Below are 71581 nucleotides of genomic sequence, written 5' to 3'. Positions count from 1 at the left end.
AAGCTAGAGTCATCAAAGAGGAAGGAGCCTCAATTGAGGAAATACCTTGATGAGATCCAGCTGTAAGGCATTTTTCTCGCTTAGTGATCAATGGGGGAAGGCTCAGCCATGGTAGGTGGTGCCATCCCTGGGCAGGTGGTCCTGGGTTCTATAAGAAGGTGGGTTGAGCAAGCCATGGGAAGCAAGCCAGTAAGCAACACCCCTCCATGGCCTCTGCATCAGTTCCTGTCTCTGGGATTGTGCCCTGTTTGAGTTCCTGTCCTGACTTCCTTTGGTGATGAACAGCAATGCTGAAGTATAAGCCAAATAAACCCTTTCCTCCCCAACTGGCTTTATGGCCATGGTGTTTGGTCACAGCAATAGAAACCCTAAGACATCTCCCCCTCCATAACTCATTACTCTTTCAATTCTCACCCCTCCCCCTTCTCATGAGTCCTCTTTGTTTTAATAGACAGCTTTAATTCTACTTTCATGTCATCTGGAGATAAGTGATTTCTGTATTTATAAAGTACAGGACCCACAAGTGAGAGAAAGGATGTAACATTTGCCTTTCTGAGCCTGACTTCATTTGCTTAATGTGATTCTCTCTAGTTGTGCCCATTTTCTTGCAAATGACATAACTTCACTTTCCTTTACGGCTGAAACACTTCCCTAGTGTCTATAAGCCACATTTTCTTCCTCCAGTCCCTTGTTGCTGGACACCTAGGTGTGTCCCATAACTTCTCTGTGAGATTGCTGACTTGGAATATTTGAGGGTAAATACCCAGGAGCAGGTATATAGTGAGTCTATTTTTGAGGCAGGATCTCAATTCCATAGCCTGGAACTCACAACAATCTTTGTGTTTCAGCCTCCTGACTAGACTCTCACACCCAGCCCGTTTCACTTCCTCGTAGTCTCTTTCTGTTGTTGGTATTATTTTGACTTATTAAAATTCTGAGAAACGCACATAAGCTGAAACATGCCTTTTTAACTGTACTCGGCATATAGTTTGGCGACAAGAAGCTTGCCTGTTGTTCAGGCCTCCTCAACGCTCCCCCCATCATCTACTTCCAAGGTTCTTTTACCTTCTGCAGGTGAAACTTCACAGCTGCTGATCAGGACTCCCTACTTCGTTCTCTCCTGTCCTGACATCCACCATCCAGTGGGTGGATTTTCATGACCGTGAATTGGACCACAGTCGGTTTCTGTGAGGTTTACACAGCTGGGGGGTTCCAGTGAGGGGACAATGGTCTGACTCAACCATCGAGGAGCATCACTGGAACTCTGGAATAACTGTAAAGTAGAACTCGTGAACCCAGGCTGAGCTGGACACCAGTTTCACAGGGCTTCCTGTGGTTGATTATTTGAGTTAGTGACAGACACACTGAATTTGACTCAAGACTTGAAAACTAGCAATACACAATCCTGCAAAGGCCACACACATTCCCTCTGAGCTTAGTTTCTATTTTAAAATTTGGGAAATTCCATGTACATTTTAATTTCCCTCTAAAAATTCATAAATCAAAACAAAAACACAACTTTTACCTTTTTTTTGAGACAGAGTTTCTTTGTGTTAACTAACCGTCCTGGCTGTCCTGGAACTTGCTTTGTAGATAAGGCTGGCCTTGAATTCAATGAAATCTGCCTGCCTCTGCCTCCCAAGTGCTGGGATTAAAGGTGTGTGCCACCACCACCCGGCCTCAACTTCTAAATATGGGGGACAGTTAAAGATCACAGTTTGGATAAGTGTACCCCAAAGACCCAAGCACCGAAGCCTTGGCCTCCTCACAGCACACAGCATTGTTCTCTAGGGAGAACAATAACAGGGCACTGAAGAGGTGAAGACTAGTGAGAGATTAGCCTGTTGTGGGTGTGTCTTGCAGGGTGTGTCTGGACCCTCATTCCTTATCTCGCCTATACTTCTTGGCCACCATGAGGTGAGCAGCTAGGCCCTCTACTGTGTGCTCCACTATGATTTTCTGTCTGGCTTTGGACTCACATGCAACTTCTCAGATACGTCCAAAATTACGTTTTTTCTGGGAATATTGGTGAGTCTTACCATTCCTGCGAGCAAAAACACCAGAGACAGCAATGGAAAGGAGAAAAGATTGGTGATAGTTCAGAGTTTCAGGGCACTTCCTCTCCCCCCGCCACCCCCCCCCCATCTGCTTTTGTCTTGGGCCAAGTCAGGCAGGAATGTAAGTTTGCCACTGCCGCTAGACATGAGCTTATTGTTCACATAAATTGATCACGGCATACTTCTAATCTCAGCACTCAGGAGACTAGGGAAGGGGGAACACAAGTTCAAGGCCAGCCTGGGCCACATAGCCACACTCAGTCTCAAACAACCAAAAAGATTAAAAAAAAAAATAATTATTATGAACAACAGTCAGGGACCAAGAGGAGAACATGAGAATAAAAATTAGTGATATTGGTTTTACATTTTAAAAAAAAATTTAGTTTGGTCATAGTTAAAGGAAGAAAAAGGAAAACTCCCAGCTCCTACCTTTAAGAAGCTACCATTCCATCACATCCCAAAGAGCATCCCTCTGTAAGCAGTCACCTTGGTGGCACAGAGCATGTACTCATGAACATCTCTAGTGTTGGAGAGCTCCTGGTTCGGAGGATGGGTTAGATTTGAGGACCTTGGTGTTGGTGAACCACATGGGATCAGTGTGCAGACTCCCTGACGTCAAACCAGATGCAGGCACTCAAGTTCCTCAGCTTTGCATCATGGTAACAAAACAGACTTGTCATTGGGTGCAAAAACACAGAAAAGACCAAGCTCCTATAGAACACAGTACAGCAACTAGAATTAAACTGTTTACTTCGTAACAGCTGGAAAAGGGATGGGGATGTGGAGGTGTGTAGAGTGTCTATCTCATGTGTGAGGCCCTGACTCTATCCATAGTCCCACAAACAAACACACAAAGCAAAAGAGAGGACTTTGATTACTGTCACCACAAAGAAATAATGAATATGGGACTGGGAGATGACTAGGCAGATACAGTGTTTGCCAGTCAAGCATGAGGACCTGAATTTGACCCTAGCACCCATGTAAAAAGCTGATCATGGCAGCAAACACCTGTAATTCCTGCACTGGGGAGGCAGAGACAAGAGGATTCATGGGGCTGACCAGCCACTGGAGTCAAATTGGCTAGCTCCGGGTTTGGTGAGAGATCTTGTCTCAGAAAGGTGGCTAGTGATTAAGGAAGACATCGAGGACTAACCTCTGGTTCTCTCTCTCTCTCTCTCTCTCTCTCTCTCTCTCTCTCTCTCTCTCTCTCTCACACACACACACACACACACACACACACACACACACACACACACAAGCTCACAGGCATGTACATATGAACACGCATACATGCACACACACACATAAAAAGGAATGATGAATGTTTGACTGATATGCTCATTACCCTGACTTGATCACTGAACATGTATGCATCTGTGAATTAGTAGTACACTGCTTTTCATAAATGTGAGCAATTGTTCTTGTCAACACAAAACATTTTTAAGGATGATGACTTTTACAAATGTTTGTGCCATCCCAGAGGAAGCATCCCGGCCTCTGACTGGAGGAAAAGGAAAATATGGCACTGGGTCAGAGGACACAAAGAAGTGCCAGGAAAGCAGAGGCCGAAGAGGGGACTGGGCAGATGGTATCAATAATGCCTCAGGGTCAAGGCAGTAGAAACCATGTTGTGGGAGAAAGGAAAAGCCAGATGGGCTTAAGAGAACACAGGACAGGGAAGAAGAGCCTTAGGAAGTAGGACCAGGGAAACTCAGAGCCCATGACTGGGCAGGTGGTGATATTTGTCCCACCTGTAACTGCAGCACATGACAAGGCAGGGAGTGTGTGTCGTAGCCAGCAATCACATACTGAGCCACGGGGTAGAAAGGACAGATGAGATAATACACCCCAGTGACCTAAGGCATCCCCCTAAATCCCACCTCCCAGGATTGCACTACCTCCGTGGTGCTACTTTGGGGAGCAAGTCCTTAACATGGCACTCTCCGGGGACACTATCCATATTCTGACCACAGTGCTTTCTGCATCTTTATTCCCCTTTCTGTCCTCACAGGCAGCTGGGGTCATTTCTGAAGCTGTTTCAGCCTCCAGAGACTTGCAGGCTTCAACTTGTCTTGCACACTGAAGCTCATGCCCCAGGAAAACTTCAGGATGTCATTGTCACAGAAGAAAAGGAAGTGAAGGCAACCTTAGCTAGTGCCACATTTCCTGAGTTAAAAGCCAGGAAAACTGGTTAAGTAAAAAGAGAAGGGAGGCTGAACAGGGTGTAGCAGTGCACCCTGTAATCCAGCTATCACTCAAGAGGCAGAGGCAGCAGGATCAGGAGTTCAAGACCAGCTTCTGTTATATAGAGAGTTCAAGGTCAGCCTAGACGACATGAGAACTGGTGGGAGGTGGGAGGTAGGGGAGGAGGGGAGGGGTGACGGGAATAGGGTAGGGGGGATGGCTCGGTCAGTGAGGTGCATCCACCACAAGTATAGGAACCTGAGTTTGAACACCCATTCACCTAAAAGCTGCACATGAGGGGCTGCATCTGGAACCCTAGTGCTGTGGGGACAGAGACAGTGAGTCCCCAGAGCTTGCTAGCTAACCTAGCCCTAATCAGTAAGTCAACTCTGAGTTCAATGAGCGACCCGCCCCCAAAAAAACAAGATGGAGAGTGTTAGAGGGAGATACTAGACATCAGCCTCTGCCCTCTACCCACCTACACACTCATGCGCGCATGCGCATGCATGCACACATATACACACATACACACACACACACACACACACACACACACACACACACACACGCACGCACACACACACATGAGGGAAGGGACGGCAGGAAAGATGAAGTTCAACTGAATGTCATTAAATACACAGTCTTCCAGAAAGCTCCATTCTCCGAAGCAGATACAGGTCTGTTTTGTGTCTTTGTGTATTGTGCCTAAATGCTAAAAGCCATCGGAATGTGTTAGCTCCAGGCTGGTAGGCTGGGGAGAGCTATCTTCAGTGGTGGTGGTGGTAGGGTGTCTGTAACCTAATTTATTCTCAACCGGCAGCCATTGCCAAAGACACCATGAAAGAGACATGGCCCAGGCTCACAGAAGCTCAAGTGATGCCTTCTTTTAGTCTCTGTCTCCTAGACTTAACCCCTGTCCCCACAGGGAGAGCCACCCATTCCCCGTGCCCTCCCCGCAAGCTCTCATGCCAAACATAGAAGAGCCTGGCCAAGAGCCCTTTTGAGTCCCATAAGCTCCTCCATTAAGAACAGGACACCCCGAGGAGGCAGAAAATGCCACCATCCTCCCCCCCAAGTACAGGAAGGCTTCCGGCCCACATGCCCTGGTGGGTGACCGATCCTGGCTGCTGCCGAGAAGTAAGTGTGGATGTGCACCTGCCAGGGCTGGACCAACACTAGACTGATGGACCAGTCCTACCTTGAAGGAAAGCTGCCTCCCACAGGTACCAACACACATCCCTCGGACCCCACATCCTCTTCCTGGAAAAAACGCTGGGCATTTGCACTAAGCACATGGACCTGAGAGGCCAGGCAGGAAACACATGTTATTTTCTTTCATCCTGCGTTTCTAGTGCTTAAGAAGCATTGAGAGTGCCAGGAGATAGAAGAAACACTACTGCAGGCAGTCTAAACTTTAAAGACCATATTATCCAAGAAGCGGCCTTCGTGGGGAAGAAAACAGGGGCAAAACCACAGCGGATGAAACTCACGCGGATGAGGTGCTTTCATAGACCTGCCGCCGCGGGTATTGTTCAGTCTGAATTGCCCGTGTTTTCGCATTCATCGCAGACAATGAGTTCCTGTGACATTCTGGCATACATTATAGTGGGGGGAAAATTCAACCCGCTGTATTTGTTCCATTTTCTGCTTTTAGACGTAATGGAAACGTTCACGTGCTTAACACCGGTGGCCTCTCCTAGAGCCTCGCTTCACTTTTTGTAGTTATCCTGAGTTCTGGGGAGGGGAGACTGTGCTTCCAGACAAGAGGCAGCGCACAACGGCAAAGCTGGCCCGTGGCGGGTCCTCTGCGGGCTCACTCCCTCCTCCGGGCTTTTCAAGACTTCCACAGCATATAGCCTCATTATGGTTACAATGATCTCAACTGTCCTTCAGAAAAGAATGCGAGGCTGTTGATGACGGGAACCAGTTCAAGGAAAACCTCCCAGGAGTCCAGGACATAAAGATCACCTTGTTGAACCCCTTTTATATGCATTCAGTTACACCTGGTTTTAGAGCCCACTCACTCGGCTGCCTGGATGGGCTTCTCATGCATTAACTGATAACATGGTAAGTGTTTAATTTAGAGTTCACACCTAAGGTGAGAGCCACATAAATAAACTATGTCAACCTCATGGAAAGAGAAAGGGGAGGTAAAAACACGTCTGCTTTTTAAAGGCCTGTGTGCAGGTCTAGAATGTGCAACACGATGACTATTCTTTCTGCCTCTGTGGCCTGCTTTTCCCAAGAGATTTTTCTAAGTCCTAAAACTGTATTTTTAATGGAAATTTTCCGTGGTCTGTGTTGGACAGCTCTGTCTCACTGTGACAACAGAGCTGAACTGTTCAGAAGGAGTAGAGGTGTATTTGGCTCACAGTTTTTGACAGTTCTGCCCATGACTGACTGGTTACATTGCTTTGGAATCTGTGGTGAGACATAATATCATGGCCCAGAGTAAGTGGTGAAGTAAAGCTGTCTACCCTGTGGTAGCCAGTAGCCAGAAAGGAGAGAGGGAGGGAGGGAGGGAGGAAGGAAGGAAAGGAGGGAGGGAAGGTATGTAAGCTATCAGGCATCTGTATCAATAACTTCCCTTCGACAAGGCTTTTCTTCTAAAGTTCCACCTGCTCCCAATAGCACCATGGCTGGGAACCAAACTTCAACACATAAGCCGTTGGGGGGTATGAGATCCAAACCAAAACTCCTGTTAACAGGTATTTCTCTGTTTGGTTACCCTTTTGCCAATTTTGGTCATTTTTTATATATATATATAAAACAAATCCAACTATCACCCCACAGAGGAGGAGAGCCATGGGAATCTCGAGACATAGACTTGGCTTCCGATAGAGCTTAGAGGAACGCAGCAGTGCCTCCTCGCCCACCAAGGTTAGCAGCCCTCCTGATCTCCTGTGCAAACCTGAGGTCCATAGGGGTAGACATGCTGGAGGTCCACAGAACCCCTGGCTACCATGTGCAAGGCCATGTAGCTGAGTTCTGAGATCCTAGAGTCGGTTCCCAGGACAGTACAGGTACTTCCATGAACTCCAAAGCCCCACACCACCCCTAAAGGGACCTGAAGAATAAATGGGAATGATTCAACCTGACAAGCAAGGGGACAAAGCAACCCTGACAAGTTACAACTTGGATTAAATCGGGCACCCCGCTAAATGAAATAAGCCAGCCCCAGAGGATGGATGCCACCTGACCCCATTCATGTTAGCTACATGACAAGAAGCAGAGTGGGGAGTACCAGGGGCTAAGTGGGCTAGGGAACAGGAAGCTGATGTTCCATGGGTACAGAGTGTTAGTTTTGGAAAACAAAAACTTCAGGGATGAATGGCGATGACCGCACAACATGAACGTCCTTGATGCTACTCAAGTGCACACTTAGTAAGGATTAAGGCATCAAATTTCATGCTATGTATATTCTGCCATATACACACATGGTGGGGTGCGGGACACTGAGGAGGGAGTGCTGGTCAGAGTGTAGGGCAAAGATCTCGCACTTGCCTAGCATGGGCAAGATCTGGGATCCCATTCCCAGTACTGTAACAGGAAGGAAAAGATCTAGTTTTGGACGATTTAAACGGCAGAGACAGCCACTAAAATGTATTCAACCAATACCTCAGATAGCATTTGAAGTTCAGGTATGGTTCCTTGTTCCCTTTGGAGTGGCCCAAAGTTCCAGCCCCAGATCTTCTGAAGCAGTCAAGCCCGGGCAGACAGCAGTCCTTGAAGTGTGACTGGATAACAATGCCCATTGCCTCTCCCTTCTCTGGCTCCTCAGCCTCTCTCCCAGGGCCTATTTGCCCCTTGAGTAACCCTCAAGCTTCATAGGACCTGTGAATCCCAGAACTCTCTTCTCATGACTCATGAGAATCATTGCCCACAAGTCAACAAAAGAGGTGAGAGCTTTACACAAAGCACCACCGATAACTGTTTCAATGCTAAAACACATTGAATACCATTCGTGAAATCTAGTCACATAAAAAAAATTAAAATTAGTGGGCTAGAGAAATGGATCAGGATTTAAGAGAGGTTGCTTTTCAGTCATTAGGAACTGGAGTTCAAATTCCAATACCCACATTGAGTGGCTCACAAACACCTGTTTTTGCCAATTCCAAGGGATCCTTTTCTGACCTTCACAGGCAGGCACACACACACACACACACACACACACACACACACACACACACACAGAGAGAGAGAGAGAGAGAGAGAGGAGAGAGAGAGAGAGAGGAGAGAGAGAGAGAGAGAGAGACTCACACAGATGTGTGTACATACACCTAGATAAGTTTTTTATATTAAAAACAAATAAAATTAGTATACTAAGATGACACAAAAATTTTGAGTGGCTCCCTGCCTTCTGAAAAGGACAGAATACACAATATTCCCTTCCTCCAAACAGTGGTGAGGTAAGTCTTCCTGGAGGACTGTTTGGTAATGTGTCTTTAAAAGCCTTGGAAATGTGCATAGACAAACTTTAACCCGCTAGCCCAGTGGGTTCTCAATCTTCCTAATGCTGCAACTCCTTAATACAATTCTTCATGTTGTGGTGACCCCCAACCACAAAATTATTTTATAGCTACTTTATTACTGTAATTTTTCTACTATTATGGATCATAGTGTAAGTATCTAATATGTAAGTCCTAAAGGGGTCATGATGCACAGGTTGAGAACCACTGCTCTAGCCTCATTGACATCACTTGTAGGCATTTATTTTTATTATTTATTTAGGTTTTTCGAGACAGGGTTTCTCTATGAAAACAGTCCTGGCTCTCCCAGAACTCACTCTGTAGACCAGGCTGGCCTCAAACTCACAGAGATCCTCCTGCCTCTACCTCCCGAGTGCTGGAATTAAAGGCGTACACCACCACTGCCCAGCACACTTGTAGGATTTTATAACGAGAAAAGTATCACTTGTTTTATATCTCTACCACCAAGCACAGCACCTGGCACACAGTAAGTGTTCCATAATGTTTATAGAATGTCATTTACACATTATGTAGTGTTATATATATATATATATATATATATATATATATATATATATGAAACAGCTGTGACAAGTTAAAAATGGCTCAGTCTACTCTCTTCACCGTTGTGACAGATTGTTTTTCAGACTGAGTCCCACTCTATATCCCCAGGGTAGCCTCAAATTCATAATCCTCCTGCCTCCGCTTCTGAGTCTGAGCTTATAGGCATGCATCATCACACCAATAGCTGTGTGGCAGATAATGATGCTCCAAAGAAAAGTAGATGCACTATACTCATGATTTTCAGGCAGTTTCCTGGATACCCACCCCGCACCCCTTGCTAGGAGGATCTTACCAGCTCAGTGTTTAGATGGGAACCAGGGACTTGGAGAGGTTTATGTGACTTTTGAAGATAATTGAATTTGAAGAATATTTATTTATTCAAGGGTTTTTTTGTTTATCTATGTCTTTTTTTAATTAAGAAATTTATTCAAGGTTTTTGAGAGAGTCTTAAGTAGCCTAGACTAGCCTCAAACTCCCTATATAGCTGAGAATGCCTTTAAACTCCTGATCTTCCTGACTCCAACTCCCAAGTGCTAAAATCACAGGAGGGTACCACACCCAAGCTTTTTCAGATGTCTTGTTCATTCATCCAGGTCTGATGTTAGCTTCATTTTTACTGTAACAAAGTATCTGGGATAACCAAGAGAGAAAGCTTCTTTGGGCTCATGGTTGCCAGGGTTTTCGGCCATGGTTGGTTAGCCCATTGCCATGGCAAGGAAACACATCACTGTAGAGGCTCATAGTAGAGGGCTGTGGTGGTTTGAAAGAAAATGGCCCCCATATGGACTGTCACTATTAGGAGGTGTAGCCTTGTTGGAGTAGGTGTGGCCTTCTTGGAGGAAGTGTGTCACTGTAGGGTCGGGCTTTGAGGTCTCCTATGTTCAAGCTATACCAAGTGTCACAAACTCCTCCTGCCTATGGATCAAGATGTAGAACTCACAGCTCCTTCTCCAGCACCATGTCTCCCTGCATGCCGCCATGTCCCACCCTGATGATAATGGACTAAACCTCTGAAACTGTAAACGAGCCATAATTTAAATGTTTTCCTCTATAATAGTTGCAATAGAAACCCTAAACTAAGACAAGGACCATCATCTACTTCACTGCCAAGTGCAAAAGACAAGGGAAAAGGCCAGCCTCCCACAGTCCCCTTCAAGGCACACTTGCAATGACCTAAGACCTCCCATTAATCCCTGCCTCTTCCAGGTTCCACCACTTCCCATAGCACAGTGCTGAGAGCCAAGACTTTACCACAGAGACACTGGGAATTCAATACCCAAAGTGCAGGAGCCCCAGCCTCCCACCAGCCTGGACACTGGCTTCCACCACCTCTCCCTGCACTGGCTGCATCCTCAAGATGTAAGTAGTGCATCCAAGGGCCCTCGGGGTTTCGTCTGCTGTGTATTGCTTTCCCAAGGATGTGATAGGAGCTTGCCTCCCCTGAGTGCTGAGGTAGATGTGCCTCCATTCCTCCTGATTTCCTTCCTCTTTCTGCAGCAGGAGCTACTTGGCCTTGCCATCCTCTGCACTTAATTTGAGAATATTTGTTCAATTTGAGTGTGTTTTTGACCTGCCAGGTATCTGTGAAACAAAATAACTCCTACTGATAGCTTCTTATCAAGAGTAATTTAAAAACATCCATCATCGACTGCCGAATGTCAGAAGAAAGGTTGAGAGAAATCCCTGTTTCCCTAAATATGTTTTCTTTTTCACTCCTGTCAGCAGCATCGTCAATCCTGAAATTATAGTGTGCTATGGAAGACCTCAGAAATTGAGGCTTCAGAAATGGTTACAATGAGAACATACAAATCAGCCTGTGGCTCCCAGAAGCCCAGGACAAAATCAGCCAGCTAGACAGCCGGGTCCCACCTCATGTGGGCAGCACTACAGGCTTTGAGGGGCTCATTAGCATTGGAGCACAAAATGAGCACCCTGGGGAGGCAAGTACCCCCTCCCTGCCATCCTGGCTTGAAGTTTAGCTGTAAATTAGTGACTCCGGGGCTCTGTTGACATGCCGGCTGTCCTACCTCACTCCTGACAATGATTAAGCAGGATGAGGGAGAAAAGGACAAATAGGCATTAATAACACCTGCTATTTAAACAACCCTGTGATTTTCATTAGGGGGAAGTTGAAGGTTGTGTATTTTTAGTTCTTTCTGTCACCAAGCTAACAACTGGAGTCCTTAGTACACCTGTCAACAGAAAGCTAACAAGAGATGGAGATTACAGGAAGTGGCGTGAGCATAAAGCTTCCAGTCCTAAAGGAAGATTTGCACAAAACTGATGTATACTCTTTGCCACCTGGAAGAAGAGTGGAGCATTTCTCTGTTGCAGAAAAGCTCTCCTGTTCTTCATCCCCCACCCCTCTCCATGGCATAGTCTAGGATTATCTTAAGACAAGAAGAGAAAGACTATGTATTAGTCTACCTGCTGCTGCCACATCATACTAGCTGAGGCAGGTTAATATATAAGGGAAAAAGGATTAGCTTACAATTTTGGGAACTGAAAGTCCAAAAGGCATTGCACCAGTTCTAATGATGGGCATCCTGGCTGCATCACATCAAGGAAAATGCCACCAGAATTAAGGGAACACATGCAGAGAGAGAGGGGTCACACAGCAGACAGATGCAGGAGGGTGCAGAGGGGCCAGTGTTCTTTTTCATAGCAACCCTCTCTTGAGAACTAACCTGGGTTGCAAAAGAATCACAACTGATCTTCCAATGGCCTAATTACATTGCATTTGACATTCCACCAACTCAACACTTTCACTCTGAGACCAAGACTCTACCATCTCCAAATGATAGCAGAGCCAACTAATTCTGAAATCTCGGAGGTAGATGCCAGGCATGGGCCGGCAACTCTGAGAAGTGCCCACAAGCTCCCTTGCCATGTGGTGGTACTACATTTCCAGCTAATAGGGAGACAATGGAGTGTGAAGTCATCTTGTGATTGTACACCCCAGCAAGAAGGTTCTGAGACAAAGTTCCATCAAAGAAGAGGAAGAAGGGGATAGTGAGGGTGAAGAAAAGGAGGGGAGGAGGAGGAAGAGGAGCAGAAAGAAGAGGAGGGGCAGGAAGTAGAAGGGAGAACCCAATCCAACCCCTCCTACTTACTCAAGCCTTCTTGTTATGTGAAGAACAAAATCCCTAGTAGGATCTTTGTATTTGTTGCTTTTTGGTAATAAAGCACTATGACCAAAGACAACTTAGGAAGAGGATGCTTATTTTGGCTCTAGAGAGGTAGGAGTCCATCATGGCAGGGAAACCAGGTAGTAAGCGGCAAGCATGCAGTCAGAGGGGGCATAGAAAACTCACATCCTCGACTGCAAACATGAAGCAGAAAGAGTGAATGGAAGTGAGATGAGTATGTAATCTCTCAGTCCCCAGTGACATACTCTTTCCACCCCCACCTCCCCAAAGCACCAGTTTGGAACCAAGTGTTTAAATGCCCTAGCTTCTGCGGGACATTTCTCACCACCACAATTGTCCTCGGCAATCAAGTATTGGAATTTGCAGCTAAATTAATCCCTGATGAATATACCAGTGCGCCTAAGTTATACAGCCAATAGACTTATGTACCAGGCTTTCTGAGAGACCACCAACCAGCTCCCAAATCATAACATGGAGACTTATTATTAGTTATGAATGCTTGGCCTTAGCTTAGGCTCGTTTCTTGCTAGCTCTTGTAACTTAACCGGTTTCTCTTCATCTACATTTTGTCTCAGGTCTTTTTACATTTTTTCCTTTTGTATATCTTACTTTCACTGCTTCTTGTGTCTGGCTGGTGGTTGCCTGGCTTCTGACCCCGAGTGTGTCCCTTTCTTTCTACCTTGCTCTCTCCTCCTTCTCCTCTCTTCTTCTTTTTTCATTCCTCTTGAGCCTAGAGTTCTCCTATTTATTCTCTCTGCCCACCAACCCCGCCTATCCTTTTTCTGCCTAGCTATTGGCCATTCAACTTTTTATTAGACCAATCAGGTGCCTTAGGCAGGCAAGGTGAAACAGCAACACATCTTTTCATAATTAAACAAATGCAGCAATAAACAAATGTAACACACCTTTACACAGTTAAAGTACTGTTCCACAGAATAGACAAATATAACACATCTTTACATAACTAAAGCAATTTCCACAACAGACTTAGAAAAAGAAAGAAGTCATTGAAAGAAATTTTCATGGTGACCTCCAGAAGGCTGTGTTCTATGTCCTCAACTTCAGGCACTTATAAACAAAGGAAGAGGGGTTGTAAATTCTAAGGGCAAAACCAGCAGGACTGTGATGTCCTGGCAGCCAGATGGTGAGTGGGTTTCCCTGCAGTGTGGCTGAAACAAAATCAAGCCCTCTAGTCTGATGAAAGGGCCTGCTTACTTATCCATCCTCATGGACAATATAGACGTCATGTGGGAGTCCTAAGGTGAAATGGTGGCCCTTCCTCTCGAGGTACCATTCAAGTTCTTCTGAATGGCTTCCTTCTTCCATCCTCACTGAGGATCAAGGATGTCCAAGTTAGAGAGGCCAAGGAGCCTCTAGGCATGAACCCATCTTAGGAAGGCAGAACATCATAGCAGTATATATTTTAAGTAAAAGGTTGTTAATTGTAGTTTTTTTAAAAAACTACATGGGAATTCACAATCTACCCATTTAGCAGTGAACAGCTTAGGGTAGTGAGGAAATCTACCTTGTTTTGCAGAAGCTCTCTAAATGCTGCTCTGTAAGGTTGAAACTCTAAGCCCATATCCTCCACCCAGCTTCACAACCACCATTCTGTCTTCTGTTCCTATGAATTTGACCTCTTTGGGACCCTCAGGTAGGTGGCCTGCTTATTTCATGTAACTTTAATGTCCTCAAGGTTTATCTGTCTTTTAGTGAACAGCAAAATTTCCTTCTTGGTTTTTAAGACAGAATTGTATTTATGACATCTCTTTCTTTCTTAAAGCCCAGTCTTGCTACGTATTCCCACTAGCCTCAAACTGATGGTCCTTCAACTCAGCCTCCCCCTGTGAAACATCACAGATGAGCATCCTAGACTGGGATATATGCTGTATTTCCTCTAAGACTATCACTTTGATCAAGTCTTCTTTCATATTTCCACAAGCACTCCTCCTGAGAACATCATTCAGAGCTCTCTTGCTTGATAAAAACTATTGGCCTCCATCTAATACTTCCACTCAAGCATAATCATTCACAAGTAAAATACCTGGTCACTCAAGTACATTCAAGATTATATTTCTAGCCATTAAAGGCCCCAAATAGGATGCATACAGTAGTAAGAACACCATGATTGACAGCTATGAGCATTCTACACAAGCCACCAGTGATCACAAGGAAATCAACAAACGTTTCAAGGTCATATTTGAGATCACTAATGCCAACACTATTTTCTGTCCTCTCCCATCAGGTTCAATGGATGCTGCCTATAGAAAATGGGTTAAAGAACATGGTTGTAATGTCTAGAGGCCTCCAGGGGAAAGGTGAGGTCTGTTCCCTCATCTTTTAAGACAGTCTGTTTTTTGTTTGTTTGCTTGCTTGTTTATTTATTTGTCTCTGTTTGTGCATGGTATGCATGTGTATATGCTTGTCTCATATGTGTGGGGTGGGGGTACATGTGTGCTCATGTATGTGCACATGAACATGTGGGGGCCTGAAGTGTTTTATGGTTCTTCCACTCACTGTATTTGCTGAGGCATAGTCTCTCAGTCAGACCCAGAGTGAGAAATACAGCTAGTCTAACCTGCTAGCTTGCTCAGGAGATCCCCTGTGTCTATTCCTATGGCTGGAATTACAGGTGGGCCACCACATCCACCCAGCATTTACATGGGCTCTGGGGAGTCCAAACTATAGACCCCATGATGGTTCTATAAGTACTTCAACCACAGAGTTCCTGCTCAAATCTCAGGCTGGCTTTAATATGGACTATGGCGTGTTCCAGAGCTTGCCCACTCTGGGAGCACTCAAGATGTGGCCAGAATTTGCCATGGAGAGAAGTGACAGTGAGGAGGGACTTTCGGGAGGCTGAGATCGAGGTGGAGGAAGATAACTCAGCCAAAGCAAGTGACAAGAACAGCAGTAAGAATGAGGCCATCTTGGAACTCACAGCCCAGCTGACCCAGAGCTGAATATAGGTGTCTTAGTGCTCAAGAGAAAACACCTAAAAAGGTGCCCAGACATCCAGGTAACCCCAAGAAATGACAAATCCCTGTGGTCTTGGGTCACCATGCTTTTAGGCAGCTTATTACACAGCTACAGTTAATTAACAATGTCAACACTAAGTCAGCTCAGTACATATGTTAACATTTTAAAGATTTATTTTATTTTTAATTATGTGAATCTGTGTTTAGGTACATGCACCTGAATGTGAGTGGAGCTAAAGTTATACACAGTTGTGAGTTGCCCAACGTAGATGCTGGGAACTGAACTTGCATCCTCTGCAAGAGCAGTACACTCTCTTAACCATGGATCTAGTTCTCTACTGAATGCCAGTTACACTGAATGTCAAATTTGTTCAGAAAATAAAAAATATATGGTGTAGTGTTTCTTTTTCAGGGAGGAAAGTTATAAAAAAATAAACTGACCTTACCATAAAACGTAGTGACCATCTTGCCGTTAGTTTTTCTTTCTTCTACAGATAATTTGCTTTTTACTTTGGCCGTAATATATAACCCACAAAAGAAAACTGTTTTCCCAAAATGAATGATAACATTTTGTCCTTAGTATTTGTTCCTTTCATGCATTTTTCTCTTTTTGTTGAGATACACAAAACACAGAGAGGTAATTCCTGTTTTCCAGAAACTAATATATTTGCTTGGTTTGATTTGTTCAATCAATCATTACCGACTGGGCATGTGCTAGTTTAAAGAGTAAACTTAGAGAGGGGTGCAGTGGGTAGGGACAGTACCTGCATCACACACACTATGCCTTGAGTCCGACTTCCAGCATCACAAAACGAATTAATTAAGCATGGAAAAGTACCACTCAGCCTCCCATTTAGAATCAGATCAAACTACACCCATGAGGGGAGAGACCCACATGGCCCGACCCTTCCCTCAGGAGCTTTTAGCAGTTAAAGCTTGTTGAAGGAGGTAGAAATGTTTTCTTTCCTGGTGTGGCCACTGGTAAGTTGCCCACCCTCCTGTGAATGGCCCCCAATGACATAAGCAACCCTAGAAAAGCTCACTGGGTCATCAAAGCAAAAAAGATAAGGAAGTAGAAGGAAGGGGGTCCATGGGATTTGGGGGAACAAGAGTAGGTAGTGAAGAGATGAATGTGACCAAAATACATTATACACACACACACACACACACACACACACACACACACATATATATATATATATATATGTATATAAATATGAAAATGTCATAATGAAACCAATTTTGTATAATTAAAATATGATAGCAGGGGGCAGTGAGAAGGCTCAGCAGGTAAAGGTGCCTAATCTCAAGCCTGACAAATGGCCTGAGTTTGATCCCCCGACCCACATGGTAGAGGGAAAGAACTGGCTCCTGCAAGCTGTCTCCTGGCCTCTACACACACAGCCCATGAAAAACACAGCCCACAACTCAACACACACGCACAAATAAGTAGATAGGTGATAGATAGATAGATAGATAGATAGATAGATAGATAGATAGATAGATAGATGATAGATGTAAAATATGTTAGTAAAAGATTTGTTTAAAATTTTAATGACTAGTGGAATTTGCATATATAGAATTTAATGAGTAGTGGGATTTGCATATATAGAATTTAATGAGTAGTGGGATTTGCATATATAGAATTTAATGAGTAGTGGGATTTGCATATATAGCATTCATGAATGAGGACACATATACCACAGACACCTGTGGGGGTGGGGAGAGGCTTGGATTCCTCCGCAATAAAAAACTTACTGGCTACTCCTGAGCACTTGATTTTGGAAGCGTGTGTCTCCCTACTCTTCCTGGTTCTTACGCATCGGTGTTTCCCTGGCACCCTTCTTTCTCCGGATGCCCTTCCATATTGTAACCAGCATGCTTTGCTCCGTGCCTCTTTCTTCCCTGAAGTGCACATTTCACTTTCCCTTCACAAAGATGGGCCCTGCTGACCTCAGGAAGAACACATCATCCTTGCTTCTCTCTCTTCTTTGTGTGGTGGGTACAGCCCTTCCTCACATCTGTAAGTGGTGGGCCAGATGATGGGTAGAGTGTCCAGACTGTGTCTGTTATTAGCAACTTCCAGGGTTGTAAGAGTTTACAAACCCTGGACTTTGGATCAATGCTCAATCCACTGTAAATTGAGAAAATTCAGGCAATGGGAGGAAAAAAAACCAATTTCTTTCCATCTAAAGGAGAATCCATGTGTTGTTAACTGTCCTTGTTCTTGCCTTGTTAATGCTTTAGTTTGTAAAATAAAGTAAGTGTTGACCCCTCAAAAAATAAAAAGCTAGACCCATCAATCCACTGTACTTACCAGAAATTAACTGACCCTGAAAACTCTCAGTGTCCTTATCCTGTCAAAAGGGGTCAATGTCATGAGAAGGAAGAATTGTTGAAGTGGCAACTGTGACAGGGTAGAGGGCATATAGAGCCAAGTACCTGGAATAGAACATGCTTCGGGTAAAGAATTCTTCTTACAATATGGTGACCTCTTCCAGGGAAAAGACAGTCAACAGCACATGCAATCCAGTAACAGCCAAGCGGCCTGCAGCCTGGTGCCCTCAGTAACGAGGCTCTCTCCTAATAATGCGTCCGTACATAGCTATTTCTGTTTACAATGTTTCCTTAATGCAAGCCTCACATGTATCCTGTTCAACTTCTCCATGATTTGGTGCTGGACATAGTGGCATCTGCCTATAATCTCATCCGTGGGGCAGAGGCAGGAGGATTGCTGCAAACTAAAGGCTGGCCTGGCCGTCATAGTGAGTTCAAGGCTAGCCATAGCTGCATAGAAAGTTCCAAGCCAGCCAGGGCTATGTAATAATATCACTTCTTTAAAAAAAAATAACAGAAATGAAAAGTCAATTCCAATATTTATTCCACGTGTTACTGTATTCTATTACTATGACGTATTATTTTAACCTTCAAACCTAAACAAAGCATATATAGAATATGTCATCTTCCTCACAGGAACCATTCTAGCACTTTCTGATGGAACTTCTTGTGATAAGGGAAGTTCTGGGCATCTGACATGCACTGGCCTGAAGAGACAGTTCAGCTGTGAAAAGCTGTGCTGCCTTCCAGAGGATGGAGTTCAGCCAGGCAGCTCACATCCCTCTGTAATCCCAGCTCCAGGGGACCTAACACCCACTTCTGGCACCTGTATGATGTTGTATGGGCACCTGCACACATGTGGTTTATATACATACACGTAAAAATCTTTCATATTATGAAACAAATCTTGGACACATGTGGCTATTGGCCCTTTGATATATGACCATTGCAACTAAGGAAACTATTCTTTATTTAATTTTTATTCATTCAAGGTTTTCTTATTATTTATTTATTGAGACACAGTCTCACTCTGTTACCTGGATTCAAACTAGCACACTCAAGAGATTCTCCAACCACAAACTCCCAAATGCCGGGGTACTAACATGTGTCCCTGCACCAGCTCGGTCTAATTTCAATGATTTCCTGTGGCCCGTGGCTTTGTACTCAGCACTGGATACTTTTCTTCACCAGGCCTACTACCCTCCATTTCTTTAAACATCGTATGTGTGTGTGTGTGTGATTGTCATCCAAAATAGGGGTGCCTTATTCAGAATAAATAGAGAAATCAAAGAATCCAGAGCTTGCAGAATGTCATTCATCTTGCATCTAGCTCAGGAGATTCCATGTTCATAACTGATGGGCAAATGCACTTTCCCAGCAGGATGGAGCACAGTGGGACTTTCAGTTCTTCTATTCTTGAGACCAGATGCAAGTTTCCATGAGTGGAAGCTAGGAATAGCCTGTATCCTCTCTCTCTCTCTGTCCCTGTCTCTGTCTCTGTCTCTCTGTCTCTCTCTGTCTCTGTCTCTCTCTGTCTGTCTGTCTCTCTCTCTCTCCCCCCGTCTCTCACCATCTCTTTCTCCCTCTCCCCCTCCCTCCCTTCCTCCTACTTTCTCTTCCCCCCTATCTCCCTTCCACCTTCTCTTTCTACCTTCCCCTCCCTCTCATTCCTCCCTCCACTTCTCTGTGTCTCTGTCTGTCTGTCTCTCCTATGTCTTTGTCTCTGTGTGTGTATTTCTCTGTGTCTCTCTCTCTGGCTCTCTCTCCCTCCCTCCCTCCCTCCCTCCTCTAGTAGAGACACATGCTGACTGCTACTGACCTAACTGTCAGCTAAAGTCTCTCTTCCCTGCACACCACCCTTCTCTTGTGAACGTGTTGTATCATTTTTGTGACTACCCACATGCAGGCCTTCACATGAACTCTTGAGTATCTTTTCTTTTGGGATCCCAATCATGGAAACATCTGGGGACTTGAATTCACACCACCAGCTGAAGACAGTTGCTCATCTTGCTGGACAGTAGAAAGTAGAGGTGTCTGTCTGTCCGTCTGAGGTGCTTATGTAGGACAAAGCTGCCCTGCTTTAAAAAGGAAGCACTCTCCTCTGAATGGATGCCCATGTTTCAGAAAACTCAGCTTGGTAGTGCAATTAGGGCTTGGACCAGATCCCTAGCCAGCACCTTGTTATTTCAACTCCTCTTCGAGCCCACCTGGTATGTCAATGATGTCCTTTATGACAGCACTTGGAAAATTACCAAAGGTGAAGGACCTGGGTTCTTTAACTTTCCAATCTGCCTGTAAGATAGAATAAAAATACATTATCAGAAAAACAGACTGAAAATGACAAAAATGTTCTATTTGTATTTTATGTGTATGAGTGTGGGAGGGAGAGCTTAGGAAGCCTTGAGTTAATGTGTAAAGAGTAGAAAAAGTCCTGAGTGGATGTGTATTGTTTGATATGAGTGCAACCATGTCAAGGACCCAACATCTCAGGCCCATGAGAATGGCAAAGCCTTGCCCTGGGGTGAAGCTCAAAGGTTTGGCAAAGCCTTCCTCTGGTCTGAGTGCAAATGCTGACCGTGTGTGCCAGTACCAGGTTTTACAAATGATTGGCCAGTGTGTTCAAAATCTAGCACCTGCAGCTTCCTCCTTACAGATCTTCACAGCCAGGTCTCCTGCAGGCTTCCTACTGTGACTAGCTAACTGCTCTGCCCTATAGGAGACAAGCTAACTCCTCTCCCTGTGCTGTACATAACGAACTGGATGGGGTTCCAGGGTGCTGTGTGATTGGTGACACTCCATCAGACTGCACACAGTCCACCTGATTCCAGCTTTTCTCGATGTGTTTCTGTGTGCCCATCCTTTCTTTATTCTCTTGCCATCCCTATCCATGTTTCAGGGACCAAACATGCAGGACACAGCATTAGTGTTTTGCCTGCCCATGTAAATATACTGCATGTGTGCCTGGTGCCCTCAGAGGCCAGAAGAAGGCACTGATGGCTGTGAACTGCCATGTGAGTGCTGGGAATTGAACCCCAGTCCTTTGCAAAAGCAGCAGGTACTTTTAACCTGGGCACCATCTCTCCAGCCCCTGACTAATACAGTTTGATTTCCAGATTGATCCGGCAGGACATCACTGTTAGATATACCCAGTGCAAGAGAACCATGGGAAATCAAGAACTATAAAACCTGGACATGTTACTTTGAAGGTTTATAGAGATTATGTAAAATTGTGATTGTACTCACTTTTTTATTGTTTTTGTAGTCCAACTCCTCACCAGTAGAAACTTGGGGTGGGGAACCAAATATTTGTTCATTTAGGCTGCCAGCCTTGTTACCTGGTAATGCAGTGTCTTGTCTGTTTCTCATTGCTATCACAGAACACCTGACACTGAACGACTCAATGAAAAGAGCTTTACTTAGCTCACAGTACTCAAGGCTAAAAGTCTTGAGATTGGGAGGCTGAAAATGTTTGAGTCCTAGATGGTCTTAAAATACATTGTAGCATGCCAGGCAGTAGTTGCACATGCCTTTAATCCCAGCACTCAGGAGGCAGAGGCAGTTAGATCTCTGTGAGTTCGAGGCCAGCCTGGTCTACAGAGTGAGTTCCAGGGCAACCAGGCCTACACAAAGAAACGATATCTCAAAACAAAACAATTGCTGTAGCATGATGGAAGAGTAGAAGGAGAAGTGGAGTATGAGCAGAACACATATTCAAGAAGTCGCCAAAGGAGGTGCGAAGCTTTACAACACCCACTGTAGATTACCAACCCATTCCCTGGAGAAATAAGGCAGTGTCTAGAGAAGGACATTAATCCATGCAAGGAATCAAATTTCAAAAGTTTCGGTGAGAACAAACTGTAGCATGCAGAGTACATAACTAAAATAGATTTTACCTAAAGGTAGGATACTGCCAAAGCCGGCAATTAAAATGTGGGGACGCCAGGTCTAGTGGCATAGTCCTGTAAGCCCAGCTATTTGGGAAGCTGAGGCAGGAGAATCACGAGTTCAAGGACACTGTGGACTAGAAAGAGAGTTCAAGTGAAACCCCGTCTCAAAATAGAAAAATGGCTAGGGATATAACTCACTAATAGAGCACCTGCCATGCATGAGCCCTAGTTTCAAACTCCACTACTGCAAAAATAAATACATAATAATTAAATACAAGTTGATACACTAACCATGGGAAAGGCTTTGGAGCCAGGAGGGGAGTGAACAAAAACAGAGCAGGATAGAAAGAAGTCAAACAACTGGGCAGTAGAAATCTTGATCTTGACTTTGAGGACTATGCCAGTGAGAGCTGGCACAAAGAAAGGAAGGAAAGAGCTGTTCCCAGCAGCTTGGGGAGGTGCTCCCAGCAGCTTGGGGAGGCTCTCTAGAAGCTGGAACATGACGTTCTTAGGTGGTGACAGGAAGCTCAGTGAAGCTGTCAGCTGGTGCAGTTGTGTAGAAAGTATAATATGTGCTTAGATGCATATGGTCACTTCCGGAGACTTCCAAACATGGTGGAAGGCATCACTTGGTCTCTTATCGCTTTCAGTAAAATGTGAGAAGAGGGCAGGAAAGTGACAGGACTGGGGACGTGAATCTCATCCCTTAGGAAGCTGGAGGTGGGATAGGCAGACATCCTTGAGAACCTGAAGAAGATGCCACCTCCACGGTCTCCCCTCCGCAGGACATTACATTTGGTGAACGGCTTTTAGCACCTTGATAGTCTAGGAAAATTTCCCATCAGTAGATTTTTGTATTACCCTCTGAAAAGTGGGGTTCCCCTATGATATTTTGTTAAGATTAAACAAACGACAGCTGCTGTTTTGGTGACCTGGCCCCTGAGCTAACCTTCCAACAGGATGGCTGTGTTCATGGATTTACCAGTTTATTCAATAGTGTTTAATCTCCATGAATTTTATTCTTGCTTGTTATCTTGCCTTTTTGTAAATAATGAGTGTTTACCTTGTGAATCAGGGAATTTATGTGCAGAAGTTTTTATTTATGATTTAAGGTACGGTATGTGTTTTATGATAACCACATCAGAGTCTGAAAAGAAGCAGATTTTGATGGGCATGTAGAGTGGAGTTCATTTGTCATACATAAAGTCATCTTACTGTCAAAACTTGAACTTTTATTTTTAAGAACAAAACTACACAAAATTTGAAAGAATGGTATCAACAAATTCTCATATACTCTCAGTTTTTTTTGAAGGTCTTCATTTTTTTTATTCTTTATGTACAAAGACTAGCATGATCTGTTTCATTGTGTAGACAATCTTGAATAATCCATTCAAGGTCGCTTAGTCCAACTTAATGAAGCCTATGTCCTTCACGTACTGGTGGAAACACTGACGGCACATGTCCAGGCCGTATTTCTGGATCAGACCATGGCAGTTAGAGCAGACAGGGCAAGAGCGAGAACCCTGGCCGAACTTCCGCAGGCGGGTGACTCCAGTAGAGCTGCTGGTGACCTATCTTGCCTTCAGACGGCCAACGAGGAAAAAGGCCAGTTTTATGTTTTGTTTGTATGTGTACATGTGTATATGCATATGAGCCATGCATGTGTGCATATGTGAACATGCATCTTTGTGGACATGTATGTATATATGTGAATTTATATGTATGAGTAAATGTATATATGTGCATATGCTATGCATGTGTGCATACATGAATATACATATATGTGGATGTGTGATTGTATACATATGTATGCATATGTTTATGCCATGAATGTGCACATATGTGTAGATACACGTGTATGGATGTATGTGTACATTTCATATTGATGTGAGTATAACATGGATGTGTATGTGTGTAAATATGCCATACATATGTGTGTGTATGAGTGTACATGTGTGTGGATGTTACATGCATGAATGTGTTCATATATGTGAAAAGATTATTTCAGAGGAAGACACAAATATAATGACCTTTTGCCCCTAGATTCTCCACTGTGTGGCCCCTAAACTCAAGAACCATCACAGTAAACCAGAAAGCAAATATTCAGCTCAGGAAATTGAATGTTGATGAAATAGCGTTGTGTATAAGAATATTAAATATGTCTAATATCATCTTCACCCTACATCCCTTGTCCCAATACTCTCCTTCAATGTAATATTTTCTTCAATCCAGGATTGTGTTTTTGTCACGTTGATCGGGACAACTGAAGGGTCAGGACGCCTTCTGTGGGGCTGCGGCTCCATGTGCCCCTTCTGTGGGGCTGTGGCTCCATGTGCCCCTTCTGTGGGGCTGTGGCTCCATGTGCCCCGTTGTCCTTTCCTTCTGCCTTGTTCTCTCTGCTTTGCTGCCCCACCACACACTGCACTGGACCTTCCTTGTCATGAGACATACCCTACAGGGCACATCCTCTGCCTTAAGGACCCTCCTAGGCACAAAGCCAGTTCCAAGAAGCAACCAGGCTGGGGAGTCTGCCCTGTTCCTGCTGAGCTCATGACCCCCTTAGAGATTCCAAAAAGATCCCAGAGCTTTGAGCTCAGATTCTAGAGCAAAAAACGACTTCTGGGGATAAACTCTTAGTAAGCTATTTCCTGCTCAATGAGGATAAAAAAGATCCTGTTTAAAGGATTAAAAAGCAAATTAAAACCAGATAAACCAAACTGAAACAAATGAACCTAATTGGATTTCAAATGAATAACAAAATCACACTGGAGAGAAGAAAATACTCAAATTAAAAAAAAAAAAAAATTAAAGCCAGGCATGGCAGCTCACACTTGCAATCCCAGCACTCAGGCTCAAGCAAGACGACCATGAATCTGAGGCCGGGACCTAGGAGACAGCTCACAAACTTGACAAACGGAGTTTAATCCCTGTGACAGACATTGTGGGAGGAGAAACCAGCTCCTGAGAACTGTCCTCCGACCTCCACATGTGCACCGCGCTGTGGCACCGAAATTACTAGCTTGTAGTTTAGATGTTAGGCCACATGTACCCACATACACACGTGTCCCTGTGACGACATACAAAATAAGTCAATTAATGATTAAAAAGGTAATTTTAAAAGCCTTTAAAAAAAAAAGACTTTGAGGCAGCCTGGGATACACTATCAGACCCTACTTTTAAAAATGAATATGCAAATGAATTAAACCAAGGAACCAGCTGCAGTATTCCATTCTCAGACTGAAACCAACAGGAAGGCCGAGGGTGTGACTGCATGTGCTTAGCCTGCATAAATAAGGCCTCAGGATTGAGCCCTAACACCTACTTAAAATAGATAGATAAAACAAAGAGAACCAAATAGATATTAACTTCTAACTAGACCATTTATCATGACTGTGTGCACTGCCATGAGGCTTTCCCACATTCCTGGGCCCAAAAGCAGCCATCTGAAACAGTGTTGGAAAGAACATGGGCAGTACAGAGTGAACTACTGACTTTCATCCTAGATGGATGGAGGGAGGGAAGCCAGCAGAGTTTATAACTTGAAAAGATCTCGAAGCTGCAGGCTTCCAGTGCCCCGGCCTGTCTAAATGCCTTTGCATGGGAAAAACCGGAGACTCTCACATGCTGTCCTCTCCAGGGGAAGTATGGGAGGGTTGTAAGCGCCTGTGGCAGGACACACAAAGGAGTGCTCAGAAAATATTGGGGGTGGGGCCAACTCAGTGACTAAGAGAGCATATTGCTCTTTCAGAGGACCCAAGTTGGATCCCCAACACCCACAACGTCCTCTAATTCCAACTCCAAAGAACCCAGTGCCTCTGGCCTCCTTGGACAGCAAACACATGCACACACACACACACGCACGCACACTTGTGTTTAAAAATAAATGAGTCTCTTTTTTTTTTTAATTGAGGAGCAGAGACAGTAATGACTGGGGAACGCCAAAAGGCACACACCTGGAAAAATCTAGGGCAATTGAAGCAACAACGGCAGTATGAAGTTGTGATCCTTTGACTAAATCAGGATTCATGAGCTCACCCACGTAGTACTTGATTACTTTCTGTCTTAGCCAAGGTGAAGTCGGTAATGAAGTAACTCAAAGCTGCTGGGATGGCACACATGTCTACAAAAGGCACTTCAGGGAGAAGACCAGATCCTAAGCTGTGAGGATGGCAACAGGTTTTGTTCCCCAGTGTGTCCCCCGGGGAACAGGACAAAGGACCACAGGGCCTAGTGTGTTGTCTTGGGGAGGAGGCCTGACCTAGAGACCAGGGCTCACACCACAGGCTGGCCTGCCTCACTTCTGGTGTACAGGGTACTGGGGGCCACAGCCTGTGGACAAGAAAGAAGCAAGCCCGGAGCTGGCTGCCTCTGCCCACCATGCCTGTCAGTTTTCTACTGCTGACTGACGGGTTATCACTGAGTGAATGAACAAGACCCATAATCCAGGTATAAGTAAGTGGGACCCTCTGCTCAGGGTCAACCCAAGATGCCATTCCCCTAGGGCTCATGGTCTTCTTGGCTCGTTAGCTGTTGGCAGTATTTATTCATGTGGTTGTAGGACTGAGGACTCCAACCAGGGCCTTCCATGGAGGCCTCAACTCCTACAGGAAGTTCTTGGTTCCTGGCCCCATGGCTGTAGGCATTTCCCCCCCATGGTTGCACTGGCCCCTCCTGACCATCTTCAGCATATTTCTAAATATTTCACCCTCTGTTACTAGGATCATGTGAGTAGTCCAAACCCACTCAGATAATCTCCCGACAATGACCTCAAGCCAGACAATGGAGAACTGAATCATAGGAGTAATGTCTCCAGAAGTTCACAGTCCTCCCCACAGTCACAGGACAGGCATACGCCTGTGTGCACTAGGGGGCTAGAACATTGGAACCACTGTATGAGTCTTCCCCCTACCACTGGGGTGTGGTGATGCTGTGTTCCCTAAAATATTGTGCACCCTAATAAACTTATCTGGGGTCAGAGAACAGAACAGCCACTAGACAGACATAGAGGCCAGAAAATGGTGGCCCTCACACCTTGAATCCTAGCCTTCTGGAGGCCAAGATCCATCAGGATCTCTGTGAGTTTAAAGCCACACTGGAAACAGCCAGGCATGGTGACTCACGCCTTTAATCTTAGGAAGTGATGGCAGAAAGCAGAAAGGTATATAAGGCGTGAGGACCAGAAACTGGCTGGTTAAGCTTTCAGGCTTTTGAGAAGCAGTTCAGCTGAGATCTATTGGAATGAGGACTCAGAAGCTTCCAGTCTGAGGAAACAGGGTTAGCTGAGGAACTGGCAAGGTGAGGTTAGCTGTGTCTTGTTCTGTCTCTCTGATCTCCCAGCATTCACCCTAATACCTGGCCCTGGGTTTGATTTTATTAATAAGACCTTTTAAGATTCGTGCTACACCGGGGTGACAGGAAGAATCTTGTCCTACTGTGGATAATCCCAGTATAGACAATCGGAGTGGCTTATACCCTAAAACTTAGGTCTGTTGTTTAAAATGTTTAAGAAAAAACATGAAGACAACAACAGGATTTTCAGTCATTTGTCTCATGAACATAATTAAAAACTATACACTAATACATGCACAAAATAATGAATAGCGCCTGCAACGTCGATTATAAAATTCAAAACCAACTAAACACCTGTCAGGAGGGGACTGGGGAAGTAAATTATCGAGCACCACTCGTAAAGCTAAGTCTGTATTTGCTGACATGGAAAGACATCCTAGAGAACTAGTCAAACGGAAAAGTGGCCTACAGTACTATGCTACGGAGCAGCCCGTTTATTTTATTTGTATTTATTTATACCTATGCATGTAAAATGCTAACGCTGGTTGAGATCTCTCTGGGCTATGACTTCAGAGGTGCCTTCTCCACAGTGCGTTAACTACTTTCAACAGGCATTTGATTGTCTTCTCATTAGCATCAAATTATTACGTCCCTTGTGCTTTGAGAAAGAGCAGGGAGCCCTAGAGTGTAGCCCATCAGCAGAGTCCCTTCCTATCGGGTTTGAGGCTCCGGGCTCAATCCCAGCACTCCAGAAGGAAAGAGCAGTAGACCTCAGAGGAAGACATTTTCCCTTTCCGTCACTAAAATGGCAAAGCAAACCTTTTCTCTCTCCACCTTCAACTTTTCACAGCAAGAAAATTTTTTAAAAGAAAAAATTCTTCACACCACCTAGTCTAATAATACTAAATTGAATGTCTTTTCAGAAAAGAAAATTTGGGTGGCTTGCTCATGAGTGACAAGTCCTGAAATACATAAAATGCACAGAAGCTTTGGGACACGTGGGATGAGGTGACTAGAGCGAGAAAACATAACACGCATTTCTAGAACAATATGGCAATAATCGCAGGCTAAACCAGCATCGCCCATGTACTACAAACGTATTACTTGCACATCAGCTTCTGATTCATTTACTTTCAAAATTTGCTTATTCCTTCTGTTAAAACATTGCTGAAACCATCAGCCAGTTCATCTTTAAGAAAATGCGTGCTGGCTCCCGTGTCAGACTGATTCCCCCGTGAGTCATTACGGTTATGTTATTCTACACCCGACAGCTAATACTCGGAAATAATAACAGATTTCAGCCTTGCTGGAGTATTAGCTTCCAACATGTGGCTGCCTTCGCGTGGTAAGAATGAATACAACCACCAGGAGCTTCTCATTTGTTTGCGTCCCAAGTTCTCACGCGCAGGCTTCTGTGGCTGTCAATCAGCTGTATTTCATCCAAATAATTCCACACTGTAGTCATATTTTAGAAATGCTAACTTGAAAAAAAAAAAACGCATGCTCTTCATGGCTGCTGTAAGCAACAGGAAGTGAAAATTCAGGCAAGCAGCAGGGATCCTTCAGGAAAGCTCCTCATGGGAAGCCCAGACATTGCAGCTGCCGCCTGCCCTGGAACTCATTCACTGAAGGTCATTGTGTAAATCACTTCTCTCAGAAAAAAAATCTGTGTCCTCGCTTCCTCCTGGTAGAAGGGCTACTCACAACTCCACCAAGATGATGCAGTACTTTGTGGCAGGTGCACAGTCCACAGGCCATCCCTGACAATGGCATGTATCATTCAGCCAGGTTGTAAAGTAGCAACAGACCCGGACACCATCTGTGCCCACCCAGGCCACTGCTCTGCTCAGTGGTCAGGTGGTGTCCCAGCTTACATTTGGTTTCATATACAGTGCCTGCTGAGAAGTTGGAGAACAGTGGGACATCCTGCCTGGTTCTCTCTCTCTCTCTCTCTCTCTCTCTCTCTCTCTCTCTCTCTCTCTCTCTCTCTCTGGGGATGGGGGTGGGGGTGGGGATTGGTGAGAAGTTGACACCAGGTGTCTTAGTCAATTGCTGTCACTGAACACGGAGCTCACCCTGTTTGGCTAGCTCCTGACTCTGTCTCCCAGTACTGGGATTATAGGCACACACCACCATGCCCAGCTTTTTACATGGGTGCTGGAGATCTGAATTCAGGTCCTCATTTTCACTTAACCCACTGATCCATGTCCCCAGCCCTACCACCCAGTACTGCTGAGATATCTTGTCCCATTTCCATATGTCCCATTGTTATAACATGGCAAGTTTTGGGTGTGTGTCCTTGATTGAAACAAGCACCATTTTCACCTGAAATATATGAGTTCTGACCTGGCAATGGATTTGTCTGCACATGGATAAAAGAGCCAAAGATTCAGAGATGACATTCACCCCAGAACATAATGGCCTTGAGGCTTAAGCTCTTCCTTACAAAATGCCAGGCCTTCAGCAAGAGGATAGCGAACTTCCAGCCAGTTTGAGAAACAATTTGGAAGGCAAATATAAGCTGGGACACCACCTGCCCCCCGAGTAGAGCAGAGCCCAGAACACACACCTGGGTGGCACAGACGGTGTCTGGAGCTGTTGTTACTTTACAACCTAGCTGAATGGTACACGCCATTGTTAGGGATGGCCTATGGCCTACTGCACCCACAAGAAAGTACTTCATCATCTTGGTGGAGTCAAGAGTAGCAACGAACATTTGAAAGTAAAGCTGTTTGGGCGAAACGGTATCCTGCGAAACGCACTTCAGCTCCCAATATCACTACAATCAGTGAATACCTGATGGAAAGATGGAGGAGCAAAGTGTGTTTCTTTCTTTTATTATTATTATTTTTATTTTTTTGTGGGGGGCTACAAGGGTGGAGGGTAGACAGGGAAGGACTGGGCAATGAGTGGGATAGGGATGCATGATGTGAAATTCCCAAAGAATCGATTTAAATTGTGTTAGGAAAGAAAAGTCTAAGTCATGATGTCACAGAGCAACATTTGAGCAGGAGATCCATAAACTCAGAGTCAGCAGATCAAATGGATCTCAAATCACATGCTGTCACTCAGCTCCTGGCACGGTCACTTCTACTGTCTCTTGGGATTTCTCTTATGTGCTTCATGTCCCACCAGCTTAGTCCTCAGTATCACTTTACAGATTCCCTGTTTTCAGATAAGCTTCTCTCTCAGGTCCTTGGCTGTTTCTCATATCATAGGGCTTCCCTTTCAAATCTTTTTCTTTTTCTTTCTTTCTTTTTTTTCTTTTCTTTTCTTTTTCTTTTTTTTTCTTTTTTTTTTTTTTTTTGGTGTTTCAAGACAGAGTTTCTCTGTGTTGTTTTGGTGCCTATCCTGGATCTTGCTTTGTAGACCAGGCTGGCCTCGAACTCACAGAGATCCACCTGGCTCTGCCTTCCAAGTGCTGGGATTAAAGGCATGTGCCACCACCACCTGGCTCCCTTTCAAATTGTACATGACCCAGCCCTGCTCTTGTCTCATCTAAGTGTAAATTCCCTCCTCTATCTCATGATCAAAGGACCCCTATAGCCAGAGTTTTCTCTACCACTAACCAGCTCCCAAATAACCACACAGAGACTTTTTATTCATTATAAAAGCTCGGCCATAGCTTAGGCTTCTTACTAACTAGCTCTAACAACTTAAATTAACCCATTTCTTTTCATCTACATTCTTCTACATGGCTTGGTTACCTTTATTCTGTATTGCTCATGCTGCTTCCTTTGTGGCTCATAGCCTTCTCCTCTTGACTCCACCCTTCTTATTCCCAGCATTCTCTCTGCCCCCAAAATCCTGCCTAGCTATTGGCCATTTAGCTTTTTATTCAACCAATCACAGTGACATATCTTCACACAGTGTAAAGGAATATTCCACAACTCACCTAAGCTTAACTCTGAGGGATCTGTGTCTAACACACACACACACACACACACACACACACACACACACACACACACACACACACTCACAGGTTCTTGTTCTTGTAAGAAAATTCAGAGCAATGACTTACTAACACTGATAAAAACATCACCTTGCAAAAATGTGGTATATTGTGGGCCAGAGCCAAGATGGGCAGAAAGCAGAGAACACTCAGCCTTCCTCTTCTGCAGATGCGTGTGGTTCCCAAGGGCTGGTCTAGGAGAGGGACTGGTGGCTGTGTGAGGGAGTTCTTTCAAAGGCTGTGAAGGGACTTTAGAATTCTGCAAGATTTGCTGGTTCACCTCTTTGAAGATCTCTGTTCATGGCTAACAAGCAGTTGGTAAACCCAAATACTCAATACTGTTGGTATGTGTGAAAGTGCTAAGCAAAAATATCTTTAACCCTGTAGCTCTTCTGGGAAAGTTATAGGTAAGTACTCTCCTAGGGGTTCAGAAATTGGAAGTTTCCATGCACTTTTCTAGTATAGTACATACTGGAGTAAAAATTTGGGAACAACTTAATGTGTATTATCAGGAGTTAAGAAATTTTATAAACCAGGCATGGTGGCACACACCTTTAATCCTAGCACTCAGGAGGCAGGGGCAGGTGGATCTCTTCGAGTTCAAGGCCAGCACAGTCTACATAGTGATTTCCAGGACAATCAGGGCTATATAGAGAGACCTCATCTCAAAAAATAAAGAAAGAAAGATTAAAGTTAGAAAGAAAGAAAGAAATTGTATGATGCATTGAGGGGAAGAATGGGAGAAAGAGAAGCAGAACAAGAAGTAAGAAGGTGCAACACGCAAAGATCTTCACAACACACTGATAAATGGAAGAAAACATTTGACAGTTCAGTGGTACAAGGGCTTAGATTCAATGCCAAGAAAGAGAGAGAGGAAGAATAAGAAAAGGAGAAAGGGAGGAAGAAGGGAGGAGGAGAGGGAAGGAAGAGTATCATACATTATGTGTGCTATAATTCCATCATATGTAGATAATAAATTACATATTCAATATATATGAACATATGGACATTATATGTGTTTAACTGTAGTTCCAATGTTACCCAAGTGGGATTTTACACAAAGAAGAAAGCCATCTCTCTTCAAAACACTTTGTTTCCACCTGTTGGAGGGAAAGGCAAAGATCAGCAGTTCTCAACCTGTGGGTCATGACCCCTTTGGGGGGTGGAACTACCCTTTCACAGAGGTCACATATCAGATTCTCTTCCTTCCCTCTCTCCCTCCCGCCTTCCTTCCTTTCTCTTTTTCTTTTCTTCCTCTCTCTCTTTCTTGGCATTGAATCTAAGCCCTTGTTCATGTGCCACTGAACTGTCAAATGTTTTCTTTCATTTACATTATGATTCTCAACAGTAGCAAAATTACAATTATGAAGTAGCAATGAAAATAATGTTATGGTTGGGGTCACCACAGCATGCGGAACTGTATTACAGGGTCACAGCATTAGGAAGGTTGGGAACCACTGACAGATGAACAAGTCTGAAAATATCTGAACAGAAAAATTCATTTCCTCCAAAGACTGTTTGGGAAGAGATGTCCTAAGTATGATCAGCTCTAGCAAGACTCTAACTAGTTGGAACTAAACTAATCAGAAGTCCAGCCAATTGTGGCACACCATCTCTAGGAGGACAGCAAAGGATCTGCCATCGAGCTGTACTTCCCCTATCCCTTAGGACCATCCCAAGCTTCGCCCTGATGTCAGGACACTGCGGTCACCATGTCCTTCTTGTCCATAGAACCTAAAGTCACTGCAGAAATGACAAGATGCCGGCTCTGCCTTTCCTACCCCCTCCTCCCCTTCTTTACCTTCTCCCTTCTTTGTCCGATAGACAGGGACTCACTATGTAGCCCAGGCTGGTCTTGAACTTAGGCTCAACATCCTCCCACTTCCTAGGATCACAGATGTATACCCAGCTCCTACATTACTTCTTTAAGATGTTCTATTTTCTTTAGTATGTAATTGGACAGATACATTCTAGTAGTACTTGTATTAAATTGAAACAAAATTACTATATTCAAAACTAGTATATTAACCCTAAATTAAATTTCAAACATTGGCACTACCAAACTACATTTCTTTGGCACTTACATTAATATTAATAAGATGATATGTTATATTATATATACATAATTATGTATAATTTTATTAGTTTCATTACATTTCTTCATTTTCACCTGTGTGTATTTGGGTGTCTGCACCGTGGTGTACATGTTGAGGTCAGAGGACAACTTTTGGGAGTCAGTTCTCTCCTTCTACCATGTGGGCCCTGGACATTGAACTCAGATGGTCAGGCTCTGTGGCAAGCATCTTTACTTGACCCATCTCAAGGGCCTGGAAATTCATATTTTTACTCTTAAAAACATCAGCTAGGGGCTGTCACACCTGACAGTCTAAGTTCAACTACTAGAACCCACATAAGAAAACAACTGAGTCCACAAGTTGTTCTCTGACTATCACACATATATTATGACATGTATGCACACATGAACACACACACACACACACATACACACTAGCGTAATAAAAATTAAACATTAAAAAAGTTATCACCAAAATGGAATAAAATGAACATTCAATCCAAAATTCCACTATAGTATTTATTTGTGGTTTTTTAAATACTGTTTGTCTTTGTGTATGTGTCTGTGCAAGCCTATACCTTGTGCATGGGTACCCATGAAGGCCAGCAGGTGTTACAGTATTTGTGAGCTGCCCAGTGTGGGTGCTAGGAACTCAGGTCCTCTGGAAGAGCAACAAGCACTCTTAACTGCTGGACCTTTTTTTTTTTTTTTTTGGCCCCTTGTTTGTGGTCCTGATTGACAACAGAAAATATTTCCAATATACTTAACATTTAAAACTGGTTCATACTCATGAACTTCAGAAGCTGCAAGGCTGGCATTTAATTTTTATTTACTTGTGTTTTGCTTTTGAGATGGGATCTCCTTAAATTGCCCAGGCTGGCTGTCAACTAGGGGTCCTCCCACCTCAGTCTCCTGAGCAGCTGGGATTCACAGTTACTGACAATAAATAGATTTTAAAAGACTCTATTCAAATTAGGCATAAATGCCTGTAACCAATCCTAAGACTTGGGATGTAGAGGTAGGAAGATCAGGAGTTCAAGGCCAGCCTCTCTTGAGGCCAGTCTGCAAAAGTAAGGGGCAGAGGAGGAAGGAAGGAAAGAAAGAAGGAAGGAAGGGAGGGAGGGAGGGAGGGAGGAAGGAAGGAAGAAAGGGAAGAGGTGACGAAGAAAGAAAAGGGGGCTGGGAAGGAAAGAAAGAAAAAACAGATGAGGAAAGAAAAGAAAGGGCTGGGAGTATAGCTCAGTTGGTAGTACACTTGCCTAGCATGCACAAGGCCCTGGATTCAATTCCCAGCACTGCACAGCGCAGGCACAGTGGTTCATGCCTATATTCGCAGCACTTAGAAGCTGGAAGCAGAAGGACTAGCATCCTTCAAGCAGCCCCCAATGAGTTTCCTTTCCTTCTAGCCTCACCTGAAGGAGGGGACTGTGTCTTATTCCCTTCCTGCTCATGCTTTTTAACATAAGCTCTCAAAACTCATTCGTTACCACACCCTGTCCCCCCCCAAAAAAAAAACACCCACCAGGGAAAAGGAAAGGTGGACACATTTCATGTATGATGGGCATCTTCAAAAGCTTAATATAGAAAGAGTCATGTAACACCATTCTTATAAGTATAAAAGAAACTGTCCTGTTCAGTTAAGGACCAGAACATGAGTCTATCAGTAGTGATGCTGCATTTACTAAACCAGTGGCTTTCTTGACCTTTCCAGCACACCGTATGAACCACTTTTGGGATTCTAAGTACGGTAGTTCTAGATAATGGTGTATCTCATGTTCTCATTGTACATAGGAATCATCTGTTCTTGCTGCAAGGGCCTGTGGGAAGTCAGTGGCTGTCACAAGACTGCTTTCATGTAAAAACCATAGCCCTGCACCTAAACGACCTCTTGATTCCACAGACTTGGGCCAAGAGAAGAGGTGTGTTCAGCATCTGGCTGCAAACAGCTCCAGGGCCCTGACAATGGAGTGGTATTTCCCCCAGGATGAAAACACGTGCTCTGGAGAATAAACAAACCTCTGAATGCTATCTGTAACAGCTCCATCTGCTGGTTCCCAGATAATGTTACAGATCTGACAGGTGGCCATCGATCATATTGATCCAATAATAAACACTGCATTATAATGGAAGTTCTGTCGTTCTTCTTCTCAACTCAGCCAGAACTGTGCCTGGGCCAGACACCAGCCAGCATACACAAACAGTGACTGGGGATGCCAAAATAGAAAAGAAGGGCTGCTTTGGGGGACAATCTAGGTAAATATAGAACTCTCCAGAATAAATGGCACCATAAAGGGACAGTAAGGCTCCTTCTGTCCCTCTTTGTGTCCTTAGACAGTAGAGCTTCCTATTCTGCCCCTCAGGTTCTCCTCCCACAAGATGAGAGTAACTGACACTTGGAACTCAGGTCCCAGTCATGTTAAGAGGATTACTGTAATGAGGCTTTGCTTGGTATGCTGTGAGAGCCTGAAAGCCACGAGCCTGTAAAGATGAAGACAGAAGCATTATAATTACATCTCAATGTTCACTGGAAGTTATTAATAAGCCTAAAATCTTCCATTAATTCAGTGAGAATTATATATCTATCAGAGACACACAGTTATACATTGAAATATCAAAGGGAGGGGTGCCAAAGAGAAGACACATTAAAAGCAGTGTGGCAGGGTTCTAATAGGACAAGAACACAGCCGCTTCCTCAGCGGGAGCACAGATCCAGGGAACACTGTTATTTCTCCAAACGGTTGGGATACATATACCCGTTGTCCTAATGGAATTTGTATGAATCAGCTGCCTGTCACTTTAACTGATACCCAAGAAAATGATCTTACAGAGAGAAAACTTTTAGAAGTATCCAAGCACGGTCACACAGACAGACTCGTTGCTTGGCAGGGTGCTGGAGGGCCACATCAGAAATTCATGGAGGGCAACTGCTCGCCTCGCAGCTGGGAAGGGCAAAGGAGGAAAAAGAAGAGGCTGGGTTCCCACAGTTCCCTTCCAGGGCACACTCCAGTGGCCTGAAGACCTCTCCTTAGGCCCCACTTCTTTTCTTCTCTCCTCTCCCTCTTCTATTTCAGTTGGTCATCGTGTCGTTATTACTTTGTTCAGCACATAAATAGGAGTTTCGTTGTAATGTTTTCATATATATATATCATTACACTTTTTTCTTATTTGTTCCTCACTTCCCTTCCCATCCCACCTCTCCCTTTTCTTATTTATTCCTCACTTCCCTTCCCATCCCACAACAGCAAGCATTCGGCCCCGCCAGCACTTCAATTTTGGGAACTACTTCCAAGGCTGGTTCTGGCTCCCTTCATAAAGACAAACCATTGCCAACACTCGCCCTCTCATTAGTCCCCTTCCCCCCTCCCAATCAACCCCCCTCCTGCTTTCATAACACATATATTCTATATCTGTACCCACTCTTGTTCCCCACCTCTCCCTTTAGACTTCTTCTTCCCCTCTTGAAGTCCCATTTTTAACTTTTAGGTGGGGGAGGGCAGGCAGAAGTCAACATCAGGACTTCACATATGAGGAAAAAATATGCAATTTCTTGTCTTTCTGAACTTAGCCTTTTGCTTGGCACAATGATTTCTGGTTCCATCCATTTTCCTGCAAATGTCAGAATTTCACTCTTCTCTACAAATGAATGAAAATCCATTCTGTACTCCACATCGTCTTTATCCATCCATCTCTTGTTGGGAAGTTAGGCTGTAATCAGACCGTGTAAGTATCTCTGTGGGGTACTGAAGTCAAATACTGCGGGTACATACCAGGAATGGCAGCTCCACTCTTAGGGTTTTGAGGAACTACCATATTGATTCCCATAGTTCAAGCCCCAGTTTCTGAAGAATCTACTTCTCAGTTGTGCCGCTATAGGGAACAAGTCTTCCACATCTGAACATCTGGGAGACACTGATGACAACCCAAACCAAATCAGGCCTGGTAGTGAGTGTCTGTAATCCCAGCGCTTGGGAGGCTGAGTAATAGGATGGTGAATTCAAGACCAACCTAGACTACAAAATGAGATCCTGCCTCAAAAAGACACAAACAACTAAAATCCACCCAAACAATAGCAAGATTGCTATTCAAATTCTTTCATTTACTTACAAGTTGTAGCTTTCTAAATGCATATGAAATACTGCACAGCCAAATCCAAAGCCTTTACACTCAGCACTGATACTAGACTAAACACGACATTACCAGGGTATGGCTCTGGATCTTTGACCCTCCACTTCCTCAACACTCCTTTGTTGTTGTTGTTTTTGTCTGTTTGTTTGGTTTTTCGAGAGAGGGTTTCTCTGTAGTTTTGATGCCTGCCCTGGATCTCACTCTGTAGACCAGGCTGGCCTGGATCTCTTGAACAGAGATCCACCTATCTCTGCCTCCCGAGTGCTGGGATTAAAGGCATTCGCCACCGTTGCCTGGCAATGTGTAGCCCAGGCTGACTGCAAACTCGTGATCCTCCTGCCTCCACCTCCTTCAGCAAATCCTACCAGTGTGTGCCACCACAACTGGCTCCTCAACACTCTGATCCCATCCAAAGCGTTTTGGGTTGAACTGTGGCCCCTAGAAAGAGATGTGCTGGAGTTCCTATCCCTGCTCTTTGGGATGTGACCTTCTTTGTAGATGTGTTTATAAAGGTAAGCAAGTAGAGAGGTGGTCCCTGGGGTGTTAGCAAATCAAGCATAATTGCTATCTTCATTCTTTAAAACATCAGAGCTGGATTGAAGTTCAGAGCTAGAGCACTTGGCTAGCATGCATAAGGCCCTGAGTTTGATCATCAGCACCACAATTCCAGGGTCTGGGGATGTAGACATCACAGATATGCACAATGGGAAGAGACACGGGGAGAATGGAATCATTGCTAACTAAGGATGGAATCCTGAAGCAGATTCTTCCCTTCCCTTATTTAGAAGGAGCCAACCCACTAGCATGTGGGATTTGGGCTTCTGGCCTTGAGACTATAAATCATTGTTTAAACAATTCAGCTTGTGGTACTTGTTACTCAGCTCTAGCAAACTCATACACCAAGTAAACACAAAGCCCAAGTAAAAGTAACTTCTGAAGCTAATGACTGGGCTTCTTTCTCAAGAAACAAGACCAGAGTCACTGTGACTCCTCTATGACAGGCCAAATGCCAGCCTGTTTCTTCTTATGCAATGTCCTTACCATATTAACACTTCATATAGGATGCCAGTCATGTGGCTCAGGGGTAGAGCGTGCAGGCAGTCACAGTATCAACACCCAGCACTGCAATAAAGAAAAAACAGTCCAAACAATTTGAAGTCTTAAACTCAACAAGATTTACAAATTTGTCTGATGATATCTAAATTGACAAGAGACCAGGGTGGTGGAGGAAACCTTTCCTTCATTGCCAAGTCCTTTATCAAATTCACTTCCAGGATGCTTCCCATTGAAATTGAAAACTGTCAAAGAGTCACTGAGATTTATGATGAGGTTTCTTTCCCCAACAGCAACATCAGCACCAGCTACAATTTGACAACCATGATCTAGATGACAATTTTGTGATTGGGCCCAAATGTAATTTTTTTCTTCCTCTGATGCTGTAATTGCTCAGACCTTATCATTTCCTTTATTGTGATATCAGCCATGATACTCCCCCCCAAAAAAATGATCACTCAAAGAGCTAAACTCACTAGGGTCAGATAAATATAACTTCACCAAGAAAACCTACTAGGGGGCTCAAAAACTAACTTGTAATTCAGCCAGTGGCTTGCCCATCACCTATGGGAAGCTCTCTGGATGAAGTACAATGAAGTCTAATTTTCTGCCTCTCACTCCTAACACATAAAAGGATCAGAGACTGTAAATAGACAATTATTACAGGACATGCCAATTGCGCGTGCTCTCCATGCCTTTCTGTGCTTTCCTTCCAATGATGCAAGTGTGGCCAGACGCCTTCTAAAGAAACATAGGCAGCTTGGGTCTATCTGATTTGTAAATGCCAAGCAATATGCCATTCTTTGGTAAGGTCTCCCCTGGTAAGGAACAATCCCCACCCCAACTCCCACCCCACAGCCAAAAGAAGGATAAAGGACAGAGGCGTGAACAGAACATCACCTGCGATTCATGAAGTAAGGTAAGCAGTGAACCTGGGAGGAACTCACTGTTGTAAGAGACAACATCCAACTACACTCAGCCTAGAGCACCTGACTTTGGGACTCAGCTCCACTCCCACCTTGTGACCTCTTGTCTATAAGAGAACTATGTCATCCAGACAGAAACCTCTGACCAGAAACCAAAGAATAAGGCTGGCCTTTAATACGAAATATTGAGTACTCAATACTTCTGGGGCTAGGGGTGTAGCTCAGTGGCGGAGTTCATGTACATGAACTTAGCATGTACATGGTTCTTGGTTGCAATACTCCTGCAAACCAAGGGCACTGAAAACGATGTGGCATTCCATTTGAAACTTCTTATCTTCTACTCTCTGTGTCTTTTTACTGGAAAACAGTAAGATGTCTCATGGAACAATCCTTTCTTTAGTCCTGAATGCTGGCAGTTGAGACAGTGTCCCTCACTGCCTTCAACAGAATGGATTGAAGAGAAATAAAACTACAGGAGAAATCACAATTAAAAGAAACAGGAGACGGTCATAGGAGTGGCACGTGGCTTTAATCCCAGCACTCAGGAGTTGGGGTCGGGCAGATCTCTGTGAGTTTGGGGCCAACCTGGTCTACAAAGCAAGTTCCAGGATAGGCTCCAAAGCTACACAGAGAAACCCTGTCTCAACACACACACACACACACACACACACACACACACACACAAAGATGGATGAGTTTGGCATGGTGGCACAGGCATGTGATACCAGCATAAAGGAGGTTGATCAGTAGTAGTTCAAGGCCAACCTAGGCTACATAGAGTGATTTCCTAAGGAGGTAGGGTGGAAGATGGAAGTGAGAGATAGAGGGTAAGGAGAGGTAAAGGAACAGGAATGAACTCAGAAAAGCAGACGCATGGGAAGAAGGACCAATCCAATTGAGAGTATGAACTCTGAAAACTACAGCATGAAAGCAGTTGGTAAACATAGGAAACATCTACACAGAGGCACACACTGAACCAATACCAGGGACTTACTCACTCAGTCAAATTACTCTGCAGTCACTAATTCACATGAGCTGACCCGGCAGCCAGTCATAGGTAGAATTGATTTGCCTCCTTATGAGAAACTACGGTGCCCTTGAGGTGTCCTTCCTTCACACGTGGAGCATGCTTGTGTTCATGCCCCAAGATCTGACACTCACTTGTGGCTGTACAGAGGTGGACAGCAAGGAAAATACAACAGAAAAAGCAGTCTGACAAGGCCAGAATATAGAGTGCTCTACCAGATGCCCTGGATTCTCCAAAGTCAGTGACAAGAGGAAGGCTAGGAGGAAGAATAGAGGACAAAGGAATAATTTGATGCGTTTAAAAAGAATAAAGACATTAGCAAAGCTTTCAGGACTGGGATGTAGCTCAGTGGTACAGAGCAGAGTACTTACCTGGTATCACAAGGTCCTATGTTCAATACCTAGCAACAATTTAAAACAAAAACTCAAATACAGGGACTAAAGCAGATGCTGTGTTTAGCATGTGTGAGGTCCTGGGTTGAAGGCTCAGCACCAGCAAAACCTCCAGTATGGTACATGATCCTGGAATAAGTCCTACATCTTAAAACGCTAAACCGTTACAAAAAATAGATTGTGTCTTCAGTAAAACTGAAACAACTGTAAATAAGGAACAATTTTCAGACATTGTTATGCCATTAATACAGTTGGTGTTCTGAAGCGTGGTGATACTATTGTGGTTCTCTTGACGAAGATCTATTCTTGGAAAGGACCTGCTGATACAACCAATGGGGTGAGATCGGGATGCCTGCCACTTTAATGCTAAATAGTTCAGCAAAAATAAGGTTCATTTAGGATAGCACGCGTATATGGCAAAATGTTAACAAAGGTTGATTCCAGGGGGAAGGTAGAAGGGTGTGCATCAACTCCCCGTGTGCTTGAAAGCATTTGGAATAAGCAAACTAGGGAGGCTGAGACAGGAGGATTATAAAATTGGGGCCATCCTGGATCACACTGTAAAATTTTGTTTCAAAAATAGTGGAAAGGAAGGTGGGAAGATGGAAGACCATGCTCAGAATCACTTGTGTTCCCCACTTTCTCTTCCACTCCTCCCATCTTCTAGCCTAGATGAAGAAGAGAGACGTTGGTCTTTTAAGCAGTTTTGGTTGAGATAAAAACCTCATGCACCACACAATCCATCTGTGTTGTGTGTACCAGTTCAGTGGGCTGTGGTATATTTGCAGCATTGTGTACCAATTACCAAAGTCCATTTCATTGATTTTTCTTTTTTTTTTTCTTTCTGTCTCCACCACTATTCCCCATACCCTTCAGTCTCTTCTCCAAATCCAGCTCACTACTAACTTAGCTCCACCTCTGAATGCACTCGATTTTTACTTTTTGAAGACGTGGCACATGCCACCAACTCTTTCACCAAACAACCCGTGTTGTGCTGCATTTCCCCCCTCTGTTTCTCTGTAGGAAGTAAGTGGGAGCTGGAAGCCTGCTTGGCCTCTGGAGCCTAGGAGCCTCCAAAGAAGACTCCTGCCTTCAGCTTTCTGACTCTGCTAAGAGATGTGTGGGAGCAAAAGAAGCAGGTGTGCCCTCGAAGAAAGTGCTTCTGGCTTCCATGTTGGAAGAGCACAGCCTACGCTTTTGCTACCTAAGGGCCCTTCCAGGGTTGTCTTCAACTATTCTCCAGTTGAGCATTCTCGACATTTGTAGGTACATCACTTTCTGACTCCTGTTGTGTGTGCATACTGGCCTTGTCTGTCTGTCTCAGATCTCACCTCCACAAAAAGCCTCTCTGGACAATATTCATGATGCCCACACAAGGAATGCTTCCTTGACGAGACTGACAGTGTATCGACCCAATTGCCTGGGAAATTCTCACAACTGTGGTATAACTATTGGACTGGCTGGTTTGTTCTGTGGGTTTTGTTTCTTTTTGAGACAGAGTCTTGCCACGTGGCCCAGGGTGGACTTGAAGAAGTTGGAATTGCAAGCACGCACCACCGTACTTAGAGGCACAGTTGTCTCCCCCCCCCCCCCCCTTTACATCCAAAGGTGTTTTGGTTCAGTTCAAAACACACAATATTTTGGCTCAGTTCAAAACACAGTGGAGTACTTCATTCAGGTGACTCTTTTTGTAAATTCTGAGAACTGCTTCCTCCTAGAGAAAAACCATATGAGACCGCAGAGCTAATGATACTTTGGGAAACTTTGTGGAGAAAGACTTCCAATATGAAAATTCTGTAAAGTTCGAGTCCTTGGATCAGACAAGAACATTTCCAGAATAACAACAGCATTAAAAAGTTTGTGACTTGGCACACACCTTTAATCACAGCAATCGGGAGACAGAGGCAGGTAGATCTCTGAGTTCCAGGACAACCAGAGCTACACAAAGAAATGCTGTCTCAAAAAACAGCAACGAAGTTTGGGACTTAGAATCCGGTGACTCCTGTGTAGGTCTGAGGTGCTTGGTGAGCCCAGGTTTTGCAATGGGTTTCTGAAGAAGCACAGAGAACCCTTGGGAGGATGCAGCTAAGCAGATGCATTTCATCTGCAGCTTACCCTCACTGCATCCTCTTTGTAGTGAATTTGTGTTAACCATTACTTGGGTGAAGCTTCCATACATTTGCTATTTCTAAAGCAATAGGGGATGAGGACAACGGGGATGAGATGGGGCCTGACTGGTGAACTCTGTGCTTCCTGTCTCTCAGCCTGACTTCACCGAGCCCAACAAATACTGACCTTCTAAGTTCCCATGTACATCTTAGGACAGCCTCACAGCTGTCTGGGACACCGGCAGGAGAAACCCACAAGGGTCTTATTCACAGCACACATCCATCCCCACGAGGCAACCAATGTAAAGGCCTGCCATCAACTCCCCTTGTCTAGTGTTGGACGTGAAGAAAGTTCACCCAAAGAAACAATTCATCACAAACTCCAGAGTTTATACGCTTGAAGGTGATCTAAAACCAAAGATTCCATATTTCAGTTTTTAAACATAAGTAATGACTCAAAATCCAAGAAGACTGATTATATCTCAGTGATACAGTGCTGGCCTAGCTTGCATAAGACCTGGGTTCAACCCTCAAAAATGATTTTTTAAAATTAAGCCCAGTAGTGGTTTTCTAACATCAACCATCTCTGAAGTCCTGGGGGTAGATTTAGGTTCTCTACAGTAACTAGAGATTTCTGGATACTCATGCTAAGGCCCAAGAGTGCTAAGCCAGAGAGGTGTTGTCCGTGTTCTGCTCCAGGTGGGCTTTCTAGCTCCCTTGTGACCTGTTGAATGGGCTCTCCCCCACCCCCCACACACCCATATTCATTCTCTCTCTCACTCCCACCCCCCTCAATAGCATCATTTTCCACCCTTAACAGCCCCCTAAGGACAGTTATCCAGGGAACACAATGCCGGGGTAACTTGTAATAGTGAAGTCGGATGCTTATGTTTTTCCCTGCAGTAGGGTAACATTTCTCATCTCTTATTTTCTGTGGCCAGAAGGAAGATGCCATTCAGGGAACCCCAGGTGTCTTGAAGATGAAAAGGAAGGTAGGAGGCCTGCCTCGGTGCTTATTAACCACAGAGAGAGCTGGGTTCACTTCAAGAAAGAATCAAATAATGGCCAGGAGAGACAATGACTCTTAATGAATTCATGTGAGGTGACCAGTTTGGGGACATGCAGTCTGCAGACTGCCTTCTGAAGCAAGGGGAAAAGCAAGACAATTGTTTTCTATTAAAGCACAATACACCCTTGCCTTTCCTGAAGCACACGCGATTGGCGGGGTTCCCATCCCCAGCGGCTGCCAGCTTGGCTTCTCTAGGAGGGCCTTGGCGGCCTTTACTTTAAATGCAGCCTGGACTTGAGACACTGGAGTCCATGAGAAAGGAGTAATCTCAGTGTTACCTCCAGGTGAGCTTCAGCTTGACTGCCCTGACTCCCACCCCTGAGTCAACCTCTCTCTGGGGGGGGGGGGGATCAGAGACCCTCCACTCTTATTCCACCTAGACGGGAGTGAGTAAGCCCGTAAGCTCAGCTTTCAAATAGCAGCTTTCCTGGGTCAGACTTAAGTGTCATGGACTTTCTGAAAAAGAAAACAGCCTCCCAGACTTGAGAGATGGGGGGGGGGGCCAAGAACAAGGAAACAGAAGGGGGAGTCAAAGGGGGGGAGTGAGATTGACGATTGACTAATCCTGGACAGGTGGCACCTTGGCACAAATACCCTGAAATCACTTTCTTCCTGGGCTGCAGAGAGCTGAATACCTTTCCCAGAAAGACTTCAACTCTTCAATCTGGGCTGGGGAGTGCTCCAGGGGAGGAGCCTGGAGCGGAGGGCCAGAGGTCTGTGACCTCCTACAAAGAGCTATCTGCCTTGGACCCGCGTATCTAGTGTAAACGCGGTTTCACACATAAATAACGTGCCACATCTGGCCCTTTGGTTTTATGGCGTCTTAGCGACCAAGCAATTTATAGATGGCGACCTTGTTAACCAGCAGCCAGGGCTGGCCAGGAGCTTCATCACGACAGGCACTGATGGGCACAGAGGAGGGGCAAGTGCAAGGAGAAACTGTGGGCCGGAGTCTCCAGCTCAGAAGGACGCTGCCACCGAAGAATCCTACCTCGGATTGGGGGGAAAGGGGCCACCGCAGGGTGGAAGGTGGAAGCCCCCTCCCTCCCAGGCCGGCCATGTGGCAGCTGAAAGAGCCATCGAAGCCCAAGTGTGTTTGCGCTCATACCCAATTTATTACCGCTGAACATATGGCCAATATTTTGACTCACGTCAGTCGGGCTAGGAAAACAAACAGAGCGCTGCGCGGGGGAGCGGCCCCTTCGCTGAGGTTGCGGCGGCCGCGGGCCCGGAGCGGGCGGGTGAGCGCGGCTGGAGCCCTAGCCCAGAGCCGGGAGGAGGGCGCTGGCCACAGCCGGCGATTCCAGGCTCCCCAGCGACAGTTCGGGAGTCCCCGGGGCCGGGATCCGCACGCTAGCCGAGTCTGGACCGCGCCTCCGCCGCGCCCCAGGTGAGCCAGATGCTCGCTCGCGTCCCGCATGCATGCTCGGGGGCGCGGGGCGGGGGAGGGCGCTGGGAGTCGCGGTCTAGCGGCGACTGGGCGACAGACGAGGCCTGGCGCCCCCTCCCACTGCTAGAATCGACTGTCCGTTCTTCCTGCGCTGACTGGTGCTGGAGTCTCTGCTACCGCCCGGGACGCGACCACATCCCGGGCAGGGACCTCGCTGAGCTTCTAGGACCAAGCTGGTCTGTGTTCGGGGTTGGGGTTCCCCTCACAACCCGGCGACCCACCCCTCCATCTCTGGACTGGCGGCGTGGCTCCGTCCCAGAGTCACGAAGTCAGGAAGCAGCAGGTGGGCAGACCCAGGCATCTTAAGTCCTCCTAGGACTTGGCTGGTCACCCGGGGGGGGAAGGAGGCTTTCGGGAAGGGCCAGCCTCCTCCTCCTCCTCCTCCTCCTCCTCCTCCTCCTCCTCCGGTCCATCTGTCGCTGGGAAAAGTTTTACCTGCCACAGAAGCCAGGTGTTCCTGCGACCGCACCTGACAGCACGTGGGGCTGCCCTGGGGGGTGGGGAGTAGCTGGGCTGGTGCGGAGGATCCCCCCCCCCCCAGTGTCGTGGGCAGGAGCGGTGCCCACAGCCACCACACCCCCTCGCCCATGCGGGGCTTGGGCAGACCCTTGGGCCCCGCCCGGGAGGCCTGCGGTGGGGGGAAGGGCGCAGCGGGGAGGGGGCGTCCCGGTAGGTGGAGGACTAGATAAAGGCGGTCGCCACGCCGCGGTGCTGTCCCCACAGCGCGGGGGAGTGGGAGGCGGAGCGGGCGCGTCCAGCGAGCGCCTCGCCAGCCTCCTCCCCACCCCCGGGGCTCTCCGACTTTGCGGGCTGCAGTAAGGAAGGACGCGCCGCGGCCCCCACCTTTGCGGGGTGAGTCTTTCCCGTGCGCGCCGCTGGTGACGGAGGGTGGGTAAGCAGAGGCCAGAATCCCAAGGAATTTGGAAATGGCGCCTAGTGAGAAAAGAGGGTTCCTTCTGGGGCGGAACTGGCGCACGAGTGGGGGCCGGGAGCCGTGCGGAGCTGGAGGCTGAGTGGCGGAATCGGAGTCAAGGACCCACAGGGCTGGGGGGCTGGAGCTGCGGAGACGGTGGTCGCTGGGGAGACGACGGAAAACCTGCAGTTTGAGACGTTAGTGTCTCCTGGGCCGCACCGGGCGCTGGGACAGTTCTCGTTTGTGACAGCAGAGATCGCCAGAGGATCAGAAATGAACCTTGGTGGGGCCTACTAAAGTCAGGGGTCTCTGCTGGGAGACACCTCCACTGATCCTGCCATACCCTTCCCTCCCCAGCACGCAGACGCACGAACAGGCCTTTCTATGCCTCCCGCGCCTTCTCCACTTTGGTGGCACTTGGGATAGAGGGAGGACGTTGCTTCCTGGGAAACCTCTGGCTCCCAGATTGGGAGGGATAAGACACAGAGCCCCCGTCGCCCCCTCCCTGTGCTCTGTGCGGGAGGTCCCCGCGGGTGCGTGTCTGTCTTTCCGTGCTCTTAGCTCCGACTGAGAGCGTGCATTTCTCTCGCAAGGGTGACTACGTTGTCCATCAGCCTGCCTGGTCTAGCTTGAAGTGCTGAATGCTAACGGGTTAGGAGAGGCAGCTTGGTTCCCAAAGTCTGTGGTAATGATTCTGTCACGTGTTAAGGAGTAAATTCAGATAAGGAAGCGCTTTCAGCGCCTTGCTTCCCTGAGAAACCCGAATCTCCCTCACTGAAATCGCCTTTATCAAGGGAAGGTCGGGCTTGGCTGGAAGAACGTTCCCGAAGGCAATAGTGATGCTGCGTAATCTCATTGTACCATATTTAATCATTAGAGCTGTGCTAAGGAATAAAGCAAAGGGGTTCGCCCGCGGGGACGCGTCGTTTGGTTTCCCAATAAGCGATGATAATGGTGTTAGCTGGAACAAGGCTCCTTTGGCCCGAGGGGGGCTTAAAGCTACGTTTTAAATTTTGTAGTCTGCCCGGAGCCACATTTCGTGTTCAATTTAACATCCATGAAAGTTAAACGGCTTTTCTCGCCTCTTAGTTTATTGGATGCATTTTTCAAAGATCTCATTAAAGTGCATTTATCAAAGTCCTAACATATACCCTCGGGGTCTTATGCCCACACAATGAGGCCGATTAATACAAGAAATCCCAATTTCTATGACAATTTACATACTAGGGAGATACTCTCTCTTGGGTGGGGGGCAGATAATTGGTAAAGTGTTTGTATATTTTGCCTTGACAGAGAAAAAAAAAAAAAACAAAGGAGGGGCTTCCTCTCTTAGCTATCTTTCTCCTGCAACCACATTTACCTGCTTGGGGACCCCGGGCTGTAGGTCTCATGATTAGTTTCCATAGTTTTTCTCCGGTTGTCTGCCACTGTGTGTGTGTGTTGGGGCGGGGGGGGGGGGAGCTCAGCTTTTCCTGCAACAGTAATTGGAGCTCAGTCCCTGGGCTTGGAAAACTTACCTGGTCCACCTTGCTGACTTAGGGGATTGTGTCTGGACAGCTCTCTTCGCCTTTCCTTTCCTGCTGTTAAAGGGTTAATGCCATGATTCCGCGCTGAAGAAGAGAAGGAAGGGGACAACTCGCCTTAGCTAGAACCCAAAGTAGATTCTTCTCTTTCATCTAACCGTGGTGTTCTGGCCTATCTGCTTTACAACTAGTGAGGGGACAGGTTCTTCCCTGCTAGCGCTCTGGCCTCCCTACAGAGGCTCATCCACATAACACTGTGATGACCCCCCCCCCCGCGCGCGCGCGCGTGCCCCCGGGCGGCACAGATACCCAGTGACCTCCATGGTTTCCTCGCCCCAGGGGCAAAGGTGGCAGCTAGCCAACTGAAGATGGAACTGACTTTCCACAAGCACTCCCCACGTTTGCCCGGTTAGGAAAGGAGCTGAGTGGTACTCCCGGGACACACTGCCAGGATTTCTTTCACGTGGGATAGCTGAGCTGACACCCCGACTTCCTCTAACCCCAGGTCTCCCCAAACTGCCCTGGGGCCTGTTTTGAACGATATCGGTTTTTTTTTTTTTTGTAAAAGATTATCTTTATCACTGTTCATAGGAATCAGAATGGAAGCCATTTTCCATGCCCATCTATTTCGAGTGCATACCAGTCTCTACCTCCAGCCTGAGAAAAATAAACCTTCCTCCTCCGACAAAACCTTTGTGTGGGCGCCTTTAATCCTCACTGGAGCAGGAAGGTGCGCTGCTTTGTTTCGGGAGTGAAAGAAGACAAATGCTTGCACCTTGGCACTAACCGGACAATAAACTAATCCACTTGAAGGGTGTTATCTGCGATGGGATGTACAGGGCCTGAGAGCTCAGCCACATACTCTACCAGCAAGGGAATTTCAGAAGAAGAAGAAGAAGAAGAAGAAGAAGAAGAAGAAGAAGAAGAAGAAGAAGAAGAAGAAGAAGAAGAAGAAGAAGAAGAAGAAGAAGAAGAAGAAGAAGAAGAAGAAGAAGAAGAAGAAGAAGAAGAAGAAGAAGAAAAGAAAAGAAAAGAAATGAAGTCAAACAAATCAGTGTTTCCAAATAAAGGAAAAAGACCTTGTATTTTTAATGATTGAAAGTGCTTTGTAGGTGGAGAGGATGAGGGGTGCCCTAGAACCGGAGAAGCTTTGGGCTCCTCAAGGTCGCCTGCCCCCTTTAGATCCAAACACCTAAGATTCCCATCCTCACCCCTAACCCCCGCCCCTAGGACTTCATTTACCCTTACTTCACTTGGAGAACTCACCTGCCCAACAAGATTTCACCAACTGAAAGGGAGAAGTGTGAACTCAAAAGTCCCAGAAGGCCCTTTAAGCTGAGATGGGGTCGGGGGAGGGCTCTGGTAGAATGCCATGCAAGGACGGCTACCTCCTTCATTCATAGGTACAGGGACAAGGCTCCTGTGGAAGCTCCAAAGCCTCTCTTTGGACCTTGCTAAACTGCCTTTCTTCCTTGATGTGTTTGCTGGAGTTTAGAACTCACCCCCCTCCCCAACAGGGGGCGTCAAGCCACCGGGTGGAAGTGAGAAAGAACAGGAAAAGCAGGTCGCAGGTGGGCGGCCCCTTGCTCCAGAGCGCAGAAAAAGGCGCTCGTGTTTGAGCTACCTGGAAAGTAAACAGGTAAACACCGGCCGACTTAGAGGGCCACTTGTCCTGGAGTGGGGCCACTTAGCCTGTGTACATTCCCCTACCCTCCTGGGCCTCCAGTGATTGTTCAGCTCGGTGGCCGTGCTCTCCAGCTGTCTGAGCCGGCGCTTCGTTCTGTTCAGAAGCCGCCCCGGACCCCCCCACCCCCCCACCCCCACTCCACAAGCATCCTAAGGAAGATTTCCCTCTAGCGTCCTTAGAGAGGGCCCTTCCTCCGGTCTCCCGCTGGTAACTCACCGAGATCCTCTTCTAAGGGTTGGAAGAAAGAAAGCCTGAAGATGAAGACCAGGGGCTCCTGAAGGAGGCCTCCAGCTGTCCGGTTGACCCCAAGAGGAGTATGCACCGTCCCACCAAAAAGATGCCAAACAGATCTTCCTCTAGCCCAGGGCACTCTGGAGAAAACTTCTGTGCCCACTTCAATTCCCTCCCTAAATTTGCAACAGCAGGGGAAGAGACTCCTGGGCTGCCCTCCTAGTGCAGATGAGCCCAAACACAAGCCTGAGGGCACTTTCCTGGACTCAAGGCAGAGCCTGAAAAGAGTTTACTAAAGAATTCCCCGTGGGCAAGACTAGCGCACGTCCTTGCAGAGTTGAGACTTCTGCCAGTACAAACAGGCACTCATACGTCTTGAACTGGCAGGCTCAGGGTGGCCAGGACATTGTACCAGACTCTTGAAGGGGAAGGGGCACTCAGCTGGTTCCTCTCAGGCTGCTGGATGTGTGGGATTTCGCCAGGTAGATGATCCAAAAGCCTAGTGATGACTCTCTGGAAGGCCTTTTGGGGTGTCCTTAGAATACAGTCGCGTGTTTAATTTGGATAGAAGAGGTGCCTTTGCTTCTGACCCATCCGTTCTTTTGACCCCAAGCCTAGCGGCAAAGTCTAGAAGGTGATGGAGCTTGATCTAGGCGGGAGAACTGTCCCTGGCCTCCAGCTGCGCCGGTATGGGCCTCCCCAAGTCCGCCAGCTATTCCTGGGGGACTTGTATTTTATGATCTTCTTCTAACAAGCCCAGTTTCTCCCCTTCAATTATGAGCATCCCAGCGGGCTCCCTTCGCCTTTTCAATTGCAAATGTTAGCGCTTTGGAAGCAGACGAGGAAACCCCGGGGCCACGAAGGGGTGAGAAACAGTACTCCCAGGGTCCCCTAGGAGAAGACTGTAGTGCAGGTCTTGCTGTAGTAAGTCACAGCTAAAGGCAAGGTGCCCTCAGACCTGCAAAAACTGGTTCAAAGGGTGAGAGTGGAGCTGGGGGAAAGCCAGGTGGCTGCCTGAGTGGGCAGGGGAAGGATAAGCCCTCAGGTACTCCAGAAAAGGCTGAGCTGCCTTGTGATTATTTCCTTTAGTTGAGACCCAAGAGCAGGTGTTGGTGAACCTACTGGCAGCCACTGGCCTTTGGGATCTTGAGCTGTCTCAGTGAACTGGGCCTGAGGGATGTCTGTCTCAAAGCACCCAGGCTAGCACTCCCTCCCCACCATTAATTCCCAGGATTCCCTTAGAAAAACAAACAGTTCTCTGGTGCACTTTGCAGGGAAGGGGACATAGTCATTAGCCACTGATTACTTCCGAGAAGAAAGGCCCACTACGCCTAGCGAAAGGGAGAGCAAAGTTGGGAACTATAGAGAACTATGTAGTTCTAAGCCAAGGGAATGGGCAGGCTCTAGGGGACTCCCAGGAGAACATCCACACCAAAGACTTAAAGGTGGCACTGAGATTGGCAACAGTAAAGGATCCCTTTTCCACCCGGTCCGAGAATTGGCCTGGTCCACCCAAGCTGTGCTCTAGCCCCACACCCCACTCCTACAGAGGCTTCCTGGTCTCCAAGGAAGTCCCCTCCTCTAAGACAGACAAGGAAGAGCAGGAACAAAGGGAGAGGACTTCTTTTCTGCAATGCTTTAGCTGAGAAACTATTTCTCCCTTAGTTTAGCCACTGAGTAACAAGAGTGGAGCAAGCCCACCCTGCCCCTGGATCCAAAGTGGGTTCTTCCCCACTTCTGGAAAGCTGACTTTTCTCCTCCCACGCAGCCAGGCAGTGAGCCCCAGTCTGAAGGGAGGGAGGGAGAGGCAACAGGCAAGAAAGCTGAGAAAGACCGCTGGAAAAAGGAGAAGAGGGGGCGGGGAAAAGACACAGAGAGTAGTAAGTTTGAGGAACACGTTTCAAACCAGATACTAATTCTTGCCGAGGAAAAAAAGGGGAAGAAAGGAGAAAAGAAAAACTTGGAGAAAGAGGAATGGGGACCGTCGACATGAAGGGGTTTCCTTAATATTGTGGACGGATTCAGAAATGAATGAAGAGATAGGTCCATTGAAAAGGGTTGAATGCCATGACAACTAGGGACAACCTTAGATTTATTCCAAACAGTTAGGACACATTGAAAGAGAGCGTCAATCATGTATTATTTCGCCACTGAAATAAATGCAAAAACCGGGCCTGGACAAAGGCTTCCAACGGGAGCGGGACATTTGTCTACATTTCGCTCATTGTCCGCAGCTTAGCAATCGGTTTGTATTTGTGTTTGCCCGGGTCCGACCACCCAGGACGCGCCGACGTGGGGCTCGCTCCAACCTGGGCCATTGTCACCCACGTCACATACTGGGGGCGAGGCAGCAAGAGCTGCAGAAAGCCGCTGAGCAGCTCGGAGAGAAGCGCTGTCACAGGGCTCTGGAAACCGGGGGGGTGGTAGGGGGGCCGCCGTGGCCCAAGCAGCTGTGCGCTAGGAGGATTCAGCTCCGGAGCACTCTGCTTCCCCTGGGCTAAGGCATTCCAAGCAGGGACAGTTGGAAAGAAAAGGCCTAAGCGTGGTCTTCTCTGTCCCCCCCCACACACACACACACCTTGAGGCTAAGTCCACTCATGACGCTAGGTGAGGTGTACAAACAGTAGGTAGCAAACTTCCTTCCCAGCCCCACATCTCCTAAACTTAAATTGGATGAAGGGTGTGTGAGATACAGCATTTTCCTTCCCGAGTCAGGGAAGTTCAGTTCCCAGGTTTGAAAGAGGGTTGTTGGAAAGTTCACACTAACTAAAGGATTTGCAAGGCAGAAGGAAACTCAAGAGAAAACGCAGCAACAACCACTAGCCCTTCAACCTCCCTCCTCTGGGTGGCTTTCTGGGTCTTCACCCGGATCGGAGGCACACACACACACACACACACACACACACACACACACACACACACACACACACTTCGGCCTCTCCACCTTTAGCTGAAGGCTGGAGTAGTAGCGGGCCAGAGAGGCCAGGATTATAAAAGGTAGGAAGGGACCGAGGCTCTCAGCTCTCCTCTCCACACGGTGGAATAAGCCTGGAAATAAGCCGAGGCCAACGGCCCTGGGGCGCAGGTCCGAACCCGGCCCCACAGACAGAGCGGCAGGTTCCCGGCCCTCCCTTCCCTGGACTGCCCGCAGAGCAGACTGTGAACCGCGAGTCCTCCTCTACTGCTAGGAAATTGGGGCCGGGGGGGGGGGGGGGGCGATAAATGAGTCTTCAGCAAATAAAGGGCCTTCGGAGGGGGGTGGGTTCTCTAGTGGTAGCTCTGGCAGGTCCAAGCCTTTTCCTCTCCTGGGTTTCCAGCTCTTTCGCGGTTAACTAGAATCAATTACTTGACTTGTCATTTCTAGTACTCATCCTTAAGCTTCAACCAAAATATTGACCTAGGAGGCTTACAGAAGTTGGGCTCTTGCCATTTGAACCGGATCTTGTTTAGGGAACCACCAGCGATGGGAAGGAGAGATTTCAGCGGCTCAGCCTTCACCCCTCCCCCTTTTCCAAAGGCGCCACAGATCGCCAATTTTCTGGCTAGCTGGTGTGGGGGGTGGGTGTGCGCGCGGGGCGTGGGGAGGTAGGAACCGGTGAATGTTAAAGAGGATTCTTTTTTCCCTCCTCCTGTTCCTTTCTGTTTTGTTTTCTTTCTCACCCCAGCGTCCTCCTCGTCGTCTTCGTCGTCCCCCCACCCCCCCCCCACCCCCGCCTTAAGATGCAATTTGTTAAAACGGCCCTTTCAAGTGTGTGGACTCGCGAGCGACGTGGTGGCCCTTTGTATGTAAATACTGAGAGAGGAAAAAAGCTCTCCCCATCTTTGCAATTAATTGACACGTTACACCTCTCATCTTGCTCTAGAGGGCCGTTGGCTGGGAGCGCAGAGCTCCCCAAAACCCACAATTTCACATCTGCAAATACTGTCTTCATCCACTTGACTCCCAAGACCCGCCCACACGTGGCCAACCTTTGCGTTTTTAATGTCTCTCCCCCCTTTTTTTTTTTTCACCCCTCTCTCTCGCTCCCTCGATCCCCCTCCTTCCCTTCCTCCCTCCCTCTTTCTCCCCCTCCCCCCTCCCCAGGTTCGTGAGTGGAGCCCAGCCTTATATGGACTGATCGCTCGGGCAATGGCCCATTTTTTCCTCGCCACCAGCCGCCACCGCGCGCGGAGCGGCCGCCGGAGCCCGAGCTGACGGCACCTTGGCACCTCTCCTGGAGTTACAAACTGAGGCCGCGCGACGCTGGGCGCGCAGGCCGCCAGTCGCTGCGTACATTTCCGCGTGCTTTCTGCGAAGAGAGAGGCGCCGGGTGGGCTTTATTATTTTTCCCCTCTTCCCTTTTCCCACAGTGTCCTCCTCTCATTTTAAATAATAATTATCCCAATAATTAAAACCCATCCCCCCCATCCCTCCCCCCCCATTCCTTCCCTTAACCCCCTCCCCCGCCCGCCCGGGCTGGGGAGCACCACGAATTGACCAAGTGAAGCTACAACTTTGCGGCATAAATTGCGGGGTCCGGAACCATGTCGCTGACCAACACAAAGACGGGGTTTTCAGTCAAGGACATCTTGGACCTTCCGGACACCAACGATGAGGAAGGCTCTGTGGCCGAAGGGCCGGAGGAGGAAAGCGAAGGGCCGGAGCCCGCCAAGAGGGCCGGGCCGCTGGGGCAGGGCGCCCTGGACGCTGTGCAGAGCCTGCCCCTTAAGAGCCCTTTCTACGACAGCAACGACAACCCCTACACTCGCTGGCTGGCCAGCACCGAGGGCCTCCAGTACTCCCGTAAGTAGCGAAACTTGGCCGCAAGGGCTGTGGATGCCTCCATGGCTGAGGCAGCAGCCCGGGTGGACGCTGGGAGTGGAGGGGAAGAAGCCATTTACGGTCCAAGTCACCACCCCGGATCCCTAGATTTTGAAACGTTTACCTCCTCGCTAGACATCCCTCTCCCCAGTCCCCGCAGAATACTTGATGTCATATTTTTTTTTTCCACCTGAGGAATTAAAAGCAGAGATGCTTCCTAAAGGCTGGTTAGAGATGTCAACCGGACTGATGGCTCTGGTCGGAGTCCCCTGGACTCCGATGGCCCGAGGATTTGGCTCCGCTCCCTAGAGCTAGCCAGCGGTCAGGGTCCGGTTAGCGCTGGAGGATGGAGGAGGCTTCGGGTTTAAGTAGCTCATCCTGCCCCTGCATGATTGTAAAGAAACTGTGTGGTGTGCGCGGCGGCGAGTGTGTGTGTGTGTGTGTGTGTGTGTGTGTGTGTGTGTGTGTGTGTGTGTGTCCCGAAAGCCGGAAACCAAAAGCAAAAGCCCCCCAAATCTGCTTTACCCCGCCAAGACCATCAATGCTGGGATTGTGAGGTTTTCCTCTTAAAAATCTGCCCACGTCTCTCCAGAGAGGAAACGGTTTAAGGGGGCCGGAGTCCTTAACCCTCAATGATCGCCCACACTCTACCCCGTGCTAAATTCTCCTCATAGTGTGTGAACCCCTAGAAACTTGAACCTCAGAGCCCCCACTGCGCAGACTCTCCTCTGAACCCTAGCGGACCCCGACGGCTTCCTCGGGCGCAGAGCCCGGCGGAGATTATCGCAAAGGCAGTGGGTCTGGGCTGTCCAGGGCCACGGACCCACGGAAGATCCCTGGGGCTCCGGGTGGCCCAGGTGGCACTTGGCCTCCAGGAGCCTGATGCGCTTCTCTCCCCCTCCTACCCCACCCAGTGCACGGGCTGGCGGCCAGCGCTCCCCCCCAAGACTCCAGCTCCAAGTCCCCAGAGCCCTCGGCTGACGAGTCACCGGACAATGACAAGGAGACCCCGGGCGGCGGGGGGGACGCAGGCAAGAAGCGGAAGCGCCGAGTTCTGTTCTCCAAAGCGCAGACCTACGAGCTGGAGCGGCGCTTCCGGCAACAGCGGTACCTGTCGGCGCCGGAGCGCGAGCACCTGGCCAGCCTCATCCGCCTCACGCCCACGCAGGTCAAGATCTGGTTCCAGAACCATCGCTACAAGATGAAGCGTGCCCGGGCCGAGAAAGGTATGGAGGTGACACCCTTGCCCTCGCCGCGCCGTGTGGCCGTGCCGGTCTTGGTCAGGGACGGCAAACCGTGCCACGCGCTCAAAGCCCAGGACCTGGCAGCCGCCACCTTCCAGGCAGGCATCCCCTTTTCCGCCTACAGCGCGCAGTCGCTGCAGCACATGCAGTACAACGCCCAGTACAGCTCGGCCAGCACCCCCCAGTACCCGACAGCTCACCCCCTGGTCCAGGCCCAGCAGTGGACTTGGTGAGCGCCGCCCCTCCAGGACTCGAGGCCGGAGGCCCTGGCCCCACCCCAGCGGCGGTGGCGAGGAGGACTCGATCCTTACCACGGTTATTATTATTATTATTATAATTATTATTATAGAGTCGAGCCGACGCTAGGCTCAGTTGAGGAGGCACCGGGAGGTTGCCTGTGCCTCCTCCTCAGAGTGGCAGATTCCATCTACTGACTCTGCCCCATCCCTCTCTCCTTTGAACCTTTGGAGAGGGCAGAACTCTTAAGTCGTGTTTACAGAATGTTTGCGCAGCTTCGCTTCTTTGCCTCTCCCTGAGGGGACCAAACTATCCCAACGTTAACGTCGTCGTCGTCACTTGAAAAGAGAAAGGACCAGCCCCCATCCCCGCACTGCTTTCGTGAATTTTGTAAAATATGTTTGTGTGAGTAGCGATATTGTCAGCCTTCTTAAGCAAGTGGAGAACACTTTAAAATATAGAGGATTTCTTTTTTTATATAAGAAAATGCTAAATATTTATGGCCATGTATACGTTCCCACAACTGGTGGCAGATTTCGCTCTTCGTTGTAAATATCGCTGGTGATCATCGTTGCCAAATGACCTTCGGATGGGCCTGTGTCCCCACCAGGCCTAACGCTCTCTTTGTCGTTTGTTCCGGATGGGTTATGTTTGAGTTGCCTCCGTTTTTTTTTTTTTAATTTTCTTTTTGTTTTTAATTTGTTCAATGCAAACATTTTTTCAACTATGAGAAAAAGGAAAACATGTGTAGGCGAGACACCCCCGGCCCCATTTTCCGGATCCTGAGCCCCGGAGCTTGGAACTCAGAAGTTTCGCGTGGTTCCCTAAGAGCGCCGGGCGCTGAAAGCTTTCAATTTTTTTAAATAAGAATTTTAATAAAAATCCTGTGTTTGAAAAAAAAAAAAAAAAAGCAAGCCCCGTTCTCCGGTTTGTTTGACTGTGTCTCCCTGCCGGTGGAGGGAGGGGAGGGGAGCGTTAAGCTTGGAGCCTGGGCGGGTTGTATTCTGGGCTGGTACTAGTGTTTCTTCTTCCAGCCCAGGGGCCCCAGGTACCCAGCCGGTGGAGGAGCGCCCGGGATAGGCCTCTTCCTGACAGACCCGGCAGTCAGTACAGGGACAGCTTGGCCTTCAGCCTGCTAGCCGGTGGTCCATAGTCCTTGTTGGCCCCGGCGCTCGAGGGCTTCTGTGCGCTCTCTGAATCCCCAATAGGGGGAGGAAAAGTGACTTTGGGTAACGCCAAACAAGGAGAGCAAGCCCCCCTCACTCGCCCAAATCTACGAGTGGCTCCTTCAGCCTGAAAAGCTGTTGAAGCCACTACACTCCATGGATGGCTTTCACGTCGTTGCATTTGATTTACCCCTTGCTAAAGAGGGGGTGGGCATCTGAGGCTGAGTCTGACGGCTTTCTCTTTACTTTGCACCTCTTTTTCAATGTCTGTGTACCAAGTTGAGGCCTAGCTGACCTCTTCAAGGCCCGGGCGCCGGGGAGAGGGTTGGGAGAGCTAAGATTGGGGATTTTGAGGCGCACAACCAGGTGTTCCTGGTCCCTCCTCCAAATTCTTTAGTCCCGGGAGCCAGGGAAGAGAGCCACTGGCCATCCTAGGCAACCTAGCCTTCTCATTACTAATGCTCCATCTTTTTCGTCCTTCTCGGCTGGGACAGGATCCCCTGGAGCTGGGTCTCACCGCGCATAGCTCCTGGTTTCTTGGTCGTGGCTCTGGGTGAATGGTTAGAAGGTAGAGGTTGGAGTAGAGTAGAACTCTCACCACCAGGGTTCTGGTAGGTTGCATCTAGTTGCTTGATGCTGGAGCACACACGGTCCTAAGGACGAGCGTCTCGTGGGGAGCCAGACAGAGCACACACCTTTCTACTCTGTCTCACTCGTGGCTGCCTGTGTGAGTCAGAACCCAGCAATTGCTGAGATGCGCGAGATTGGAAGTCAGTCTATTTGGATATAGTGTCTTTGGTCCTCCAGGGTTCCAGCATTAAGGCTGGTGGCAAGGAGGAGGTGGGCAAAAGGAGCCATCCCAGTTGATTTTTTTTTCTCTCCCCCTCGAGTTGGTGATCAGATTTAATTCAATATCTAAAGCAAACATGATTATCCTTGTGACCAAATCTGCACTACACACCCAGGGACGTGATTACACTTTATTCTGCCTTGTGCACACACACCCCCATCACTGAGGGCGCCAGAGTCTTTCTAATACCCCACTACAGGTCCTTTCCTATCTCCGGTTCAACTCTGGGAAGGGGACAGTTTTCCTAAAGGCTGAAAAGTCTCCCTTTGTTCTACGCACAAGCTTGGAAACTGTGGGGTTTTGTTTTGCTGTTTGTAAAAGCCAGAGAATTCACTGCCTATCCTTTGCTGTGCAATATGAAAGGCAGATGCCCAGCCTGCCCTAGAATCAACCACTCACTATCCCAAGTGCAACTTCTCTTAAGCCCCAGGCCTCTGGGGTTGTCGGGAGGTCTAATGGGCAGCCCTGGAGGGATACGTGTTGAGTGTTCCAGGCCCAGGCTTTCTGCTACAAACAATCACAAGAGCCTCCCCGACCTTCAGGGAAGTGCGAAGGCCCAAACTCTTGCAGGTTCCCACTGGCTGGCAGGTTAAGGCCCAGAGGCCTGCGCTCTCAGTATGTGCACTCACTAGTCCCGGGAGGTGGGTCTTGCGCCCGCCCCTCTCTGTCCTCGGGTCCCTAAGGAGTCAATAAAAGCGCCTGTGGAGCCCTGTGTGGCCCTAACCCTAGCGCCCTGGGAGCGCACCCCGCGCGGGGTCCGCTTCGGCAGTCTATCTTCGCCCAATCTACAGAGGGCCGCACAAAACCGCACAATGGGAAAGCTGGGAGCTGGAGATGTTAGAGGCGTGCATATTAAAAAGGGACAGAGAAAGGATCGCAGAGGACAGAGAGGGGAAGGGAGAGAAGCGCCCCCCCCAGCCCCCCACCCGCACCATTCAGCGCGCTTATCGCGGGCAGTGAATCCCGGAGTCAGGCAGAAGTCTCCTTGGGGTTTTGTTGGGCCTGTCACTGGGTCCCTTTGTCATCCGCGGACTCCATGCTGGATTCCATATGGCCAGCTGGGCCGAGGGAGCGCGAGGAGGGACCCGCACAAAACCCAAATTGTGTCCGGCTTTCAAACCCTGTATTGTTGTCTGTGAAAGGAAGACGCATTAAAAATTCGTGCTATATCTATTGGGGAGGAGGATGGAGGAGGGGAAAAAAGCCACCCTGTCTTTGATGGCTTCAGAGGGCGCTTGCCCCGCCTAGGCCCCGTGACACACAGAGTCTCAGTCTCTCTCTCTCTCTCTCTCTCTCTCTCTCTCTCTCTCTCTCTCTCTCCACACACACACACACACACACACACACACACACACACACACACACACACACACACACATTGGGCCCCTGGTGTGCACTCTATTTGAGATGACAGCAGCAAGGCTTCCATTGGCCGGGTACCCCATGCTGAAGCCACTGGACAGGCCTGGGGTGCCCAGGGCCTAGGGATTTTCTCACTATCCTAGGGCTTCTGGGCTTCCGGATATATGCAAACCCAGTCCCTTGTGTTCCTGCACTCACAGCCTGGGGGTTAGAAGGGCCTCCCACATAGTTCTGGAAAGGCCCAAGAGGCTGAGGGTGCCAGGAGGCTGCCCGGCCCAGCCAGACTGCAACCACAGCCAGTCCCCAGGCACCTTGCATCAGTCAGAATCACTTGATTATCAAAGCCAGCTGAGGGGCACCTTCTTAGTTGAACTACAGAGGTATAGCCTTCTGGTGTCTTAGTGCCAGGGAGAGCCTGTTCAGAAACTTACTCCACAGTCTTCACCTGAAGAGACCCTCTCCTTAATTCTCAATGTCTCCTGCACAGAGCAGTGCTTAGAAAGAGCACACCCGGGGTGGCCTTCCCTAAGCAGTCTAAGTTGGTTCTACCCCCACAAACATCACCCAAATAAGCAGCATATTTTCTAATCAAAAAGAATTCAGACAGGGTTGTGGAAATAAAAGGTAGACGTGTTTCTCTGCAGAAAGATGGACTTCAATGAGCACCACTAAAGTGATGAAAATGTCAAGTTACTTAAAGTTCTGTTCCCCTCTCCTCTTCCCTTAGAACCGCCATCACGGTAGATAACTCCACAGAGTAGGCACCCTTCTTAACATTCCCCGCTCCCACCAGGGAAATAACTTATTTTCCTTACCTATTGACTGTTGGGCTTAGTGGAGACCTGGCGTGGATTTCTCCAGCCTTTTCAAGAGCCTGGTCATTGAAAAGCTAATCCAATATTTGCGGAGCATAAGGACATTTCTCAAATGTATTTATTAAGGCCCATCGTTTAGTGATCACTTGGACCAAAGACAAGGGCCAGAGAAGGAGCGTTGAGGTGCCCTAGACCCCACCAGGGAGGGGTGGGTTCTCTCCACCTCGAATTGAAAAGCTGGGTGCAAACTTGTGGCCCCTCCCAGTGCTTAAGTGGCATTGGATTAGATATTGTGTTGGGTGGTATTTCAGGAAATATGTACTTGTGGCTTCCCGAGAGGCCAGGCGCAGTGACACTCTAAACCTCGTCGATATATCATCTTTTATCCAGGATCTGCAAATAAACCCTGATCCCCTCGGAGCATTATAGCTGCCGCTATCTCGCAAGGAAGCGATCTGAGTTTTATTGCTTTCACCAACGCCCCGAGACACACACACACACACACACACACACACACACACACACACACACACACACAAACACACACACACACACACACAGAGTCTGGATTTTAAAAGCCTCTATTTTTTTCCCTCCCAGGGCATCGTTATTAAAAGAGGCGAATAGGTCTCAGCGCCGCCATCAGAGCAAGTGCGGAAAAGAGGCCTTGCAAGTGAATTTTTCCTCTGCTCAGCGAACCACGTGGGGTGGGAAAAGCTAGGATTTTCGCGCGTCGCCGCTAGGAGGCGTCCGAGCGCTTTTCTCCTATGAGGAGCTAAGGGACCCACGGAGCCCTTCTGTCTCTGGAACGCAGCCGGACTCAGTTCCACTCCCGGAGACCCCCCAGCTGCCTTCCACCAAAGCGCAGTCCCAGGTCCAAGCCCGGTAAGCAGGCCGACGAGGAGTCGGGCTCCTCGGAACTAGAGTGAGAGTCTGACCTTAGGAGCAGCTGCTCTGTCTTCACTTGTCTGGGTGGCCTGGCAAGTGAGCGTCCTCAAGGGACATCTCCATTTGCACATCCTGCGTTCTCTGGGTTGTAGTTCTTCCTTCCCTCCATTTCCGCGCTCTCTGCAGTCCCCACCCCACAAACCTCAACAAACTGGTCCAGTGGGCCAGGAATGTGCTGAGCTCTTGGGAATTCCCGCTCGTGGCGCCCAGGCGCCGACCCCCGATCCCGAGCTGTCCCGGACCACTGTAGATGACCGCGAAGCAGGCAGCTCTGTAAGAGTGTAATAATGGACGGTGTCCAAGTTTTTGGAGAGTCCAGAGAGATTCTGACTTCAGTCCAATCCTTTACCCCTTTAGCGGGAGGTACTAGAAAGAAGAGACCTTCACCTTTTGGCCACGAAGTAATTTCGCCTCCAGGAGCTCCTGTTCATCTCTCAGATCTAATTAGACTGTGGTGCATCTTACAGTCCGGAAAGGCATGGAACCAGAGCTTTTGCCTTCACACCGCAAGCCGAGCAGTAGTGTGGTTTCGCCACCGGGGGGGGGGGGGGGGGGGGGGGGGGACGGGGGGGGGGGACGCCGCGCCGACGCTTTGGGATCTTGTAGCGGGAGGCAGGAACATCCCATTCCCTAAAAGTACCCCAACTCTGTGCCAAGGCCTAAACTACAATGCAGAGGATGCCGCGAGGGTTGGGGAATCCGGAAAGAAAAAGATACAAGAGTGCGGATGCCTTCCACCTCCACCTGTAGCCGGGTGCCTTTCCAAGAAGTTGGAGGTAGTGCAGTAGACTGGGAGCCAAGAAGATTATATTCCTCGGCATCTCCCCAATAATTGACACTGCTCGCCACCCCCCCCCACCCCCCAAAATATGCAATCCCCTTTGTAGCTCCAGAAACTGATCTCTTTACTTTCTTTCTTAAGCCAGCGTTTCAAAACCGATGGGGTGGCTCCTGGGACCGAGGCTGCGGTGCCCATAATGTCCGCAAGGTGGCGCGATTGGATAAGAAAAGACTTTCAGGTCGGGCGATGACACAGGCGTGGGAACGCGGTTAGACATCTGTGGATTTGAGGGATGTCTGGGTAGGGTCCCTTTACAGTAGGACTGTAATGCCCAAGAAAGAATTACAACTCTTTGGCTTTGTGCTTGTTCCCTGGAGTGTGATGAAGAGGTTAATGGCATCCAGCCTTTTTCTTTCATTCTTCCTCCTGGCTGATGCCAAACATCTCTGTTCCTGCCACTGCCACAATCGGGGCATATACTCTTTCCACCCCTCCGAAATGTCCCCTTGTACCAGGAGAATGTGATTTATTCTAATAAAAAAATAACCTGATAATCAATTGGAAGCCAAAGGAGGGACCTCTTTCTTTCTATTTCTCGTTCTTTCGCCCCTGTAGTGTTTTGGACCCTTTCTTCATAAAGTGGTAAGAGCAAATGGCAGGTCTCTGACGTCACTACCATCGACTCCCAGCAAAAGCACCTCGCAGGTGCCTCTCCAACATCACCTTGTCTGATGGTGACACTCAATGCATTTGACACATAACACCGGGTTTCTGAGAGGTTACACTCTCAACACACATGAACCAGAGGAACAAGAAAAAGCTTGGAAGCAGAGGACACAACTCTAGAGGCATTCCCTCCCATTTCCGGAGAAGACTGGGCAGGAGTGGGGAGGAAAACTCCCTCCTGCTCTGCAGAATTAGCTGGGAAGTGGCTGCCAGGCCCTCGTTAACAGCCACACAAGGATCCAGTCCAGAAGTTCAGGGCTGTCCTGGCCTCCAGAAACCATCGAAGAGCGTGTTCTCAAGTCCTGTTACTGGGGGACAGATGGCCATTCTGGACCAGCAAGTGTCCCGTGGAAACCAAGGAGGCTGGGCTTTAGTCCCCAAAGCACAAACACCAAAATTAATTAAATTTAATAAAAGGTAAATGAAGGAGGGGTTGAGGGGCTCTCGGAGGGCCATACCCTGAGTTGTCCTGCTCCTGAGGCCTTGTAGCTCTTTGCTTTTGATGACACTAGCAACTTCCTCACCCCCACTCCCAGAATGACAGAAGTATCATAAATACAATTATTTCAGTGCCAGTTGGTCTCCTCTCTTTAATTAAGGGCTTATCTTTTAATTAGTGTGAGGTAAAGAAGAAAAGGTAACACGTTCTTGGGTCTAATTTTGCTAACGATACATCAGAGGAATGGTCCCATCTGTGTATGCTGAAAGCTGGGCCGTTTCTATAGAATGCACATCAAACAGGGGAGCTAGGTTTATAAGGGAAGTTGTGTGTTATAGTCGAGGCACACCAGATACCTGGCCACCTGAAGGTGCCTTTCAGAAATCTCTGGTGCACCCAGCCAGTGCCCAGTGCTCCTCCAGGCACAGGAAACATAATCTGGATAAGGATAAGAGTCCACTGCGGCTGCAGCATCACTGTGCCCATCGCCTCTCATGGGGGTATTGGGGGGTGGCTTCCTGGTGCCGAGTCTATGCCTAAAAGAGCAGCAAAGGAGGCTATCTCCAGGACAGGGGGCAGTGCCAGGAAGCTCATAGGCTCCAACCAACTGCGTCTCCTGCCTTGTCTTCCCTGGGCTTCCTCCTGACCACGTGACCTAATGTCCACCAGATGACCAGTCTCAGTCAACTTACCTCGTTAAGGATTCTCTTACCAGGGGCTGGAGGTGCGGCTCAGTGGTGAGGAGCATGTGTGGTTCTGGCAGAGGACCCAGGTTCAGTTCCCAGCACCCACATGGGGGATCACAACCATCCCCAACTCCAGTTCCAGGGTCATTGGAAGAACTCTTCTGCTGTCCATGGACACCAGGCATGTACATGATGCACAAACATCCATGCAGGCAAAACACTAACACATAAGATAAAATAAATCCTTAAGAAAATAAACGTGAAAGACTCCTTCTGTTTATAGCCACTCACATTCTAAGATTCCATGGGCTATTTTTTTTTGTGTGTGTGTGTGTTTGGTTTTTGGTTTTTTTGAGACAGGGTTTCTTTGTGTAGCTTTGGAGCCTATCTTGGAACTAGCTCTGTAGACCAGGCTGGCCCCGAACTCACAGAGATCCTCCTGGCTCTGCCTCCTGAGTGCTGGGATTAAAGGTGTGCGCCACCACCGCCCAGCTGGGTTAATTCTTCAACCAACTCATTTTGGAGTGTGCAGCTCAGCTCCTTCCTCTGCCTCTGCAGCCTCTTCTGAGGAATCAAGTTGGCTCTTTGGTGACTATCAAAAGTGACCACACAGGCCAGACCTCAGAGAAGCCACCTGAATACTAGATGTTCTGGACCTAGAACTGACCAACGGAGTTCTGCAGACTGAAGGGTGCCTCGCTGACCCACTCACACCCTCTCTCATGGGATGAAGGGACAGGAGCTGAGCTGGAGAAGGTAAGAGAGAACCCTGCTTTTACGCCTGCCCAAGAGTGGCTGTGTGGGTGCAGGACACCAGAGTGACCATCCAGCAGCTTGTCTCCAGTTCCCTCATCCCATCTGCCTGGGGTCATTGCTTCCTTGATAGAAATGTGGTGGATGGTCACTGTGCCAGAGCATGTGGTACGATGTGATGGTGGATCACAGCCAGCTAATGGCCTCTGAGAAACCAACATCAAACCCACGATGAGGGCAGCGTAGGCACTAAAGTGAGCCAGAGAAGGGAAGAGTATATGATTACATAAGCAGCCTCATAAGCAGCCTGCCTCTGAGGGCCACGGGGATCCATGCCACCAGGGACCTCTGTGGAACTTGCCTCACGGTCATCTATCCGGGGCAAGGATACTGGACTTTTGATTCGGTACCTGACACCTCAGACCTTCAGCCCCCACAAGGTGAGAAATCATTCTCCTGGCAAAAGCACCCCCTCTTCATGCTGCCAGCCCTCACCGACTGTACGGGGAACGCCTGCAGGCCCACCCTGAACGTGTCTCTACCTTAGACATCTTTGTGTTGTTTTTGTTTTTAAAGTAATTTTGTACTTACTCTTTGACAACATTATAACCCATATAATTGTTTTGATCATGTTTGTACACACTTTACTTACCTCTCAACCCCCTTTCACTGCCTCCGGAACCCTCAACACATTTCTCTTCTACTTTCATAATTTTTAAAATATAATTTTAAAAAAAGCCCACCAAGTTTAACTAGGGTTGTGTGCATGTGCGTGGATGTGGGATTATTTCCTGAGTCATGGGCAACTTACCACCGTAGACATTTTCTCCTCTTCCCCTGTGTACTCTTTGTTGAAAAGAGGGAGGTGGTAGCCTGGCGGGGAGATCATGGGCTGAGGCAAGGAGAGCAAGGTGGTTTGTCTCTCCTCTGGCTGCCACCTACACTTCCTCTCACTCCCTGCATATCTGCCCTCCTGCTGATCTTCTGGCCTCCTGGGTATCTTATTTCCTACATCATCTCTGACACTTCCTCCTTATTCTCTCACCTCCTCCTGGGGTTTCCTCTGGCCTCCCCCATGTTATCATTTGTCCCCCTGCAGATCTTCTCACAGCCTCCTCGGTGTTCTCTTACAGCTGTGGGGCTATCCTGCTGCTGCTGGACATCCAGGAGAAGCAGGTTAGCAGTTCTTTTCTCCAGAGTCCCCAAAGCACCGGGAAAAAACCTACAGATGTGGGAGCTCATCCAAGCAGTTGTGCTCAAACCTACAGTTCCAAAATGTCACAGTGACCACACCCACTGAGGGGACCTTTTTGCCAGAAACCTTGAGAAGCTTGCCAAGATGGAGGTGGACTACATCAGTCGCCCAGGTGGCTCTGCTCGGCACTGAGACTTAAGCTTCTCCCGGTCAATTACCTGCAGAGATCCAGTTTTGGGCTCTCTGCTAAGTACAATGGATTCTCTGTCCTCACTATGAAGTGTGCTTCTGAGCAGTATGGCACCAACCAGCCTGTTCTGGTGACCTTGTTCTTTCTGCCTATGAGATTACAGAAGACTGGCAAAGTCCAGGTCCTGCTTGAAGTTCATGTCCAGTCGTTGGCTTCCATTATAGGAGCTCCAACACCTTACCTTTCACTAGCAGATGCATCCGTGGGCTTCAGGGTGCACGCAGCAGCCTGTCAAACATCCCTGGACCTAGACTCACAGTCCACTCGGGCAGCTTGATTGTGTGCCTTGGTGTTGGTTATGCCGCCGAGCTGCCCCTCGTGGCTGGTCACCGCCCGCGGCGGCCATGCCCGCGGAGGAGCGTGCCCGCGGAGGAGCGTGCTGATTGAAAGAATCTTAGCCATGGTTACCTTTTTAGAGCTTTATTGGGTGGGGGGGAGACAGAGAAAGACAGAGAGAGAGAGAGAGAGAGAGAGAGAGAGAGAGAGAGAGAGAGAGAGAGAGAGAAGGGGGGGAGAGGGAGAGAGGAGGACCGACTGGGGGAAGGAGCGCAAAGAAGAGGGGACAGAGAGAGAGCCCACAGAGGGCTCAACCGCTTTTTAGGCTGGGAAGCCGGCGAAGGCTGATGACGTAATTAAAGGACGTAAATAAGGACCAAAACCTTACATCCCAGACTTTCCCTTATTATAAAAAAAAGCAGGTAGATGGGACTAGGGGCATCGTTCCTCTCAAAAACTGCTTCCAGCTGACTTTTGGACGTTGGTTGGCTCTTGGGGGAATGGAGAAGGGGAGTCTTCCGAGGTAGACAGGCGTTGTGGGATGCTGTCTGTCATCCGTTTGCTCTGGAGACATGTATCCCTCTTGGCTGTGGCTGGGAACTTTCTGTTTGACAAGATGCTGGTGACACAGAAAAAACTTAGAGAGAGAAAAGAATCATTATTATTTTATGTTGACATTTATCTGAGGTAGATCCGGCCTGTCCCTATGGATTTTGAAACATGTTAAGCTTTATCAGAGACAGATTATTTTAAAGTACCTGTTTCCTTTACTGGTTCAGCATCTAGGAGACAGGTGATCAATTGTTAAAAGCATCTCATAGTAATAGATGTTTACATTAAAGTCTTTTTGTAGCGCCCAGACGCTTTTGGGTCTGGGGGTGTAAATACCTTTTAGCTGCTACAGTTTTTTATTTGATGATCTCTGGTCTCCGGTTCTGTGGTGGTCCTGTACCATTAGCTGAACAGTGAGTTAGAACAGGAAACTGGGAAGAGAAAAGCTTGTGGTACATGAGAAATTTTTTTTTTTTTTTTAATTAGGGACAAGGCAAAGATCAGGGCCCTGTCTGTATGCACATGAGAAACACAGGCAGTGGATCTGGAATGAAGCAATGAGCTCTTATTTTAGGTGGAAATCTTTTTTTATTAAGTAACTCTGAAAGTGCAATTAAATCAGGTGAGGTGGTAAGGCTGTCCTCTGTACCCGACAATAAAGGAGAGGTGGCATCCCAAAACTCCCAGGACTGAGTCAGTGGCTTTGGTGTCCAGAAGGAAAGAAACAGATCGCTTCCCTGCTGCGTTCTGGGTTCCCTGCCATGTCTGTAGCCAAGCCTAGGTCTGCTGAAGGTCTTAGCTTGATGTACCCATGCATCTTGGTGCCTGGGGGCAGTCAGCTGACTCTGTCTTTCTAGGTGGCACTTTTAACAAGGCTGTCGATGGCCTGGCAGGGCATTCTCTAGCCCGTGGCCTTTTTCTCACTTAAAACAGGGACCCAACAGCTTTTGGGAGTCAGCGAGTGCCAGCACTTGGCAATTTTGTTTTCGGGCTTTTATCTCTTCCCTGGCACACCTTAAATGCCACAGATGACTCTTTTGCCTGTGGGGTCAGGAGCCTTGCTCTGCATATGCTTAAGTTTTAGTCGGGGAGGTCTGGGGAACAAGAGACGGATTTTACTCTATGTCCTGAATTTTTTTTTTTTTTTTTCCTGCTGATTGATGGCTTAAGGACAGCTTTTGGAAGATCTGCCAGTAGGCAGACTATAAACCGATCCTTTCCAGAAGACTTGTCTGAGGCTATAAGCTGTTTTTTTGGCTTAAAAGCCATCCTGACTACTGTAAACTTATTTGTATGGATCTTAGCCGCTTTTAGACCTGTCTGTGCTTCTCAAGGCAGTTTGAGATGAGTGGGTGGAGTTAAGGTGAGTTAGGGCGAGTCCTAGAAGCCGCCCAAGCCCGCCCATTTGAGCTCGCCCACCTCCGGCGGAAGTCAGACAGAAAAGGTTGCACGTGGAGACTCAGAAGTAGGGAAGGAGCAGGGTTTCAGAACTTTAGCAGAAAGCTTGGAGATAAAGTGACTCTTATTTGCCCGTTCTCTGGTAGAAGTTCCCGCGACTCTGTTATGCGGCCAGATTTACATTGTTATGAGACCAGGTTTACCAGTGCCCGCCCCTATCCACCAAAATATCCGCCCTTTTGTCGCATGGGTGTAGCCGAGAGAAAAAAAATAAAAAATTAAAATAACAAACCGGGATCAGACTACAATCTTGGGCGTCCCCAAAGAGTGGAGAGAGATCCATGAATCAGCTCAAGTTCACCATCCTCTTCGTCAAGGGATGTGAAGGGCTGCAGCTGCACCGCATTGATCCACCCGGTAGACCAAGACAGCATTTACTTTCTCGTCAGAAACGGAAATGTGCCGGTGCTGGTGCAGCTCGAGGACAACCCCCGGGGTGTCCGTCGCAAATAATATAGCTCAGACTACAACCGCGCGAGAATGGCGGACTTACTGTGGTGAAGAATCATGGCGGTGGCGGTGTGGGGGTTCAGCGGAGGCGGCGAGGGACGCGCGCGCGCTCGCGGTCTCGCGGTCTCGCTGGATGGGGGAAGAGGCGGCAAGCAGCAGCAGTCAGCAGGTCCTCGGTGTGCGGTGGTGTATCCGAGTCACGGCACCATTGTTGGTTATGCCGCCGAGCTGCCCCTCGTGGCTGGTCACCGCCCGCGGCGGCCATGCCCGCGGAGGAGCGTGCCCGCGGAGGAGCGTGCTGATTGAAAGAATCTTAGCCATGGTTACCTTTTTAGAGCTTTATTGGGTGGGGGGGAGACAGAGAAAGACAGAGAGAGAGAGAGAGAGAGAGAGAGAGAGAGAGAGAGAGAGAGAGAGAGAGAGAAGGGGGGGAGAGGGAGAGAGGAGGACCGACGGGGGGGAAGGAGCGCAAAGGAGAGAGGGGACAGAGAGAGAGCCCACAGAGGGCTCAACCGCTTTTTAGGCTGGGAAGCCGGCGAAGGCTGATGACGTAATTAAAGGACGTAAATAAGGACCAAAACCTTACACTTGGGAGCAGGCACCTTAGACTTTCATATCCTGACCCCACCTGTTTTCTTCCCTGACTTGAAACAGCCATGTCTCAAGCTCTAATCTGTGATGTCTTGTTCTTCCTCCTCGGCTGGGGATAAACAGGATGTTTCTCCAGGCTATATGGGCTCTGGAGGTACCAAACTAGCATCACCTTGAGTCATTCAGGAATTCACAGCCACCCTGCCCAAAGTCCATCTAACCCCAAGCATTCCCACAGAACCACAGTGCTCTGGGAGTTTAGTCCCTAACAGTAAATGCCCTTTGGGATTTCATGAAGAGGCTGCTGTGACCCAGAGAGCTTCACTCAGAGAAGTCATGAGATGGAGAAAGAGGTTCCACGAGTCCCCAAGTCCATCATCCAGTGTACTCCAGAGCCCAGTGTTCCTCTCAAATTCACAGTTTATGAGACAGGAAAGACTGGAACTCTGCCCACGAAAGTAGATGAAACTCCAGTTGGAAATGCTTGGAGGGACAGGCTTACTCTGCTGGCCGGAGGGTACGAGCTGTGACGTCACCCACGTCTGTGTCAACCCTCCAGCCAGTTTACACATAGGTGAGTTTGTATGGGTTCTTGCATCTCCGTGGCCTGAATCGGGTTCTCAAACTGGGGGCATAAATGAATCACTTAGCGTTTCCTCTAGTGCCAACTCCAGCTTCTCGACTCTAAACTCTGCATTTATACAGACCTGGGTGCTGGTTCTGCTGGGACGCAGAACTTGGCTTTGGGGCCAAGGGCTTAGATGCAACTCCAGGTGTCTTTTCAGGGTACCTCCTGTCAAGACGTCAGTAGGAAGCCTGCTCAGGTGCCTGGCTACCAGCCCAACCTTTAAAATGGTCCTCAGCCATTAGGGAAGAAAGTTAGGAGCCACGTGAGTAAAAAGCCATCTGAGAACTGTTAACTGGTAAAGCAAGAAGTAAGGACTCTTTGATCTTTTCAGATGAGAATGGAGGCCTTGAGAGGGAAACATCTATCCCTGGAAGAGAAGGGAAGGGATAGCTGGGCTTTTCTGGCATCATCTCAGTGCAGTTTTCTGATATCTGCCAGAGACATTGCATATGGTACCCCGACCACCCTTAACACTAACAACAGGTCACTGTGGTGAATGCTCAGAGGGCACAAACGCAAGAAACCTGTTCCAACAGCAGAAGATGGCCTCCGTCTACGTGTAGTCCTTACACATGTCAGTTCCTTACACTCTGACCCATTTCCCCACTGGTTCACAAACAAACAAAGCCTGTGGGGGCATGTCCCTGTTCTCCCAGCATGCAGGAGGCTGAGGCAGGAGGATTGTGAGTTCAAGGCTAACCTGGCTAGTGAGGCCCTGACTCAACAAACAGAAAGGGACAAACCCACCCTTTGTGGCCAGGAGTTGGGTGAGCTGAAGAAGGTGTGAGCGGACCTAACATTCAGACACGAGTTAGAGCAGAAGGCGAGAGAGAAAGCAGAGAAACAAGCCCAGCCCAGACTCCGGGTGGAGAGCACTTTATCTGTGCTTTCCAATATGGCACCAGCAGCCACGTACAGTGATCGGATGCTGGAAATGTGGCTCCAATAAATGAAGAACTAATTTTTAAATTTCCATTTCCTTGCTGTTAATTTAAATAACTGAGTGTGGCCAGTGGCCCCAGGATCAAATTGTAAAGTTCTAGATCATACTGAACATTTGTCCAGAGCTGGCTGCCCTATAAAATGTTAATTCACATTGTGTCAGTCACCACCAGCAGCAAGCAGCTAGCTCTTCAGCTGCACTCTGAAATGAGTAGCCACAGAGAAGGGTTAGAAACTGGGTACCGGAGTAGGGATGTTTTTACCCGTTCACACGCTCAGTGGCAAGTGTCTCACACCAGACACCATTCCACAAATCATTACACTTTTGTGTTTTGAATATCATTAGGGTTTTTTTTGTTTTGTTTTATTTTTTTGTTTTGTTTTGTTATGTTTTTTTTTCTTGACAGGGTTTCTCTGTGTGATCTGGCTGTCCTGGAACTCGCCCTGTAGACCAGGCTGGCCTGGAACTCAGAGATCTGCCTTCCTCTGCCTCCCGCCTGCTGGGATTAATGACTTGTGCCATCTCTGCCCAGCTGAATATCATTAGTTTTGGTGCCTGTCTTCTTATATTCTCTGGCTGGGGTTGGGGAGGGGAAGGGAAGTGCTCAAAAATGTTGATTACCAGCTGACCATGGCAGCTCCCTCCCATAACCCCAGCTACTAAGAGGCTGGGACAGAAGGATTGTTGTGAGTTTCAGGCCACCCTAGGCTGCAGAGTGAAAGTGAGCAAGAACATAATTGCAAGCAAGAAAAACAGAGAGTGCTGATTATTGCACAGTGGGCCTCTCCCAGAGTGCAAAAGAACCCTTTGATGGGCTGAAGAATCCTCTAGAACTCGGCTAAGAAAAAAAAAAATACACTTATGTTATAAAGGAAACTAGTCTGAAATGTAATTCTCCCCTTAATGACAGAGGGCTGAAAGGAAACTCAGAGCTCAGGCTCTCCTACCCTACCCCCACCAGCTGCCCCCTCTGCCAACTCAGG

The 71581-nt window shown here is 47.8% G+C and overlaps 1 protein-coding gene and 1 pseudogene across 2 annotated transcripts; one reads left to right on the top strand and one right to left on the bottom strand.

Annotated features, from left to right (window-relative positions):
- Window positions 1-22905: 22905 nt before the first annotated feature.
- Window positions 22906-23322, bottom strand: LOC128102230 (40S ribosomal protein S29-like; annotated as a pseudogene).
- Window positions 23323-44608: 21286 nt separating this feature from the next.
- Window positions 44609-56204, top strand: Nkx2-2 (NK2 homeobox 2). Of its 2 annotated transcripts, none has more exons than XM_052725136.1 (3): window positions 44609-45033; window positions 53532-54230; window positions 55163-56204. In XM_052725136.1, the coding sequence occupies exons 2-3, from the start codon at window positions 53972-53974 to the stop codon at window positions 55723-55725; spliced, it is 822 nt and encodes a 273-aa protein (XP_052581096.1). In that variant the 5' UTR covers window positions 44609-45033; window positions 53532-53971; the 3' UTR covers window positions 55726-56204. The 2 variants fall into 2 exon arrangements, with proteins under 2 accessions (XP_052581096.1, XP_052581095.1); XM_052725135.1 differs by lacking the exon at window positions 44609-45033 and adding an exon at window positions 45835-45945.
- Window positions 56205-71581: the final 15377 nt, after the last annotated feature.

The sequence above is a fragment of the Peromyscus californicus genome, unplaced genomic scaffold, assembly GCF_007827085.1.
Source record: "Peromyscus californicus insignis strain IS unplaced genomic scaffold, ASM782708v3 Scaffold_7__1_contigs__length_154581171, whole genome shotgun sequence".
Lineage (NCBI taxonomy): Eukaryota > Metazoa > Chordata > Mammalia > Rodentia > Cricetidae > Peromyscus > Peromyscus californicus.
The sequence above is the reverse complement of the archived record's forward strand: the minus strand, read 5'-3'. Positions and strand labels throughout refer to the sequence as shown.

Bases quoted from the DNA above. Each gene is read 5' to 3' on its own strand.
- Nkx2-2 (XM_052725136.1), top strand. From the start codon at position 53,972: ATGTCGCTGACCAACACAAAGACGGGGTTTTCAGTCAAGGACATCTTG. The intron at 54,231-55,162 runs GTAAGTAGCGAA...TACCCCACCCAG, and splicing joins CGAGGGCCTCCAGTACTCCC to TGCACGGGCTGGCGGCCAGC.